The 72,089-nt window shown below is 41.6% G+C and overlaps 1 protein-coding gene across 3 annotated transcripts; it reads right to left on the bottom strand.

Moving 5' to 3' along the window:
- Positions 1–47,294: 47,294 nt before the first annotated feature.
- On the bottom strand, positions 47,295–53,035 carry SSTR1 (somatostatin receptor 1). Of its 3 annotated transcripts, none has more exons than XM_066342995.1 (3): positions 52,041–53,035; positions 51,607–51,781; positions 47,295–51,194 (listed from the first exon to the last, which is right to left on the bottom strand). In XM_066342995.1, the coding sequence occupies exon 3, from the start codon at positions 50,849–50,851 to the stop codon at positions 49,679–49,681; it is 1,173 nt and encodes a 390-aa protein (XP_066199092.1). In that variant the 5' UTR covers positions 50,852–51,194; positions 51,607–51,781; positions 52,041–53,035; the 3' UTR covers positions 47,295–49,678. The 3 variants fall into 3 exon arrangements, with proteins under 3 accessions (XP_066199092.1, XP_066199093.1, XP_066199094.1); XM_066342996.1 differs by having other exon boundaries at positions 47,295–50,804; XM_066342997.1 differs by lacking the exons at positions 51,607–51,781; positions 52,041–53,035 and adding an exon at positions 51,476–51,566 and having other exon boundaries at positions 47,295–50,804.
- Positions 53,036–72,089: the final 19,054 nt, after the last annotated feature.

The following is a 72,089-nucleotide window of genomic DNA, read 5'->3' as shown; positions in this document are numbered from 1 at the left end:
GGACACAGAATGAGTCTCCCAAGGCTACATCTTCATTACGGACAACACCTCCTCTCCGGGACTCAGCTACCTGCTCAGCGTACCACTATAGATTTCCTCTCATCCCAGCAAAGACAACATACCTCAAATGAAACTCATCAAGGGTTCCTTGTTTAACATTTATCTCGACATGGTATGGCTCTCATTCTAATATTTCAGGCTACAAACCCTCAAATGCCCCTTCTCAATTCATGTTTTTTCTCTTAACCTTATATTTTATGTCAACAATTTCTGTTGATCTCTCCTTTGCAATATCTATTAGATTTTCCTTTTTATATTGAGGTCTGCCTTTGCCATCCCAACTTAGATTTTCATCACCATAACCTTCACTTATTATTTTTTACTTTAGTATTTACATCCAGACCCACGTAGCAAACCAGTTTAATCTTTTTAAAACCCCCAGCTCTTTTCCTTTTTAGAAAAATAGCTTATGCTTCTCATTTTCCAGCACACAAAGACCAAAAAAATCCATGACTGACTTCTCAAAATCTGCTTTCAATCTATGTACCGGTTCAACCTATGTCCCAAGATCCCCCAGCACACCCCTGTCAGGCCACTTGCCTCACAGTTTTTCAGGAAAACAACAAAAACATATTAAGCACCTATTTTGTGCAAGACCTAGTGATTGACACTGGAGACAAAACAGAATCTAAGATAGATGTGATCCCTGTCCTTGAGCATTCAACAATCTACCTCAGGATTTTCTCTCTTCCCTTATAAGAGTGCTCTGCCACTTAATATGTGAACATATGTCATCATATTACTGACTTATTCAGATATTTAACCAAGGATTGTTTATTAACTATGTAACCTGGGGAAGGTATGTGCTAAGCAAGCTCTGGATGTTGGAAATTCTGTCACCATTTCATATCACATCAACTGCCTGGAGGTAGTAGGTGAGCAGTTGATAAATACTTTTTAAATGAACGATTCACCTAATAAGAAGTTGTAAACATTGAGCAATCAGATTGGAGGAGAGAGAAATTAGAGTGTTGAGGAGTTCACGGAAAACTGTGCTATGGAGGATGTGTGATATGTGCACAGACTGAGAAGCTGGAGGAGGGCGTTGCAAGCAGGTGCAATGATGGTGCTGGTACTGGAGGCAAGGAAGTGAGGCCAGCGCCCCTCCCCCTTCACTGTCTGTTTCCATAGTTACACAGTATCAATACCCCAGCTTGAATGAGGATTATCTTTGTGACAATATTCTCTCTGATAAAATGGGGGCGGAAATAATGAGTACAGTGTCCACACCATCTGTTGTTAATAGACTAAAACAGGTTATAGTTCTTGCTCACAAAAATCTGCTGCAAACCCAGTGTACTTCTTTGCACTCACTCAGGATTCCTGCAGGTTTCCTGGTAACAACGACCTGTGGTTTGTAGTCATCATGGCAAGGAAGCAAGGGCTGGAGAGTTGAGGAGAAACAAAAATATGAGAAATTAAACTCTACATCTAGCTGTACCAAAGACACAAGAATCTATGAAATATAGCACACAGCCTCCAAATGGAGAAGGACGTCTACCACCTCAACACAGAAAAATAGTTTAGAGGGTCAGACTTCTAATAAAAAGGAGGTGATACTTATGTGTAAACACCCATTGACCCTTTGCTCCTCCAAATACACAATGTAAAATGGCTTTACCCTTTTGAACACCACCGGAGAAAAAGGAGTATGACTACATTGTAGGCCATTTTGTTTGTTTGCTTTTTAAGTGTTATTAATATTCTTATTTCTATTGCTTTTTGCTCAAGTTGGAACAATAGAGAGTGGTTAAGGATTCTCAACAAAACAGTGTGTTTCTGCCTAACCAGGTGGTGGCACAGTGGATAGAGCATCTGCTTGGGATACTGAGGACCCAGGTTTGAAACCCTGAGGTCTCCGATTTTAGTACAGGCTCACCATGTTGAGCATGGAGTCGCTGACTTGAGCAAGGGGTCACTGGCTTGGCTGTAGCCCCCTCCCCCAGTCAAGGCACATATGAAAAAGCAATCAGTGAACAACTAAGGTGCCACAACTATGAGCCAATGCTTCTCATTTCTAACCTTTCCTGTCTGTCTGTCCCTGTCTATCTGTCTGTCTGTCTCTCTCTCTCGCAAACAAACAAAACAAAACAAAACAAAAAAACATGTTTCTTTTGCTTTTTCATTATAAGTAATTTCCTCTTCTCCTCTGTTTCCAGAATTACCAACAAGTAAGGTCCTAATCATTTCCAATAAACTCCATTGAACACAGGAAAGGTTCAGCTATTAGTTCATTAAAAATATTATATTACAAGTGTTACATTATAGTTAAAATAAAGCAGAATACAATGCTCTTCTTATTTGTGATTAGCTGAAATATTCTTCAACCACGTGAAATGACAGTTTTAAAGAGTCTGCATGAATCAGTGTAAAATAAAACAAAAATTAGATAATTGAGAAAATAATTTAAGGAATAGTAAATATAGACATGTTGATGATTTAAAAATGCAATTAACCTGATTAACTCATGATAAGTATTTAGATTTATCTTATTAATCTGGATCATTACCCAATTTTACTATTAAGTTGGCTCTATAAACATTTCATTAGCCTCAAAACATGTTTATGGTAAAATCATTATAAATATGTCTTTCACCAAAATCAGCAAGGAAAGAGCAGGAACTGGAAGAGAGTGTTGGCCCTGTGCCTCTGGATCAGGGGTGCTGGTTACAGCAGGGACAGCTCAGAGGTGGCTGAGAAGGAAGGAGTGGTGGAACTAGCACATTATTCATTAGATAGCAGAGCTGGTGCTTGGGAAGATTAATCCCTAACTTTGACAATGACCAACTGTGAAGTATTTGTATTGGTATATAAAACTAAGCTCACCTGGGCTAACTAAAACAGGAAGAGGAATAAGAAAATTCCTCTTGTTTCCTTTTAAACTAATAAAATGTAGATTTAAGAACAGAGCTTAAATGTGCAGGCATCATGGCCTTGCAAATACCAAATCCAAAACTAGACAAATCTATCCACTAGCCCTAATCAGAAGCACATGTAGAGAGTTGCAGGCCTCCCTGTGGGGCAGAGCCTAGCCTGAAAACTTGGGCCAAAGAGGAGCAGGGCAAAAGATGGATGTCTTGTGATGGATCCTTAAGTGAAAGGGACTAAGGGGCTGGACCCACATACCCACTGTATTTCCCATGTATAAGATGCACCCTTTTTCAAAAAATTGGGGTTCTAAAAAGTGGGTGTGACTTATACAGTGGTTGTGGCATTTCAAATGCCATAGATGGAACTGAGGATGAGGCAATATATGAAGACAGTGATTCGTCATCAGACACAGATGAAGACAAGCTAATGGATGGGAGTTTTGACAATGATGAGGAGTTGTATGAATTTTATGATGAGTAAAATTTGAGTTCAATAACTTTATATAATACATTTTATTTTCAAATTTCAGACCCCAAAATTAAGATGCATCTTATACATGGGGAAATACGGTAGTTCCTCTCTCAGACTCATAAGCATCTAACTCACTGTAACTCTGAGGAAGAAGTAAAACACACGGAGGGTTTAGAGAAAATGTCTTCATCAGAGAGCCTTGAGGAGTAGAGAAGTGGTACCTCCTCTGGTAATTCTCTGTAGCTTTATAAACCTCAGTATTTCCCTCTGGAAACTCACATCTCCTTTTAGCTCTAGTATTTATGATTTTTTTAAATGATTTTGAAAAGCCTCTCTAGGGAAGGTCTGTATTCAGGATTGGTAAAGAGAGGACCATTCTCCTGGAGGTCACTAACAGCTACTTAGATTGGGAAAGGAGTTCCTGAGCTAAGTGGTATAGGAACTCTGTGCCATCCAAGTAATTGTAGTCTCACATTTAAACCAATATTTATTGAGTATTTTTCTATGTGCCAATGAGCAGAGTGATAAACAGATCAGGTTCCCACCTGCTTTCCTAGAGCTTACACTTTAGTGAGGAGAGACATTAAATAAACAAGTACATGAATGTGTAATTACCAAGTACGAAAAGGGCTTTAAAGTAAGAAAAACTGGGCCCTGGTAGGTTGGCTCAGTGGTAGAGCATAGAGCATTGGCCCAGTGTGTGGAAGTCCCAGGTTTGATTCCTGGTCAGGGCACACAGGAGAAGCAACCATCTATTTCTCTACCCTCTCCCTCTCCCTCTCTCTCTCTCTCTCTCTCACCCTCCCGCAGCAATGGTTCATGAGAGCAGGTTGGCCCTGGGAGCTGAGGATGGCACCATGGCCTCACCTCAGGTGCTAAAATAGCTCGATTGCTAAGCAATGGCGCAAGGGCCTCAGATGAACAGAGCATCTCCCCATAAGGGGTTTGTTCAGTGGATCCCAGTTAGGGTGCCTGTGGGACTCTATCTCTCTGCCTCCCTGCCTCTCACTTAATAATAATAATAAAGTTAAGATAAAATAAAATGAAATAAAAAAGTAAGAAAAAGTGGAGGGGTATAGTTGCAGTGATGGGGAAAAAAAACCTTCCAAGCAGGGGGAGAATCATGAGCAAAGGCCCTGAGACTGAAATGGACACAGCATATTTAAGGTGTCAAAAATAAACTCTGGCTGGAGTTCAGTGTATAAGGCATGAGTCAGATGAGTTGACTACAGAGGGACCAGGCAGGCAGGGCATTACAGAATGTGGCAAGGAATTTGAAATTTATTTCAAGTGAATCAAAATCCAGTCAAGATTTTTTTTTTTTTTTTTTTGTATTTTTCTGAAGCTGGAAATGGGGAGAGACAGTCAGACAGACTCCCACATGCGCCCGACCGGGATCCACCCGGCACGCCCACCAGGGGGCGATGCTCTGCCCTTCCGGGGCTTCGCTCTGCCTCGACCAGAGCCACTCTAGCGCCTGGGGCAGAGGCCAAGGAGCCATCCCCAGCGCCCCGGCCATCTTTGCTCCAATGGAGCCTTGGCTGCGGGAGGGGAAGAGGGAGAGAGGAAGGGGGGGGTGGAGAAGCAAATGGGCGCTTCTCCTATGTACCCTGGCCGGGAATCAAACCCGGGTCCCCTGCACGCCAGGCTGACGCTCTACCTCTGAGCCAACTGGCCAGGGCCTCCAGTCAAGATCTTTAAGCTCAGGAAAAATATGATCTCATTTTCAAGATCTTTAAGCTCAGGAAAAATATGATCTCATTTATGATGTTAAAAAATTACTCAGGGCCCTGGCCGGTTGGCTCAGTGGTAGAGTGTCAGCCTGGCGTGCGGGGAACCCGGGTTCGATTCCCGGCCAGGGCACATAGGAGAAGCACCCATTTGCTTCTCCACCCCCCCCCTCCTTCCTCTCTGTCTCTCTCTTCCCCTCCCGCAGCCAAGGCTCCATTGGAGCAAGGATGACCCGGGCGCTGGGGATGGCTCCTTGGCCTCTGTCCCAGGCGCTAGAGTGGCTCTGGTCGCAGCAGAGCGACACCCCGGAGGGGCAGAGCATCGCCCCCTGGAGGGCAGAGCATTGCCCCTGGTGGGCGTGCCTGGTGGATCCCGGTCGGGCACATGGGGGAGTCTGTCTGACTCTCTCTCCCCGTTTCCAGCTTCAGAAAGATACAAAAAAAACAAACAAACAAAAAAAAAATTACTCAGTTGTGTGCATAATAGATTTGGGGGCATGGAACATCAATTCTCCTACTAGGTAATGTAAACCATTCAGGCAAAGCCAGAGAGGCACAGGGAAATAGTGTCTCAGGCCACTGGAGAGTAGCCCAGAGCTCCTGTGTCACCATCATTACTAGTGAGAGATTCCAATGCCTAAGTAAGTCATGAGAACCAAGTTGGTTAAAAACTGATGGTTGGATATGATGACATTAACCTATCATTTCATGTATTAATGTAACATGATTTTGTGCTTCGTCCAGAGAAACAGAAGTGAATCTTTGTCCAGCAATCCCCTAAATACAATTTATTCCAAATAGATGTTTATATTTGTTTCTGCAAAATGGCATTCTTATGCTGCTCTATCCACTTCCAGCTCTCAGAAAGATACATTTGAAATCTAGATGCTCAATTCAAATTCTGTCAGGCAGCTCCACGCTGGTCCATTTCTCCTTGAGTTTAGAATCAACAGACCCATTAGCTTGTGTTCCCTACAGTGCTGAGAGAGATGGGGTCGTCTTGGGATGTTTGTCTAATGATTGCAACACTCTTACCATAAAATGTTTTTTGGTCACACAGTGTTTATTGGGCAAGTAAGACCAAATTGACATTCTGAAGTGTGTGTGTGTGTGTGTGTGTGTTTGGATAAAGTCCCTTTGTCTTGGTAAAATAAGGGGTAGGGAATGAATGATTAGGGAGAAGGCAGTTTTGGCCTTGATGGTGTATTTCAAACCCCCAATTACTTTTATAAGCCGTAGCTGGGAGTAACACCTCCTTTTACCTCACCAGCTATCCCCAAGCTACGATCAAGTCATTGGTGGCAAAATGGGCCTATAAAATAGAAAAACAAAGAAACAAAACAAAAATGAGAGCCCATGTTGACTGCCCTAGGAGCTCTCTCTGAAGGAGGTGCCACTTGGGCAGTGCCTCCCTGGAAGGCAAGGTGACTCTAAGCTGCAGGTGGAGAGTTACCGCTGGTCACCCAAAGTCCCGAGACTGGCACCTCAGGACCTGCCCATGCACTCAGCTCACTCACTCACTCAGGGCTCCTTGAGCTCCTCCTGTGGCTTCAGCCCCATCAGGCAGCAAAAGATTGGTTTTTTTTCTGTAAAGAGCAGAAACACAATTCAAACTGACTTAGCAAAAAGGGAATTTATGAGTTCATGTAACTCAAAAGCTTGGTATAAAAAAAAAATCTAGCTTCAGGTGACAATGGAGAAAATAGTTCCAGTGGTTTCTTGGGGGATCAATGTCTCAGCTCTGTTTTCTTCATGAGTAGCTAGCACTCCTCGGAGGGGAGGGCTGCCCTGGGAGTTCCAGCTCACAGCACAAATTACGGAAGTGCAGAGTGATCTTCCCCTTCTTCAAAATTCAAACAAAATCCACAAAATTGTCTCTAATTAGACCACCATGTGCAGATATGAGACAATCACTGACTCATGAGGGCTGGCCAGTGACTTTTCCTGCTTTGATCAATGGAATCTGAGTTATGTCCCTGCCCAAAGCGAACAGTAGGGTATGGGTTCAGATCCATCCAAATGTTATAGGTGGGTTTGGGGAGCATATAAGGAGTAGTGTAAGGTGATTTCCTAATGATACCTATACTAGAAAAAAGGTAATAAGTATAGTAGTAGACAGCCAATAACTATTTAAATACCACTGGGCATTGCACAAGGTACAAACAGCCTTGACCTCACATTCTGGTTACAGGAAGTGGGAGGTTCCATGATACAATGCTGTAAGTAGTATTAGGGTGACGACATATCTTGGTTAGCCTGGATGGTCACAGTTTGTGCCTGGTGTCCCTATCTAATCATTAACAGTGCAGAAGTATCCTGGTTTGGACAATACACCATAAAGCCACCCTAACAATAACTGATGCATGTTCAATGCACAAAGTAAGAATGAAGAGGGCACAGCTACCTGTGAGAGAGGTTAGGGTGGACTGCAAAGACTTCATAAAGAAGGTTATGCTTTACCTGAATCTTGAAGGGTATGTTGAAATGGTCCAAGTGCATGAAGAAGCTAAGGGCATTCCAAGCATCAGAAAAGGTGTAGGATATGAACATTCATTTGGTGTACACGACTTGCCCCCACACTTCCATGACCCAACAGGATCAAAAGTGTGTGGAGGAAAGGGTTGGAGCAGAGGATAGGAAAGATGGGCTGGGTAACCAGCCTCTGCTTGAAAGAAGAAACAATGCATGCAAACGATTTAACCAAGCTTACAGAGTCCTAAAAGTAGGCTAAAGACTTCCATCCTTTAGAGACATTTTGGAAAATAGAAAGACAAAACTGCTCCTTTTATTTCTGGTCCCCTAAAACACTCTGAAGTGTGCTGACCTGAGAAGTGAATTGAGAAGATTGTTTCACTTCACTTGGTTTCACAACACCTGCTGCTGAAAATGTAACCCAGACTGGAAAGATGAAAAATATCCTGTCAGGCACAGATATATGTTACTGAATCATATGGCATTTGTACAATAACTCAAGTAATCATGAACAGAAAGTGAAACGACAAATAGTTGTGCTGTGTCATATGTTTTCTGCTTATCCCCCTTGTGAGATACATTATATATATAAAGACAAATAGAAATAGGTTGGGGTTTGATCCTGAGTCAGGGTACATACAAGAATCAAAATCAACAAATGAATGCATAAATAAGTGGAAGAACAAATCAATGTTTCTCTCTCTCTCTTTCTTCTTTCCTCTCTCTCTAAAAATGAATCAATAAAAAACTGAAAAAAGTACAGATTATAAATTGTTCCTATAAACTGAACCCCATATATGCTGATTAGTTTGCATTTTTAGCTTCACACAGCCAGAGGGAAGGTTTGTGCTTTACTGTTAAATTGTTACATTTGTTGTTGGAGAGGGAAAAGGAAAGTAAGCATGCAATCTACTTACCTTTGAGAATATAGCTTCCTTATAGTTAAGATGTTTTCTAGACATTTTATCACAAATCTCCATTCCCCTTCAGCACAATACCCTAAGATGTCAAAGTTTATTTCATACAATTCAAAGTTTAAAATAAATAGTGGAGTTGAATCTATTATAATGTTAAATACTTTGCATATAATAGCTAATTATTCTCTAGGGTACCTCTGTGAGTGGATGAGGTTAAATATCTTTATGTAGTAGAATAAAAATAAAACAGGAAGATTAACTCTAATGAATTCTACCTCTCTCCAGCTGTGACCATTGGTGAAACAGGTATTGTCTTGTCCACACGATACCACTGACTTAGACAAAAAGAAAACAACTTGTTTATTAGTACAGATAACCCTGGGGTTTGATAGGTTGGTGTTTCTGTTCCCTTTGTGCTTCTAACATCTCCTTCTCCTAGAAACCCTCAGATGTCTTTGCCGTTCATGTAAGACAGTACCACTTTTCTTGTAGCTGGCACTCACTAGCCTTCCAGTCCCCTCCTTTAATTCAAAGAAAATTTCAGTATGCGAATCTCTGTCAGTTTTTCTACTCCAACATCTATCCTTTTTATTGCTGACTTTAAATTGAAAAACTCATCCTTCACATGGTCTCACAGTTTCTTGGTCTTCCTCTCCTTCAGTATTCTTTTCCCCTATCTAACGATAGCTACCTATCCCCCAGCTATACCCTTGACCTTGTTATCACTGACAACACTGCTCCTCCAATTTTCTGTATCCAGTTCTTCAACCTTCTTGACCACCATTCTCTCTCATTCACACTTCAGCTGGGCATTGATTATACCAAGTTCTCTAAATTATCAGTCTTTACTCTTCATTCTTCATGATCTCTTTCATTTTTTCCCCTTATTTCTTATTTAACTGATACTTTTATACTATATCATTATATCTATATACTTGCCTCCCCCCCCCCCCATTTTATTTTCCTCCAGAAAAACTCTAAATCTGGTTATCCCACCAGCTCTTATTTCACATCGGCAGTTGAACAAGTCTGGAGAAAAGTGTGTATTTCTGCTGACTGACTCTAATTCAAGCTCTGACACATCCTTCCTGGGTATTCAGGACTGGCGATTAACATTATAGTGTAATACATGCTCATCTATCAATAATACATGCTTATCTCCAGCACTCCCATATAAGAATATGCTACAATTTGTATAACTCCTCCAAGGTGCAAAGCGCCCTCTCTGCATCCATCTTCTCGCACCTCCCATTGTAGGAGATGCCCCACACTTGCGTTCACCCAGACCCGGACTCGGGTGCATGCCCACAAAGCCAGACAACTCCTGCCCAAGGACTCTCTTTCTGAAATAATCCTGTTTTTAATTCATTAATTTATCTCTTTAAATTTAATTATTCCCACTAGCATAATCATGTTCTCTTGATTTTGTCCTTCAGTTCCTGCCCTATTTCTTGAACCTCTTTAGAAGAATAACTTTTCAAAAATATTGACTGAAGTTTCTATCTCCATTTGTTCTCCATTTCTTTCTTCCCGCAGTCCATTCCAGGCAGCCTTTATCTTCCTACTCCTCTGAAATTGTGCTGCCATAGGCCAACAACAGCCTGGGTCCAGTCAAACTGAACGACCACTTGATTGTCCTTATCTTACTAGACTTCTTATTAGCATTTACACAGTGAACCAGTTCCCTTTATAGAACCACTTTATTCTCTCAATTTTTCTCCTTCCTCACTGGCCAGTTCTTCTTCCCTGATCCTCCTTTCTGTTCTGTTTCCAGTTTGTTCCAGGAAAACATCATTCCCATATTAGGTTCTCATCGTCAAAGCCCTTTCCTTCCATCTTCCAAAGATAATCCCTATCCTTTATGCATCTTTCCTTAAAGAACACCCCTGCTAAAGAACATCTTCTGACAATGCAGGTCTTTCAGAAACAGCAGCTCACATCACCCTGTTTTATCTTCACAATAGCTCTTAGTATATTTATAGTTGTTTGTTGTCTGCCTCACCCCAAGAGAATATAAATTCTAGAAAAGTAGGGAATTTGTCTGTCCTGTTCTAGGTTGTAGCCAATTAAAAATATTTCTTGGTGAATGAGAAAATTAACATTACTTTACACTGTGACAACAATTAAGTAACTAACAACACTAATTCATTGGAGTTTTATGTTTATCAAAACATTTGATGCCATATAGATGGAAATTTCTCCACTCATCCACAAAATAATATTGGTTTTCTTTCAATTTAAATGCAAAGATGATCTAGATCAGAGGTCCCCAAACTTTTTACACAGGGGGCCAGTTCACTGTCCTTCAGACCATTGGAGGGCCGGACTATAAAAAAAAATATGAACAAATCCCTATGCACACAGCACATATCTTATTTTAAAGTAAAAAAAAAAAAAAAAAAAAAAAAAAGGGAACAAATACAATATTTAAAATAAAGAACAAGTAAATTTAAATCAACAAACTGACCAGTATTTCAATGGGAACTATGGGTCTGCTTTTGGCTAATGAGATGGTCAATGTCCGGTTCCATATTTGTCACTGCTAGCCATAACAAGTGATATGACGTGCTTCTGGAGCCATGATGCGTGCATCCTGCGTCACCAGAAGTAGTTCTGTACGTGAGCGACACCGTGCTTTGCGGCACCACCACATACAGTGCTCCAGGAGCACAGGATGCAGATGTATCCTCTCACTGACCACCAATGAAAGAGGTACCCCTTCCAGAAGTACGATGGGGGCCGGATAAATGGCCTCAGGGGGCCACATGTGGCCCACGGGCCGTAATTTGGGGACCCCGGTCTAGATTTTAATACAGTTTTAGAAACTACTGCATTTACTTCAATCTCTGTTTTCAAATACTAACCTAGTAACTGTAACACTCTAGTGCATTATATATAGGACTAGACCCACTCAAAAAAGAAAAGCTCTGTCAGAGACAGTAACAGTAATTTTAAAAGGGGGGGGGGACTTTTAATTAAATCATAGACGAGTATGCAGCAAGAATGATTTTATCTACCTAATGTTAAAATTTAAACTTAAAGTCTTGGCTGGTTTACTCAGTGGATAGAGCACTGGCCTGGCATGCAGACATCCTGGGTTTGACCCTCTGTCAGGGCACACATGAGAAGTGAGTGACTGTATGCTTCTCTCTCCCTCTTCTATCTCTCTTCCTCTTTTACAGCCAGTGGCTCTATTGATTTGAGTGTTGGCCCCAGGCAGTGAGAATAGTATGGTTGATCCCAGTATTAGCTTCAGGTGCTAAAAATAGCTCAGTTGTTTTGAGCATTGGTCCCAGATGGGGTTGCCAGGTGGATTCAAGTCAGGGTGCATGCAGATGTCTGTCTATCTACCCTCCACTCACTTTATAAAAATTTGAAAAAAAATTGAAACAAATATACTAAGATTTATTTAAATACTATTATAGATAATATCCAATTGCACTGTTTAGTTAAAAAAGAATTATATATTGATTTTTTAAAATAAACTATGATAAAACATTAATTATAATGACTATTAATCATTATCTTTAACTCTGGTCACTGAAGTGGAAAATAGATTCTGCAAACAGAAATCTAGAAACTTTGTTAAGGTTTTAATTTGATTATTTTCCAACCAAAGAGTAAATCAACCCAAAAAAATCATTAGTTACACAATTGCAATTTTTCATGATAACCTAAAAACTCAACTGCCTTTGTAAAAAGTCTGCCCTATATGGAGTCTACTTAATAAATACAACAAAATCAGGTGCTGCCAAATATCTCTTAATCTATAAAATCAGTGTGTATTTCCCAATCTCTTCTTATTTTCATTTAAAAAATTCCTGACTATGGGATTATTTATTTACACTATGAAGCAAGAAAAATGATATTCTTTCCTAAAGAACAAAGACTGGGGCCCTGGCTGGTTGGCTCAGTAGTAGAGCATCGGCCCAACATGTGGAAGTCCTGGATTCAATTCCCGGTCAGGGCACACAGGAGAAGCACCCATCTGCTTCTCCACCCTTCCCACTCTCCTTTCTTTCTATCTCTCTATTCCCCTCCTGCAGCCAAGACTTTATTGGAGCCAAGTTAGCACGGACGCTGAGGATGGCTCTAAGGCCTCCACCTCAGGTGCTAGAATGGCTCTGGCTGCAACGGAGCAATGTCCCAGATGGGCAGAGCATCGCACCCTGGTGAGCATGCTGGGTGGATCCCAGACGGGCACCTGCAGGAGTCTGTCTGACTGCTTTCCTGCTTCTAACAGTGGGGGAAAAAAAAGAACAAAGACTGAGCTTTTATAGCTAGTATGGATGATGACACATGCTGATTTCATAAAAAAAAAATAAAGGACAATCCAATTTGAAAGAAAACTCATTTTAAGGGAACTTTTTCATAATATTTGTTACAAGAAGTATTTCTAATCAATATTACTTGTCTAGGTAATTCACATATACTGCATTATTGCCATAATGAAATAAAATGAATGCAATCTTTTCAAGCACAATAACACTTAGAGATCCACAATTGTGAATTTGCTACTAAAGATTTGTCATATTTTGTAAAAGAATGAAACATTGGGGACAAGCAACTGAAGAAAAGATGCAGAACAAAACTGCTTACAAAGTCATGTTGTCACTGATCCTTTATTCATTTATTTATTTTTTAGAGAGAGACAGACAGGAAGGGAGAAAGATGAGAAGCATCAATTCTTTTTTTGACAACTTAGTTGTTCAGTGATTGCTTTCTTATATATGCCTTGACCAGGGGACTCCAGCCAAGCCAGTGACCCCTTGCTCAAGCCAGCCACCTTTGGGCTCAAGCTAGGAACCATGGGGTCTTGCCTGTGATCCCCTGCTCAAGCCAATGATCCCGCATTAAGGCTGGTAAGCCAGTGCTCAAGCTGACGACCTCGGGTTTTCCAGCCTGCAACCCAGGCCGATGCTCTATCCACTGCAACAACGCTTGGTCAGGCTCTACTCCTCTATTTTTAAGAATACTATTTGAATTTTTACCTTACTGGATGTAATATTAAAATATATGTTTTCTTACTCAGATAAAATCTTCAATTAGTGAAAAATATGTTAATAAATGTAAATAGATGTGACTTTTATTTTAAAAATTGTTTCCAGTACTGAAACATTTTTACTATGTATTACTAAATACTATGAGAAATAAATTAAGTGAAATTGGAATCTTAAACTTTGGTTTTTCCTCTGTAATATTTTTGACCTCCAAAAGAAAAAAATCTTTTCCTAAAGAGTTCTTTTGCAAAAGGTCCTGTATTTCACATTATTGGTCAATGTTTATTTTTTTAGTTTTATGCAGTTTATGGGAAACAAATGAGACACTATATTTATTTAAGTGTTTCTTGAATTTTGAGTTATGATATTTTTACACTTAGGCTAAATATTGTTTGATATATTAAGCACAGGCCCTACAGTCTTCCTTTATAATTGTATCTGTTATTTTATTTTTTTCCCCAAGTAATTAGGCCTTCATGTCATCCTTTTTATCATGACTTTAACTATCCAGTAAGACATTATTACTTCTCATCTTAACACTAATAAACTACTCCTTTGAAGCTGCTTCAGCTACAGCTGCACAGCCAGAAGGTCATAATAAAAATGACGGCGATAACAGTCACTGTCATCATCACCATACTAATCTCCTGGTCACAGTCACTTCTTCAGTCCTCAGCATATTCTCTATTTCTCATAATGGTTAATGAACTACACTATCCAAAAAAAAAAAAAAAAGTCTCATTATATTGTGGAATCTCAAAGCATTCTGTAAATTTGACCTTTTTATTGCATATGGTAATCACATGAGAAAACTAGAAAAAGATGCAGAAGAAGAGGTTAAGGTTAAGCAGGTTATACACTCTTTAATTAATTAATTTAGGTAATATAAACTTCTTTCCTCTTATTTTAATATTTTTATTGAATTCATTGGGGTTACACTGATTAATAAAATTATGTAAGTTTCAAGTGTACAAGTCTATATCATTTGTATATTATATTGTGTGCTCACCACTCAAAGCCCCAGTCTTCCTCCATCACCATTTATTCCCTCTTTATCCTTTTCTATGTCCCTGCATCCCCTTTACCCTCTGGTAATCACCGTACTGATGCCTGTGTCTATGAGGTTTTTTTCTTCTTAATCTCTTCACTTATTTCACCCAGCCCCTCAATCTCTCTCCCCTCTTGACAGTTGTCAATCTATTCACTGAATCTATGAGTCTGTTTTTTTTATTTGTTTATTTTGTTCGTTAAATTCCACATATAAGAGAAATCATGTGGCACTTGCCTTTTTATAACTGACTTATTTTATTTAGCATAATATCCTCTAGGTCCATCCATGATGTCACAAAAGATAAGATTTCCTTCTTTTTTACAGCTAGGTAGTATTCCATTCTGTGAATGTACCACTGCTTTTTTATCCACTCATCTACTGATACAACTGGTCTGTTTCCAAGCCTTGGCTATTGTAAATAGTGCTGCAGTGAACATAGGGTGCATATATTATTTAAATAACTAGTGGAGCATGAACCAAGACCCGTGGAAGGATTGAAGAATATGAAAAGAAAGGCTATAGAAACTTAAGCATTTACAAAGTCTAGTTCCCCTGAAGAGAAGTGTCTGCAGGAAGAATATCAAAAAGGGGAAATGGCAGAATAAATATTTCCATTGAAAATATCATTGGCAACAAGAGTCTTATACTTGGGAGATTTACACTTCTGAAGAGCCATTGTGATTCCAAGCAATTCTTAATGATGTGGTGCAATCTGAAGGGCCAAAATAGTTCCCAAGCTATAAAAAACAACAATAATGACAACAACAACAAAAATCCCTCCACCACTAATAGACTAACCACAGCGTCCATTCTTCCTTTTCTAGAAATGCAGTACTTTCCTGGTGAGATCTTTTAAAACTATAGTCAGGGTTCCCCAAACAACAGTTAGTAACACCACCTGGGTCAGAGTCCTCTGGAAACCCTGTTTGTACATGATGCCTGGGTCTTTTTTTCAATCGTTTCTTAAGCTGAGCATGAGGAATCTGTTTTTTTAAAGACTTATCAACGTGTTTGATATGCAACCAAGTTAGGTAACCATGGTTACCTACCATTAAAAAATCATTGGTGATGTCAGAGAAATGGCGCCATGAGGAGCGCTCTCGATACCTCTCCCCAAAATTTCAACAAGTTCTACAACCAGAGACAAAAAAAAATCAAAAGTTGGCTAAATATATAATCAACCCTGAAGGAAATAAGATGGAGTATGGAACACTCTGCCTTCCTCACTAACCTGAGGAAGGGCTGCTTTCACTCAGAACTGAGAGAGAGTGGGGGCTGGGGACGTGGAGGGAGCCGGGCTGGGGCACAGACGTTCAAGCTGAGGAAAGAGTGTGCCGGCAACGACTCAGCCCAAGCAGGCCAATGCCGGCACTGGGTCCTGGCAAAGGCGAGCAAGTGGTGGCCGCCATTACCTCACACCCCAATAGCCTGGTCAGCAAGCGTGGACAGTGTGCGAGAGGTTCCTGCTAGTGCCCCAGGAGTGGATGCCAGTGTTCCCGGACAGAGGGGCAGGGTCAGAGGCTTCTGCATGGCTGCGAGCAGAGTCTTAGTGTGGTCCCTGCTCCCCCAGCAACAGTGCACAGAGAGTGCGCAAAAGCAAACTTCCCTACGCCCAGACTTCTTCGGGTCAGCGGGGCGCCTCACCCAGCCATTCAGGCTAACATCCCTGGGAAGAAAAAATATGGAAGCGCTATGGGGTGGGGCACACAGGCAGCCTGCAGACTGTCTTTGGAGCAGATCTGGGGATCTAATCACTGAATTTAGTTTAACCCACAGGCTGCTCACCGCCCAACTGGCTTATGCAGCTCTAGTTGGCAAGGTCTCTCTCAGATCAGTGATCTAAGACAAGAGACATGATATTTTTTAGTGCCTCTTGCCCTGCGTGTAGGGGCACGGGCAACTTCCTGTCAGCCGATATAGGGTGAAATCACATTCCTATGGAACAAACCTCAGAGAACACTGCAGAAGTTAGACAGGATAGGTTGTAGGCTTTTTAACAAGGAAGAAGCCTGCAGAAAGCAATCCCATGGAACGCTAAGGCAAATTTAACTAGATATACCTGGGGAATTGAACAGAAGTCACAGGCCCCCCTAACTACTTAAGCTGGTGGCTCTGATTGGCAGAGCTTTCATACTCAGGGCTGTGTCCTAAAAAGAGGGACTTGGCAGCTTTTAAGACCTCCTGTTCTGCAGGCAGCAACTAGAGCATCTTCTTTCCAGTAAAAACAGGTTACAAAGTGCAAAAAGCCTGGGGAAAGTGGTCTCACAGAGTGCTGAGGCATACTGGACAAACCTGGAGGCTCATAGAAAGGCACCTTGAGAGCAATTGGCTAAAGCCCTGCCTGATTATGCTGGCGGCCCTGACTGACAGAGCCTTACTCAGAGCCCTGAGCTGAGTGGGGATAGAATGGGGATTTACCAGTTCTTTGAGCCTCTTATTCTCCAAGCAGTGGCAGGGGCAACCTCAGAGCTAGATCACCAGGATGCTATTTCAGGAAGGAGAGACTAGGAGAAAGGCTTCGGAAAAATGAACTCTCCCATTGTTGAAGCCTACAAAAGCTAACAAGCTCCAACTACCCACGAGACTGAGGCCTAGTATATGACATCGCCATAGTGACACATCAACTACAAATCTCTATGTAAGCATGACACAGGGGTAGAGCCTGGTGTATAGTGCCACCAACCAGAAAGAGGAAGAGGAAAGAAAAAGAAAGAAGATAACCTCTGAAAATCAAGAATAATCCACAGTCTTTATAACTTTTTTCACTTTTATTTCTTTCATCTTCTTATCTTTATTTTTTTTTCTTCAACCTTGGTCCTATTATTCTCTGCTCATCTTATTCTTTTCTCTTCATTCTGAACTATATTACACATAAGTGTTACATTTCCCATTTTTTCCCTTTTTTTTTTCTTTCTATGAGGGTTACACTCCAAAACCCTTAACTCTCTCCTTTTTTTTTCCTATTTTCTTTTTTCCATTTTATTTTCTCCCTCTCTCTTAGTTTCTTCTTTTCTCCTTTATTTTCCTGACATTTGATCCTCACTCATGAACAAATTATTTTATTTTGGACTCAAATTTTTTCTTTGTGGCATTTTGCATGCTTTTTACTTTGATTTTTAACTCATCAGCATGCCCCCAACCCCGGCTCTTTATTCTATGTAGTTTTTGTTCCACTTAATACAATAGTAATTTTTTTCTTTTTCTTGTTTCTTTCTTTTCCCTTTCACTATATCTCTCAGTCAACCATCATTTACAAATTATTTTATTCTTGCTCCAAATTTTTTCCTTTTTTTTGCATTTTGTAGGTTCCTACCTCCTTTTTGCCCCTTTATCACTTCTCTCCAACTCAGGCCCATTATAGGTAGTTTTTGTTAAATTTAGCACAATTTTCATTTTCTCATGGTATTTTCTCAAAGAAGGAAAGAAAAAAGGAAAAAAAGAAATAATAACTTTTTAATTATTTTTTATTGTTGTCTTTCTTTTTTACTTTTTATTCTTTATTAATTTTCATTAGTGGTATTAACAAAACCACCCTCTGATGCCATTAAGGAAAAAAAATTAGATATCATGGATACAAAAGACAGAGATGTAGCACAGATAGATGAGCCAAAATCTATAGAAAAAAAATTTAACAGATTAGAAACTTTGGAGTTAAATGACAGAGAATTTAAAATAGAAATCCTAAAAATACTCAGAGATGTATAAGAAAACACAGAAAGGCAATTTAGGGAGCTCAAAAATCAACTCAATGAACACAAATATATATTACCAAGGAAATTAAAACTATGAAAACAAATCAAACAGAGATAAAAACCTCAATTCATGAACTGAAAAATGAAGTAACAAGCTTAGCTAATAGAACAGGTCAGATAGAAGAGAGGATTAGTGACATAGAAGACAGGCAACTTGAGGCACAACAGAGACAAGAAGAGAGAGACTCAAGACTTAAAAAAAAAAATGAGAAAGCCCTACAAAAAACGTCTGACTCCATCAAAAAGAGTAACATAAGAATAATAAGTATATCAGAAGGAGAAGAGAGAGAAAATGGAATGGAGAACATATTCAAACAAATAAGAGATGAGAACTTCTCAAGCCTGTGGAAAGAACTAAAGACTCAAATTCAAGAAGCAAACAGAACACCGAGTTATCTTAACCCCATAAACCTACTCCAAGGCACATCATAATGAAATTGGCACAAAACAATGACAAAGAAAAAATTCTCAAGGCAGCCAGGGAAAAGAAGAATACAACATATAAAGGAAGGCCTATTAGATCATCATCAGATTTCTCAGCAGAAACTCTACAAGCTAGGAGAAAGTGGGCTCCAATATTTAGTTCTGAAAGAGAGGAACTTCCAGCCAAGAATACTACACCATCAAAGCCATCCTTCAAATACAAAAAAGAAATAAAAACATTTAAAGATACAGAAAAGATGAGGGAATTTATCATCAGAAAACATCCACTTCAGGAAATACTAAAGGGGGTTTTCCAACCAGATACAAACAACAAACAAAACAAAACCACAAGTAAAAGCTCCACCAAGAACACAAGAAAACCAAATTTAAACTGTGACAACAAAAACAAAAAAAGGGGAGAAGACGGAGATTAACAGTAGCAAAGGACGATGGAGTGAAGAAGCACTCATGAGATAGTGTACTACAATGAATGAACATGGTAGGTACCCTTTTCATTACGTAATGGTAACCACCCCTGATAAAACAACCACAGAAGCACATGACTTAAAAAGGTAGCAACAAGGCCCTGGCTGGTTGGCTCAGTGGTAGAGCGTCGGCCTGGCGTGCCGAAGTCCCAGGTTCGATTCCCGGCCAGGGCACACAGGAGGGGCGCCCATCTGCTTCTCCACCCCTCCCCCTCTCCTTCCTCTCTGTCTCTCTCTTCCCCTCATGCAGCCAAGGCTCCATTGGAGCAAAGATGGCCTGGGCACTGAGGATGGCTCCATGGCCTCTGCCTCAGGCGCTAGACTGGCTCTAGTTGCAACAGAGCGATGCCCCAGATGGGCAGAGCATCGCCCCATGGTGGGTGTGCCGGGTGGATCGCGGTCGGATGCATGCGGGAGACTGTCTGACTGCCTCCCCATTTCCAGCTTCAGAAAAATACAAAAAAAAAAAAAGGTGGTAACAGAGGAAAAAAGTATGGATTACAACCAAACAAAAACAAATGATAGAAAAACAAAAGAGAAGAAGCAAATAAGACACAAAACTAATAGCAATATATAAAATGACAATAGGGAACCCTCAAGTATCAATAATTACACTAAATGTAAATGAGTTAAACTCACCAATAAAAAGACACAGAGTAGCAGAATGGATTAAAAAAGAAGATCCAACGGTATGCTGCCTACAAGAAACACATCTAAGCAACAAGGATAAAAAAAAATTCAAAGTGAAAGACTGGAAAACAATACTTGAAGCAAATAACATCCAAAAAAAAGCAAGTGTAACAATACTCATATCTAACAATTCTGACTACAAGACAGCAAAGGTAATCAGAGACAAAAATAGTCATTTCATAATGATTAAGAGGACATTGAATCAAGAAGACATAATAATTCTTAATATATATACACCAAACCAAGGAGCACCAAAATATGTATATAAGATAGCTACTGACTGGCCTAAAAATAAAAACTGACAAAAATGCAATCATACTTGGAGACCTCAATATACTGCTAATGGCTCTAGAACGTTCATCCAAACAGAAAATCAATAAAAAAATATTGGCCTTAAACAAAACACTAAAGCAATTGGATATGATAGACATCTACAGGACATTTCATCCCAAAGTGACAGACTACACACTTTTCTTTAGTGTAAATGGAACATTCTTAAGAATTAACCATATGTTGGGCCACAAAAATAACATCAGCAAATTCAGAAAAATTGAAATTCTACCAAGCATATTTTCTGATCTTAAAGCCTTGATAAACTACTGGGAAATCAGGTTCCTGCCATTCATGCTTCAGGAAGAGAAGGTAAGAACAGGGTCTCACCCGAGAAAATCCTGGTTGACCTTCCAGCCTCCTCACCACTGCTCACCATCTTTGCAAGAACTTAGCTTTCCAGATGCTTCCCCTTCATCTCTGGTTTTTTTCTTTCTTTTTTTTCCCCCAGAAAAATGTAAATATATATTCAATTTAGAGTGGAGTCAATTTTATTTAATTTTTTTTTTTGTATTTTTCCGAAGCTGGAAATGGGGAGGCAGTCAGACAGACACCCGCATGTGCCCGACCAGGATCCACCTGTCACTCCCACCAGGGGGCGATGCTCTGCCCATCTGGGGCATCGCTTCTGTTGCAACCAGAGCCACTCTAGCGCCTGAGGCAGAGGCCATGGAGCCATCCCCAGCGCCTGGGCCATTCTTGCTCCAATTGAGCCTCGGCTGCGGGAGGGGAAGAGAGAGACAGAGAGGAAGGAGAGGGTGAGGGGTGGAGAAGCAGATGGGCGCTTCTCCTGTGTACCCTGGCCCGGATCGAACCCAGGACTTCTGCACGCCAGACCGACACTCTACCACTGAGCCAATTGGCCAGGGCCAGTTTTATTTAATTTTGAAATAGCATGCAACCAGTTGGTTGTGATGATTCTAGAGATTCTCACTTTGGAGAAGCTAGTGTCAGAGGAAAAGAATTCACTCTCAGAGGAATCAATGTAGTCATTATTTTGTTCTTAGAGATCCATCTGTGGTTTGCAAATGAGAAGAAAGACACAGCTGCAGGTAAGACAGCACTCATTTAAAAGAAATATTTGTCAGGCCCCAGCTTTAACGTGTCCACAGCTATATGAAATAGTGTTTGCATATTTACCTCTTTGTTTTGCATGCTACTCCTCCTTTACCTCATGAATTCAATGAGGTAATTTATGGTAAGATTTTATAAGTAATTGTTTTTAAGTTTTGTAATATCTGTTTGCAATATTTAGAAAGGGTAATTTTTTTCTGAGTTTCTCATATTTCCTTAACTAGACTTTATTAACTTGAATAATTCAGTGAATTCTATTTAATTGGGACCCTGATAAGGGCATGACATATTAACTGGGAACTTATATAAAAATATGTGGTTTAATGCTTTTTAATTACTTTACAGTATTGTTCTAGCAAAATAACTTACTAGTTTAAATAAAAAGAAAAAAATCCTACTAGTTAATTACTAATGTCCTAAAAGTTGTTTATCATAGAACTGAATTAAAGCTGCTCATTTAAATTTTGCCTTTTGGGTTCTATTCTATTCTAATGTCTGTTAAAGATGTAGTACCTGGTACTTTATTTTAAAGTTTCCTAATTATGTAATGCCTAATAATTGGAATATGTTTACTGTCTCTTCATAGGTGAAAAGGAAACTTTGGTTTTTAGTGTTCTTGAAGTACTGCTATGACTATGATAGTTATGTAAATAATAAAAAATATTAAAGTGTGTAAAAATGCTGAAAGGACTTATGTGTCACTTTGCTAACATTATGGGGCAGAAATTATTTTTATTCTCATTTTTCAGTCACAAGGTTTGCATGAGCCTGACCCATGGTGGCACAGTGTGTAATGCATAGACCTGGAACACTGAGGTCACTGGTTTGGAACCCTGGGCTTGCCTGGTCACATTCAGAGTTGCTTCCCACTCCTCTCTCCCCCTGCCCCTTCTCTCTCTTTCTCTCTCCCTCTCTCTCCTTCTCTCTCTCTCTCTCTCTCTCTCCCTCTCTCTCCTTCTCTCTCTCTCTCTCTCTCAAAATCAATAAATAAAATCCTAAAAGAAAAAAGAGGTCTGCATGAGTAGATCAATAACTTCCATGGTGACACAGCCAATGATTTTCAAAGCCAGGATTCGAAACCATGTATTCTAATTCCAGTCCTGCCCACTGTGCTATGGCATCTCTCCCTTTGCAAGAAGATGTGCGTGTGTGTGGTGTGGCCTTAGATGTATTAAATAGAGTTCTCGACATGGACACATTTGACTTAGAGCTGAAATTGGTGTTTCTTGTAAGCAATCTGATTGCCTCTATGGAAAATATTATAGTTTTTTTAGTATTTAGTATTTTCTCCTTTCTGTCCAGACCATAAGTAGAATGATACATTTTGACATTATGGTTGTGACCACTGATTTTTAAACTTTGAGGCAATAAACTTTTCCATTTCTATCTCATTTCTGGAATGGAATCTGTGTGTCTTTTTAAAAAGCATGAACTGAAACAATTAAAGAATCATGACTCTTGGAGTCAATAGGTCTGTTATTTAGTCCTGGTTCTGTCAACTATCAACTTTAACATGACAAATGAGTTTTCAGATTTCTCCTACTTCTCTTTCCTTGCTTGTAAGAGAAAGATTTCTAGTTCATAGGAATCTTGGAAAAGATTCCTTGAAATGAGATATGAATATAAAGCACCTCAAAAAATATGTCACTTACGAAGTAGGCATTGAATAAATGTAACTTTTGTTTCCATCCTGCCTGCCCTGCTGCTATATTTTAAACTTGGGTTACTGACAGTTTTATACAACTGCTATAAAATCTGAGGAGAACTGAAACTGTCAGTCTAATTCATGGGAGTTGGTTATCTTCAGAATGGTATTTCATACCCCAAATATGTGGCACAAATATATTTGTGAGCCACAGTAAAACAGAAGAAAACATTTCACTAATAATTCAGACTTATTTCTAGCTGCAGTGGGCTATCCTATTTCTATTATTTAAACTGTATTTTAAGCAAATATTTTCCCAATTGCTGATGATAAAAGGTAGCTTCAGAGCTGGCCCAACCAAACATCTGTGTATCATTTCATTCTTTGTGCATATATTTTCCTAATCTAAATGTCATCTTAAATATGCTTACCTGTATATTGTGTATAATATTAAAATGTCTTTTTTTACCTTATTTTAAAATATATTTAAATAATGGCATTAATCTGTGGGAATTTAATATTTACTAATCTGGACTTACATCTAATTATTCTCATTATAAAGATGTAGACTCTGATACAGGGTGAAAAATTTTCTTGAAGTCATAGGAAATCTTTCAGAATTATTTGAGATAATTTGCATTTCCTAAATAAATATCATTAGTATTTTTATCATATAATATATACTACATAAATAAAACATATTTTTCTCAATTTTCAAATGTACTTACATTTAAAGAAATGAATCAAAATTTTGTATAGTTAAAATTGATTTAACACCTTTTCCTCCACAATTGATATAGAACTTCTAAAACTCAGCACCAGAAAGACAAACAATTCAATTAAAAAATGGTCGAAGGATCTAAATAGACACTTTTCCAAAGAGGACATACAGATGGCCAATAGGCATATGAAAAAATGCTCAATGTCCTTAATCAGAGAAATGCAAATTAAAACCACAATGAGATACCCACCTCACACCTACCAGAATGGTTCTCATTAAAAAATCAACAAATAACAAGTGCTGGTGAGGGTGTGGAGAAAAGGGAACCCTCCTGTTGGGAATGCAGACTGGTGCAGCCACTGTGAAAAACAGTATGGTGTTTCCTAAAAAATTAAATATGTAACTGCCTTTTGACCCAGCTATCCACTTCTAGGAATATAACCTAAGAATCTCAAAACACGGATTCAAAAGAAGATACGCACCCCCATGTTCATTGCAGCATTGTTTACATAGCAAATATCTGGAAACAGCCCAAGTGTTTTCCGGTAGAGGAGTGGATTAAAAAGCTGTGGTACAGGCCCTGGCCGGTTCGCTCAGTGGTAGAGCGTCAGCCTGGTGTGCAGGAGTCCCAGGTTCTATTCCCGGCCAAGGCACACAGGAGAAGCGCCTATCTGCTTCTCCACCCCTCCCCCTCTCCTTCCTCTCTGTCTCTCTCTTCCCCTCCCACAGCCAAGGCTCCATTCCAGCAAAGTTGGCCCGGGCGCTGAGGATGGCTCTGTGGCCTCTGCCTCAGGTGCTAGAATGGCTCTGGTTGCAATAGAGGGATGCCTCAGATGAGCAGAGCGTCACCCTCTGGTGGGCGTGCCAGGTGGATCCCAGTCGGGGGCGCATGCAGGAGTCTGTCTGACTGCCTCCCCATTTCCAACTTCAGAAAAATACAAAAATACAAAAAAAAAAAAAAGCTGCGGTACATATACACAATAGAATACTACACGGCCGTGAGGAAGAAGGAAATCTTACCTTTTGCAACAGCATGGATGGACCTGGAGATTATTCTGCTAAGTGAAATAAGTCAGGCAGAGAAAGACAAATATCATATGATCTCACTTATATGTGGAATCTAATGAACACAATAAACTGAGGAACAAAATAGAAACAGAGCAGGGTCACAAGGAACCAATGAACAGCTGTGGGAGGGAAGGGGGATAAAGAGATGAGATCAAAGAAGGTAAAGGTGTTAGCCAAGTTATATATATAATACATAACACATAGATACAGATAATAGGGTAGCAAGTCCCAGAGGAAAAAGGGGATGGAAATGGGGGGCAAAGGGGGGTGAAATGGGAATGGAAAGAGGTTTTGCATGGGGAGCATTATGCAGTGTGTAAAGGGTGTTATATTGAGTGGACACATGAAACCATATTGACACAATAAATTGAAAACTAAAAAAAAAAAAAAAAAAAGCTTTGCCTCTGGAAGATAACATCTGAAACTTTGTCAGTGATGTAAACTACAAACCAATGGAAATCCTGTTCAGAGAAAAGCTCTATTGGAAGAAGTGTGAAAAGTAAGAAAACAAAGGGTCTGAGCTGAGGGCAGAATGGTTAGGAAATGGGAACTTAGAAGGGTAAGGGAAGAAAACAGATTCTTAAAGTTCTATTTCACCAATTATTACCTAAGAAGTTTCTTTTGTTTAATTAAGATGTGAGTCGCCTGACTTGTGGTGGCGCAGTGGATAGGGTGTCAACTTCAAATGCCGAGGTTGCCGGTTCGAAACCCTGCACTTGCCTAGTCAAGGCACATATGGGAGTTGATGCTTCCTGCTCCTACCCCCCCATCTCTTTCTCTGTCTCTCCTCTCTCTAAAAAAAATGAATAAATAAAAATAATAATTAAAAGAAAGAAATATATTTAAAAAGTTAAGATGTGGGCCCTGGCCGGTTGGCTCAGCAGTAGAGCGTCGGCCTGGCGTGTGGGGGACCCGGGTTCGATTCCTGACCAGGGCACATTGGAGAAGCACCCATTTGCTTCTCCACACCCCCCCCCTCCTTCCTCTCTGTCTCTCTCTTCCCCTCTTGCAGCCAAGGCTCCATTGGAGCAAAGATGGCCCGGGCGCTGGGGATGGTTCCTTGGCCTCTGCCCCAGGTGCTAGAGTGGCTCTGGTCACGGCAGAGCGACGCCCCGGAGGGGCAGAGCATCGCCCCCTGGTGGGCAGAGCATCGCCCCTGGTGGGCGTGCCGGGTGGATCCCGGTCGGGCGCATGCGGGAGTCTGTCTGACTGTCTCTCCCCGTTTCCAGCTTCAGAAAAATACAAAAAATAAAAATAAAAAATAATAAAAAAAATAATAAAAAGTTAAGATGTGAATGTGTGTTTATATATAAAAAAACTTGAAAATCCTTTGAAAAAGGTATACAGACATCTGCTTGATTTGCTAGTTACAGTGGCTCATTCGGCAGAAAGGAGAATGTTTAATTATTGACTTTGAATAGATATTTTACCACTGCTAATACTAGCAGCTGTATTAATTGTTCAAGAGTTATAGGGATAGAAAGAATACAGTGAGAGCTACTGTTCATCAATATCTGGACAGCCTTTCCTAGAACAGTCTTGTAAGTCACATGTGTTTACTGTCAAATATTTTCCTGCTTGCCTATCATGCCTTGGGTTTCTTTTCCCCCTTTAAATTTAAATGAAGTATTCATTGTTTTTTGATATAGGTATTATTGTTGTGAAAGTCAGAACGATTTCCGTATATAATATTCTACAGTGTCTCTAAAATGTGTCCTTTCCCAAGTGGACTCTGATACATAGTAAGTCATTCTTAAATTATTTTCTATGAAACTAACATTTTATTAAGCATATATTTTATCTAAAGCATGGTTCTAAGAGTGTCTCAAGTCATTTATTTAAACTGCAAACCCTATGAAGTCACAAAAGTAGTATCTGTTGGAGCCAGGATTTAAACCCAGGCAAGTAAAACTCCACAGCCCATGCCCTGAGTTGCTATAGTAATAGCAGGTATTAGTCATGGAAGTAGAATCAACTACTCTAGCAGAGTAAACAAAGAAGTAAGTCAACAACTGGTCCTTTAAAATACCATCATTTGAGTGGTAGATGGGAGGGAAAATAAACTTTCCAAAGAGACTAAGAAATATAGGAAAACTGGATGCAAATGTTGACTTTAATATCATAGGAGGAGATTAAAAGGGGGGAGCAATGGGAGTACTTGAGGTCTTCATTTGTAACTAGTCTGGGCATGTAGACATGAGGAAGGGCATGGAGTTGAACACTTAGCTGATAACATTCTCCACTTGTTTCCTTTTATACTTTTTTTCCACTCAAAACCGAAGACTGGAATCAATCTGGCTTAAAGATACAGTTATTTTTAGAGTTTTGAGCTCATTATTATCCCAAAGAATTTTGGGATCATGCTCGTAGTCCTACTCTTAAATAAATGTATTACTCCCAGCTTTTGACTAATAACACTTAATAGATGTTTTTGACAAAAATTAAGTTTATTATCAAAGTGAACATTTTATTTAAAGGACTTTTATTTAAAATTACATCTCTTTTTCAGATGATGCTCCTCTCTACCCAACAGTTTGATAAGCAAGTATTTTGATATTTTAGTCTGAACTGGTTATTTCCATTCACAGGCTTCCTCAGCTTTGTCATCACTGCAGACACACCTTCTTTTCCTTTATAGTTGATATCAGAAGCTAGACTATATCTGCTCATCCCTAACACAGTCTTTTCATTAGGTACTCATTATAATGCCTTGTGTTCAGATATTGAACAAAATAGTAAATAACCACAACATTATCTTTGTATCTGCATTTCTCTAGGGGAACCATGTAACAATATTGGACCTCTCTTATTATTTTTTAAATTATTTTTATTTTTTCTTCTTTTCCAAGTGAGAGAAGGGGAGATGGATAGACTTCTGCATGAACCCCAACTAGGATCCACCTGACAACCCCCCAAAAGGGCCAATGCTCTACCTATCTGGGGCCATACATGAAACTGAGCTATTTTTAGTGCCTAAGGAGCTATCCTTAGTGCTGTGGGCCAATGCACTCAAACCAATATAGCCATGGCTGCAGGAGCAGAAGAGTGAGATAGAAAGAGAAGAGGAGGGTAAGAGATGGAGAAGCAGGTTGCTTCTTCTGTGTGCCTTGACCAGGAATCGATCCTGGGACAACCACACTCTGGGCCGACGCTCTACAAACTGGCCAGGGCTTTGTCTTCTTTTAAAGAACAACAGATTTCAATAAACTGAAATATGTTAAATAAAAAACAAGACATCCCTCTGAATATGTAGAGAGGTTCTCATTGGCTCAAAGGTAGATGTTGCAACAAGGAAGCAGCATAGACATTGTTTTTTGGGTTTTTTTTTTTTTTTTGTATTTTTCTGAAGCTGGAAACAGGGAGAGACAGTCAGACAGACTCCCGCATGCACCCGACCGGGATCCACCCAGCACGCCCACCAGGGGCGACGCTCTGCCCACCAGGGGGCGATGCTCTGCCCCTCTGGGGCGTCGCTCTGCCGCGACCAGAGCCACTCCAGCGCCTGGGGCATAGGCCAAGGAGCCATCCCCAGCGCCTGGGCCATCTTTGCTCCAATGGAGCCTTGGCTGTGGGAGGGGAAGAGAGAGACAGAGAGGAAGGAGGGGGAGTGGAGAAGCAAATGGGCGCCTCTCCTATGTGCCCTGGCCAGGAATCGAACCCGGGTCCCCCGCACGCCAGGCCGACGTTCTACCGCTGAGCCAACCGGCCAGGGCCAGCATAGACATTGTTAAAGCATACGCCACTGTGACAATTACATATCAATCATTTCAGTTGGCTATCCAACATCTCTGATGTGGTACCCTGGAATACAAAAGATAATGAGCAAGATTTGCTAAATATAACTATATTACCAAAGTGGTTTCAGAAGATTTATTTATATATATATATATATAACATCTCTGTTATTTGTTTAAAATAAATTGGAGATATATTACAATTTAAAAATGTATCTTCCAGGCATTGGCCAGTTGGCTCAGTGGTAGAACATCAGCCTAGCATGTGGGAGTCCCAGGTTTGATTCCCAGCCAGGGCACACAGGAGAAACAGCCATCTGATTCTCTACCCTTTCCTTCTCCTTTCTCTCTATCTCTCTCTTCCCCTCCCGCAGCCAAAGCTCCATTGGACCAAAGTAGGCCCCGGTACTGAGGATGGCTCCACCACCTCAGGCACTAGAATGGCTCTGGTTGCAATGGAGCAATGCCCAAAATGGGCAGAGCATCACCCCCTAGTGAGCATGCCGGGTGGATCCCGGTTGGGAGCATGCTGGAATCTGTCCCTCTGCCTCCCTGCTTCTCACTTTGGGAAAATTAAAAAAAAAAAATGTATCTTCCATAATATTTTCCAAGAGAACTCCTTGACTTCTTTCTCAGGCCAAAGCCATACATACATTCAGCATTTCATATAATGGTCAGGGTTAAATTGGATAAGGCATCAAAAGTTTCAAACATAATCCTTTTAGGGATATTGTGTAAGAAGATGGCCTGAGAAATTCTACCCTGAGAACACAGAGGTCACCTGTAAGAGAGGTAATAGTTCAAAAGCGCTAAACCTACACACCTTAATGCATAAATCATGATTCACTGCAATCTCTCAGCCTGAGGTGAAGCTTATCATCTTGGATAGGAGAGGGCTTGTCTTTAAGTGCTAAGCAACACAAAAAGGCTTGGAAATCAGGTGAGGCAGTGGGGATAGGGTTAAACAGAAATTTGCTAAATCCCTTTTTCCTGCTCTGCTCATCAAAACCTAAGACTGTGTTTTTTCTCTAGTGCAAAGGAGATGTGAGGTGTATGCGATGTTTAATAAGCAAAGTTGACAAAGGTAAGAAAAGATGCAAAAGACCTATGCCAGAGCTATAGAAGAAGGTATTAGACAGTGGAGACCCTGAGGTCACCAATCTGGAGCTGCCCTAGATCCCTTCTAGTGACTTTTCCAAAAGGCTCACCACAGGGTTGCCTGTGGCAGGGTGAGGACATGCCTTGGCAGAGGATGGTGGGTACCAACAGCCTGTTTAGGGGTAGTGGAAGACTCTGAGTTGGCTGAAGCACACAGGAGGTGAGGTATAGCCCTCATCACAGCCTCTGGAAGCCGCAGATTTTAACTAACTGTAGTCATGATGTGGTAAGCTGCCAGAGAACTGTAAAACTTAGTATTGGCAACACCATTTTAAAGAGGAAAAGCCAGGCTTTCTGTCCTGTCCTTTCTTTGGAAAATGGAGAGAGAAGGATATGGAAATCTCCTGACTTACAAAGACAACTGGGTCATTTAGTTTTAAATTCTCTGAAAGGAAGAAGACAAGATGGCGATGGAGTAGGCGGATGTACCAACTTCCACCTGCCAGAACCAAAGAGGATTACAACTTAATTTTAAGAACCATCATCTGGAAAAACCAACTTTAGACTAAACTAAAAGGACTCTTCAACCAAGGAACCCTGAAGAAGCCACAGAGAGACTGGTAGGAAAAGCAGAAACACGGAGAGGGCTGTCCAGCTTCCCAGAGCGAACGGCAGCCGGGAGAGACTTGCATGGTGGGAAGTGAGTTTAGCAGAGAGGGGAGGGTCCTGAGCCCCAGGAACAAAGCTCCAGCCTGCAGCCCCAGAGCCTAGAAGAGGCGTATGGACAGTATTTAGTTGGAACAAGACAGGATACTGTTTATGAGAAAGAGATTTATTTCTCAGACCCAGGATTCTTCTTAAAGGGACCGCACAGAAAACCTCTCACACAACCACTCACCTCGGGCTCATGGGGACAGGGAGAAAGGAGAGAAATAGAATAGAAGGAAGAGAGTGTAATCTAGGAGGCACAGGGGGAAACATTTTGAGAGACAGCCACCCTAACCTTTGGGACGAGTCACTCCCCAAATCTGAAGTGAATATTTCCCCTGGAAACAGCAATACCAGCAAAGGGAAGCAACACACCAGCCAAACAAGCTCTCCCGCAGCACTCAGAGCAGAGTCGCTTAGAAGGAGGGAGCTTTCAGGACTACAGTAGTGAGTGTTAGGGTCTGAGCTGCAGCGCCCTCACCCACATGACTGAGGGCTCGCCTGAGGGTGGGACGCAGAAGTATGGTTCTGTTGGCAAGGGCTGAAGCTGGCTGGCCACCACTGAGGCCCAGGTGTGAGCTCAGTCTTGCCCAGCTGAGGAGGAGGGGATGTGCAAACGTGGTCAAGCCCAGCTGCGGGCCGCCTGAAATCCAGCCTGCAGGGAAAGGGTAGGAGCCCCGGAAGAGGCAGAGACCCACCCTTGAGTAAGGGCACAGGAGCACAGCCTTTCACTGCCTGAAGAACCGAAGCTTGTGGCCTGACTTGGGATCCAACTCCTACTGTAAGCATGAAGCCAAAAGCCCAGAACAGGCAGAGTCCCATTACTGAGCATGGGCATGCAGTCCTGCCCAGCCTGTGGAGCCAAGGCTTACAGCCATTCCACGAGTGGGCTCCGCCTGCCAGGGTGGGGCAAAAGCCCAGAATCAGGCGGAGACCCACAGCTGAGCAAAGGTGCTCACCCCTGCGCTCAGGGTCGAGCATAATGCCACCCGCGGGGGCAAGGCAAAGGCCAAGGCCACCGAGGCTTGTACACCTGAACATGTGATCAAAGCCACTCTGGTGAAGGATAGGTGGAAACCACAGCAACTGCCCCAGTGGGGAGGAACTGGCAACAACCATACCCAAACACCCTAAGTAGCAACAGCAGAGGGGGTGGCGGGCCTGCAGAGAGACCACACCTAGGAAACACAGAGGCCACACCCAGTGGACTCCAGTAGCAAAAACCTTCTTTACACAGACAAAATTAGAAGGCAGAGAAATGCAACACAAATGAATCAGGAGAAGTCCCCAGAAAAGGACCTGAATGAGTCAGATATAACCAAATTACCAGATGCAGAGTTTAAAGTAATGATTGTTAGGATGCTCAAAGATATTAGAACAAAAATAAATGGTCATTATGAACACCTAAATTAAGAGATAGCAAATATAAAAAAGAACATTGAAATAATAAAAAAGAATCAGTCAGAAATGACAAATACAGTATCAGAAATTAAGAACACAATGGAAAGAATTAAAAGCAGGATAGATGAAGCTGAGAATCGAATCAGTGATTTAGAGGACAAGATAAATAAAGGCATGGAAGCAGAGAAGAAAAAAGAAAAGAGACTCAAAAAGTCTGAGGAAACTCTAAGAGAGTTCTGTGACAACATGAAGAGAAATAATATCCACATCATAGGGGTTCCTGAAGAAGAAGAGAAAGAACAAGGGATAGAGACTTTGTTCAAACATATCATAGCTAAAAACTTCATTCAATTAAGACAGGAAAACATCTCACAAGTTCAAGAAGCACAGAGAACTCCATTAAAGAGAAACCTAAAGAAATCTACACCAAGACACATCATAATTAAAATACCAAAGCTAAGTGATAAAGAGAAAATATTAAAAGCTGCTAGAGAGAGAGAGACTATCACCTACAAAGGAGCCCCCATAAGGATGACTTCTGAGGTCTCAACAGAAACACTTGAGGCCAGAAGGGAATGGCAAGAAATATTCAAAGTAATGCAGAACAAGAGCCTACAACCAAGACTATTTTATCCAGCAAGGCTATTGTTTAAAATTGAAGGAGAAATAAAAAGCTTTCCAGACAAAAAAAAAAAAACTCAAGGAATTTATTACAACCAAACGAAGGCTGCAAGAAATACTAAGGGGCCTGTTGTAAACAGATTAAAGGAGAAAAAGAATATAGCAAAAGAGGAATACAGTTTTAAAGAATAAAATGGCAATAAACAATTACATATCAATAATAAAATTAAATGTAAATGGATTAAATGATCCGATTAAAAGACATAGGGTAGCTGCATGAAAAAGAAAACAGGACTCATACATATGCTGTCTACAAGAGACATACCTTAAAACAAAAGATGCACATAGACTGAAGATAAAAAGATGGAAAAAAATATTTCACACAAATGGAAATGAAAAAAAAAACTGGGGTATCAATACTTATATCAGACAAAATGGACTTTAAAATAAGCCTATAGTAAGAGATAAAGAAGGTCACTACATAATGATAAAGGGAGCAATCCAACAAGAAGATATAACCGTTATTAATATTTACGGCTCCTATTTATAGGAGCATCTAAATATATAAAGAAGACTTTGATGGATTTAAAGGGTGAGGTCAACAGCAATACTATAAAAGTAGGGGATTTTAATACCCCACTAACATCACTAGATAGATCCTCAAGAAAGAAAATTAACAAAGAAACAACAGACTTAAAGGATATACTAGATCTACTTGATTTAAGAGGTATCTTCAGAACCTTTCACCCTAAAGCAGCAGAATATACATTCTTTTCAAGTGCTCATGGTACATTCTCTAGGATAGACCACATAAGGGTACAAAAGCGATCTCAATAAATTTAAGAAGATTGAAATCATATTGAGCACTTTCTCTGAACACAATGACATGAAACTAGAAATCAACCAAAACAGAAAAACTGAAAAATACTCAAACACTTGGAAACTAAATAGCATGTTATTAAATAACGAATGGGTTAACAATGAGATCAAAGAAGAAATAGAAAAATTCCTAGAAACAAACAATAATGAGCATATATCATCTCAAAATTAATGGGACACAGCAAAAGCAGTCCTGATAGGGAAGTACATAGCATTAGAGGCATGCCTCAAGAAGCTAGAAAAAGCTCAAATAAACAACTTGACACTGCATCTAAAAGAACTAGAAAAAGAACAGCAGGTAAATCCCAGAGCTAGTAGAAGAAAGGAAATAATAAAGATCAGGCAGAAATAAATGACATAGAGGCTAATAGAATAATACAGAGGATAGATGAAACCAGGAGCTGGTTCTTTGAAAAGGTAAACAAGATCAATGACCCTTTAACCAGCCTCACCAAGAAAAATAGAGAGAGGACTCAAATAAATAAAATTAGAAATGAGAGTGGAGAAATAACAACTGACACAACAGAAATACAAAATATTGTAAGAAAATACTATGAAGAATTGTACACCAAAAAACTAGACAACCTAGATGAAATGGAAAAATTCCTTGAAACAAAATCTTCCAAAAATTAATCTGGAAGAATCAGAAAACCTAAACAGACTGAATACAACAAATGAGATTGAAACAGTTATCAAAAAACTCCCAGCAAAGTAAAGTCCTGGGCCTGATGGCTACACAAGTGAATTCTACCAAATATTCAAAGAACTAACTCCTATCCTTCTCAAGCTATTTCAAAAAATTCAAGAGGAAGGAAGACTTCCAAGCTTTTTTTATGAGGTTAGCATAAATCTGATTCTAAAACCCAGGAAAAGACAACACAAAGAAAGAAAATTATAGGCCAATACCCTGATGAATTTAGATGCTAAAATCCTCAACAAAATATTAGCAAATCGGATCCAGGAATATATGAAAAAAACCATACACCATGATCAAGTGGGATTTATCATTGGGAGGCAAGGCTGGTACAATATTTGCAAATCAATCAATGTGATTCATCACATAAACAAAAGGAAGGAGAAAAACCACATGATAATCTCAATAGATGCAGAAAAGGCATTTGATGAAATCCAGCACCCATTCATGATCAAAAGTCTCAGCAAAGTGGGAATACAGGGAACATACCTCAACATGATAAAGGCCATCTATGACAAACCCACAGCTAACATCATACTCAATGGGCAAAAATTAAAAACAATCCCCTTAAGATCAGAAATAAGGCAGGTGTGCCCCCTTTCACCACTCTTATTCAACATAGTTCTGGAAGTCCTAGCCACAGCAATCAGACGAAAAAAAGAAAAGAAGGCATCCAAATTGGAAAAGAAGAACTAAAACTATCATTATTTGCAGATGATATGATATTGTATTTAGAAAACCCTTAAGTCTCAGTCAAAAAACTACTAGACCTGATAAATGAGTTCGGCAAGGTGGCAGGATATAAAATTAATACTCAGAAATCAGAGGCATTTTTATACACTAACAATGAACTGTCAGGAGGAGATATTAAGGAAGCAATCCCCTTTACCATTGCAACCAAAAAAATAAAGTACCTAGAAATAAATTTAACCCAGGAGATTAAAGATTTGTACTCGGAAAATTATAAAACATTGATAAAAGAAATCAGAAAAGATACAAACAAATGGAAGCATATACCATGCTCATGGTTAGGAAGAATAAACATCATTAAAATGTCTATATTACCCAAAGCAATTTATAAATTCAATGCAATACTGATTAAAATACCAATGACTTACTTCAAAGATATAGTACACTGTTGGTCAAATAGGTTTGTAAATATGATATATATGTTTGCTCTCTTGTGACTTATATTGGGTGTGGGGGACAGGCTATAAGTAGGCCAGGTCATTGTAAGCCTAAGGTTTGGTTTTAGGACTAAGCTTTTCCCCACACCCTTGACTGATTGTATGATCTGGGTGGTGCACTCTCATGAGGAATCCAATTATGCCTTGGATAAGTGACTTTGTATCGGAGACTTCCTTGTTTGTATATTGGATTAAGGGATTTTGGTTTTCTACACTATAAAGTGGGACAGACCAGGAGCTGGCTCACTCAGTTCCTGCTATCACGATTGCAGGGGCTTCCCTGATCCCTTGCCCTTCATGGGAAAAGCTGGTTTTCTGCTTTTCCCTTGTCTTCTTTTGTGGTTTGCCTGTCTTGGTGAGACACCAATAAATAGGATGGCCCCCCATCCTCTGACTCCGCCATTTCTTTATCGTCTGCCCGAATCCAATGGGAACCTGCATGTGAATGGCCACGATGGCGGCTCCTGGCCTTACAACTGGCGTAGTTTCTGGCAGGATTCAGAGATTGGTATGGGGCCACCACCCTTGATGGGTGGGATAGAGTACTGGTTGCTGCTCTGGCTCCCCATGGCTGTCCTTTTAGGGGCCATGGGCTACATGTTTTTTACTCAAGAGGAAACCAAGAGTTCTGTGCGAGAAGCTGCCCGAGGTCAAAAGCTTCAGTATGAATTGCAAATAGAACGGCAGAAAAGGCTGGAATTGGAGCGAGCACTGGAGAAGGAATTATGGGTTCGCGAGTTGCAGTTTACCCTGGAAGCTGAACGTCTTCACCGGCAGTTGTTGGAGAAACAACTGCGGATTCAAGAGCTTGAGTCTCAGCTTCTGGCCAAAAGCCAGCAGCCACAGGAGCCTAAACAGTCACCAAAGGAGCAGCAGCATCCATGCCGGTGGATTGGCTTTGAGTCAGCGGGAGCAGGTGCTTGCAACTCCTCTTCTGAGGATGAGAAGGCTCAGGCTGAAGCTGCCATATGCACACTGAGAGCCCGACCAGTGGTCGCCAAGAAGGTAAAAACCCAGCAACAAAGAGTCCCTCAGGGGCAGCCACAGCCTCCTGCCCAGGTAATGGAACACTCTGTGGTCCGGCCCTATACCCAGGCAGAGCTGATGGAGTTGGGGGCACAATTTAGGCAGAAACCTATTGAATCCCTGGTAGCCTGGTTACTACGATTATGAGACATAGGAGTGAATGGCATCATGCTCTCCGGAACAGAGATGGAGAAATTGGCTTCCATTACCACACACTCCTCCTTGAGGCAGCGTCTTCAGAACTGCCATGGCAACCCAGGAGACCATACCCTATTAGAATGGGTGATGGCCGCCATTCGTATGGTTTGGTAGAATGCTGGAGAATTGCTAGGGGCAATGAGTTGGTGGCAGTGCTACAGTGAGTTAGTAAAGGTCCTTCGGGAACTAGGTATGAAGAATGCTGTTTTCAACCCTGAGTCCCGTGGGCCAGACGAGGAAGTGTTTACAGCAAAAATGAGGGAATTTGTCCTTGCTAGCACCCCATCAGCCCTTTTTGGGTCACTTGTGGCTATCTTGGGCCCCTCTGTGGGGCAGCCCATCAATGCAGTCACACAGATTGTAGCAGATTTGGGAGAGCTGGAGACCGCTCAGGATCATAAAGCAGTGAGGGCTGCTGCCTATGTTGCCCCCCCAACGAACAAGGGAAACGGGCTTATAAAGGTTACCCGAACACAGATGTGGGTAGATTTGATTGTAGCTGGAGCAGATAAGGGGAAATTGGATGGCCAGTCTAATAAAATTCTTTTGGAGCTTTGGCGGAAGCTTAAACCGGAACAGAAGTTCCAGCCACTGAGACGAAAGGCCCCAGCAGCTACCAATAAAACGTTTGGTGCGCATACAGCTCAGTTACAAGATTATATGATAGAGACGGCCCGCCGAGGGAGAGGAGAACTCCCAAGACCCATTGTACCAGTTTGAATAGGAAAAAGGCCGAGGGACCCGTCTAACGGGGATGGGCGGGGACCGGAGTCCACATGTGGAACTGGCTATCCACTGGTCCCCTTCGAATGTACAACAGGTGTTGGCCTTGGTGGATACAGGTGCAGAATGTTCCCTTCTCTATGGAAACCCAGAGCGGTTTGCTGGGACCCCAGTGGCCATTGACGGTTATGGGGGCCAAACTGTTCAAGTGAAGCCAATAACTATTCCATTGGGGATAGGGAGACTGCCTCCTAAGCCATATAAGGTGTATGTATCTCCTATTCCTGAATATATTTTGGGAGTAGATGTCTTGCAAGGACTGTGGTTGGAAACTACAGCTGGGGAGTTCCGGCTGCGGATCAGGGTTGTGAAGGCAGTATTGCGGGGACATGCATCACATTCCCCTTTGCAATTACCCGTCCCTCAGTGTGTGACTAACACCAAGCAGTACCACCTGCCAGGTGATTATGAAGAAGTCACAGGGTCAATCCTCGAACTAGAAAAGGTGGGGATCATCCGGCCAGCACACAGTCCCTACAACTCCCCATTATGGCCTGTGCACAAAGCAGATGGAACCTGGAGAATGACAGTAGATTACAGGGAACTTAATAAAGTTGTTCCTCCTTTGCACGCTGCTGTTCCCTCGATAGCTAACATGATGGATCAGCTAAGCCATGAGTTGGGGACATACCACTTTGTGGCAGACTTGGCCAATGCTTTTTTCTCTATTGATATAGCCGCAGAGAGTCAAGACCAATTTGCCTTCAGTTGGGAAGGGAAACAATGGACCTTTACAGTGTTACCCCAGGGCTATTTGCATAGCCCCACCTTGTGCCATGGGCTGGTAGCTGCTGACCTGGCTAAATGGAAACAGCCAGAGGTAGTCCGCATGTACCATTATATTGATGATATTATGCTAACTAGTGATTCTCTTTCAGAATTGGAGCAAGCAGTCCCTACCCTGCTATCCCATTTGAAAGCATGTGGCTGGGCAGTTAACGAGAACAAATTACAAGGACCTGGGTTATCTGTTAAATTCTTGGGAGTTGTCTGGTAGGGTAAGACAAAAGTTATCCCTGACGCAGTTATAGATAAGATTCAAGCATACCCCGTGCCCACTACGGTAAAACAGTTACAGGAATTCTTAGGTTTGTTGGGGTATTGGCGAGCATTTATACCGCATTTGGCTCAGTTACTATGCCCCTTGTACAACCTTATTCGAAAGGGGGTTTGCTGGGATTGGACTGAGCAGGCGCAAGGTTCATTTGAAGCTGCTAAGAGAGCTGTCAAGGTGGCACAGGCCTTGAATGTGTTTGATCCTGCCAGGCCCTGTCAGCTGGATGTTCATGTAACCTCAGAGGGGTTTGGATGGGGCTTGTGGCAGCGGACAGAGTGCCTACGGCAACCTATTGGGTTTTGGTCCCAATTGTGGAAAGGTGCTGAAGTTCGTTACTCATTAGTAGAGAAGCAGCTGGCAGCTGTGTATGCTGCCCTCCTGGCAACTGAGAGTATTACAACCACAACACCAGTTACAGTCAAGGCAACATACCCTATTGCTGGATGGATGAGAGATTGGGCAACTAAACCACGCAGTGGTATGGCCCAAATGTCCACCCTGGCCAAGTGGGGTGCCTACCTGCAGCAACGCTGTGCTCTTAGCACCAGCCCATTGAGGGCAGAACTGCAGGAAGTCTTGGGTCCAGTCACCTATGCGACCTTAGAGTCAGGTGCAACTGGGGCTCAGGAGGCAGAACCTGAAGTCAGTCCCTACCAGGAGGGGCGGGTGCCCATCCCCGAGGATGCCTGGTATACTGATGGTTCCAGCAGGGGCCAACCTGCCAAATGGACAGCTATAGCCTTCCATCTGGCCACTGAGACTATTTGGATGGACACGGGTATAGGCCAAAGCAGCCAATGGGCAGAATTAAGAGCTGTTTGGCTAGTTGCCCATAATGAACCTTCACCTCTGGTAATCTGTACTGACAGCTGGGCCGTCTATTGTGGACTTACCCTTTGGATTGCTACTTGGCACATTAACCAGTGGATGGTAATGCACCGTCCACTATGGGGTCAGGCTATGTGGCAGGACTTATGGGAAATAAGACACCAGAAGCAGGTGACAGTATATCATGTCACAGGGCATGCCCCTCTAGCCCATCCTGGGAATGATGAGGCAGATACGTTGGCAAGGGTGCGTTGGTTGGAGACTGCACCTGCAGGTGATGTGGCACAGTGGCTCCACCGGCACCTGCTCCATGCAGGACAGAAAACTATGTGGGCTATGGTTAAGGCTTGGAACTTGCCTGTGTCCTATGCAGAGGTACTTGCAGCCTGTGAGCAATGTGCAGTATGTTCCAAGGAACACCCTCGGAGACCACTGGTGTCACCTGGACAGATCCAGAATGGTCATGTCCCACTGACACGATGGCAGATAGACATCATTGGACCCTTACCAAAGTCAGAAGGGTACCAGTATGCAGTCACTTGTGTAGATACTGCCACCGGGCTGCTTGCTGCTTACCCTGCTCATAACCCTGACCAGAGGGCAGTCATACAGGCTCTGGACTGCCTGAGTGCTGCATATGGGTGACCGCTGGTCCTTGAAAGTGACAATGGTACCCACTTCACTGGTTCAATGGTGAGGCAATGGGCTCAAAAGCTGGGGGTGGACTGGAAGTACCATGTTCCCTACCACCCCCAGGCTGCTGGTATCATTGAGTGGTATAATGGACTCTTAAAGCAGGGACTGCGACAGGAGGGGGGCACCGGCTCTCTTACTGGATGGACACGCTGCTTATGGACAGTACTCCGGATTTTGAATGAGCGACCCCGACGGGGGAGGCCAGCTCCAGTAGAGGCCCTCCTGCATCGGACAGCTGCCCCCATTCAGTTGCAGATACACACCAAGGACATTTTACTCAAGCCAGGTTTCGGACAGCAGGGCAACGTGCTCTTACCTGCTCCAACAGCCCTTCTTAAAGGACAACGGCTTCAATGGACTTGGCCCTGGACTGTACAGGCCCCCCATCTGAGATGGGTGGCCTTGTTGGCACCATGAGGAAAGGGGCTAGAGGTGGACCTCCAGTTAACTCCTTGGGCAACCAGCACCTGGCCACCTAGGGTAGAAGTGTATTATCCCTTGAGCGCTCAAGGGGACAGCATTTTGAAGGGCACCTTTGTAATTTCTTTATGGCCAATAATGAGTTCTCCTATTTTACTACACATAGAACCAGCAGATGCTGGTGTATTGGCCAAGGAGGTTTGGTATGCCCGCTCAGGGCAGCCTCTGGTGCCAGCTATGGTGCTGTCTGCAGACAAAACTCTGGCCTGTATTCTGCCAGAGGGAAAGGATTTGCCTCTCTTGGTGCCACTGACAGCTATCTCATTTCGCCCATAGTTTTTGATCTGTTAATCCTATTGCTGTAGTTGGTACTATTTCTGTTTATGCAATGTATCCCACTCCTTGCACAGTGACCATCATGGAAGATGCCTGTGGTTTAGATTGTAAAGCGAGCAAAAGGGGTGGAATGTCGGTCAAATAGGTTTGTAAATATGATATATATGTTTGCTCTCTTGTGACTTATATTGGGTGTGGGGGACAGGCTATAAGCAGGCCAGGTCGTTGTAAGCCTAAGGTTTGGTTTTAGGACTAAGCTTTTCCCCACACCCTTGACTGATTGTATGATCTGGGTGGTGCACTCTCATGAGGAATCCAATTATGCCTTGGATAAGTGACTTTGTATCGGAGACTTCCTTGTTTGTATATTGGATTAAGGGATTTTGGTTTTCTACACTATAAAGTGGGACAGACCAGGAGCTGGCTCACTCAGTTCCTGCTATCACGATTGCAGGGGCTTCCCTGATCCCTTGCCCTTCATGGGAAAAGCTGGTTTTCTGCTTTTCCCTTGTCTTCTTTTGTGGTTTGCCTGTCTTGGTGAGACACCAATAAATAGGATGGCCCCCCATCCTCTGACTCCGCCATTTCTTTATCATCTGCCCGAATCCAATGGGAACCTGCATGTGAATGGCCATGATGGCGGCTCCTGGCCTTACATACACATATTCCAAAAATTTATATGGAACCAAAAGAGAACACGAATAGCCTCAGCAATCTTGAAAATTAAGAATAAAGTGGGAGGTATTACACTTCCTGATATCAAGTTATACTACAAGTCCATTGTACTTAAAACAGCCTGGTACTGGCATAAGAACAGGCATATAGATCAATGGAACAGAACTGAGAACCCAGAAATAAATCCACACTTTTATGGACAACTGATATTTGACAAAGGAGGTAAGAGCATACATTGGAGTAAAGACATCCTCTTCAACAAATGGTGTTGGGAAAAATGGACAGCTACCTATAAATAAATGAAACTAGACCACCAACTTACACCATTCACAAAAATAAACTCAAAATGGATAAAAGACTTAAATGTAAGCTGTAAAACCACAAGCATCTTAGAAGAAAACATAGGCAGTAAGCTCACTGACATGTCTCACAGCAAGATATTTGCTGATTTATCTCCATGGGGAAGTGAAATAAAAGACAGGATAAACAAATGGGACTATATCAAACTAAAAAGCTTCTGCACATCTAAAGACAATAGGAACAGAATAAAAACACAAACTACACAATGGGAGAATGTATTTGACAATACATCTGATAAGGAATTAATAACCAAAATTTATAAAGAACTTGTAGAACTCAATACCAGGATGACAAACAATCCAGTTAAAAAATGGGCAAAAGAAATGAATAGACACTTCTCCAAAGAGGACATACAGATGGTCAATAGGCATATGAAAAAATGCTCAACATTACTAATTATTAGAGAAATGAAAATTAAAACCACAATGAGATATCACCTCCCACCAGTCAGAATGGCACTCATCAACAAAACAACACAGAATAAGTGCTGGCGAGGAAGTGGAGAAAAGGGAACTCTCCTGCACTGCTGGTGGGAATGCAGTCTGGTGCAGCCACTGTGGAAAACAGTATGGAGATTCCTCAAGAAATTAAAAATCAAACTGTCTTTTGACCCAGCTGTTGGGCGGATAAAATGTATTATGCTCACTTTGTTAAAGATGCCGTTGCCCAGGTGATATTAATGTGTGTTGGGGGCAGGCAGGATCATTGTAGCCTGAGGCTTGGTTTTGGGATTAAGCCTTTCCCACCCTTTTTTGATGTGGGGTGGTACAATCCAATCATGCCTCAGAGAAGTGACTCTACTAGAGACTTCCCTATTTTGTATATTGGATTAGAGGTTGTGAAGCTACACTATAAAATGGGGGCAGAACAGTGTTTGTGCTTTTGGTTCCTGAGATTATCATTAGAAGAGAGAGCAGAGGAGAGCAGAGAAAGGCCACGTGGAGGAGGCCAGGAGAAGCAGCCAAGATGGTGGAGTGCTGAGTGAGATGCCAGTTTGTGTAGAGTTTGTATCTGGGATAAGGAAGAAGATGGGGAACTGAGGAGAATAAGGCTGGTGAGCTAGAAACCTTTGATTCTAGGAAACTCGGATAAGTCAGTGGCTTTGTGAGCACTGAATGTGACGGTTTTGGAGCCCAGTGTATGTTTTTACTTGCCCGCCGGGTGCAAGCTAGAATTAAAGACTATGGCCCATCAGTTCTTGGCTCCGCTGTTTCTTTACCGACTGTTGGGCGGATAAAATGTATTATGCTCACTTTGTTAAAGATAACACGAGGAGGCAGTCGCCCAGGTGATATTAATATGTGTTGGGGTGGGCTAGGGGCAAGCAGAATCCTTGTAGCCTTGGTTTTGGGATTAAGCCTGTCCCACCCTTTTTGGTGTGAGGTGGTACAATCCTATCATGCCTCAGAGAAGTGACTTTGTATTAGAGACTTCCCTGTTATGTATATTGGATTAAGGGTTTGGATTTCTACACTATAAAATGGGGACGGAACGAGAGTTTGCCCTCTTGGTTCCTGAGGTTAGCATGAGAGAGCAGAGAGAATAGAGCCAGCAGCGGGAGGAGGCCACATGGAGAAGGCCAGGAAAAGCAGCCAAGATGGTGGAGTGCTGAGTGAGATGCCAGTTTGTGTAGAGTTTGTATCTGGGATAAGGAAGAAGATGGGGAACTGAGGAGAATAAGGCTGGTGAGCTAGAAACCTTTGATTCTAGGAAACTTGGATAAGTCAGTCGCTTTGTGAGCACTGAATGTGACTGGGTTTTGGAGCCCAGTGTGTATTTTTTACTTGCCCGCCGGGTGCAAGCTAGAATTAAAGACTATGGCCCACCAGTTTTTGGCTCCGCTGTTTCTTTACCGACTGTCCGAATCCAATGCGAACCTGCATGGGCCTGGCTGCTGTGATGGTAGCCCTGGTCTTGGCTCCTGGCTTTACACCGACTGTCCGAATCCAATGCGAACCTGCATAGGCCAGGCTGCTGTGATGGTGGCCCTGGCTCTGGCTCCTGGCTTTACACCAGCTATACCACTTTTAGGAATATACCCCAATAACACCATAGCACTGTTTCAAAAGGAGAAATGCACCCTCATGTTTATGGCAGCATTGTTCAAAATAGCAAAGATCTGGAAACAGCCCAAGTGTCCATCAGTGGACGAGTGGATTAAAAAACTTTGGTACATATATACTATGGAATACTACTCAGCCATAAGAAGTGATGACATTGGATCATTTACAACAACATGGATGGACCTTGATAACATTATACTGAGAGAAATAAGTAAATCAGAAAAACTAAGAACTATATGATTCCATACATAGGTGGGACATAAAAATGAGACTCAGAGACATGGACAAGAGTGTGGGGGTTACAGCATGGGGAGGAAGAGAGGGAGAGTTTTGGGAGAGGGGAAGGGAGGGGCACAAAGGAAACCAGTTAGAAGGTGACTGAAGACAATTGGACTTTGGGTGATGGGAATGCAGCATAATCAAATGTCAAAATAACCTAGAGATGTTTTCTCTGAACATATGTACCCTGATTTATCAATATCACCCCATTAAAATTAATTTAAATAAATAAATTCTCTGAAAGGATTAAGGTTTTCTGAAGAACTCCTTTTGCTTTCAATAAGAAACAAAATCTACATACCACCCTACACTGATCTTAGCTCTCCCTCCCTTCCTGGAATCCTGAGATTAACCTGTACCTTTAGGCAAAGGAGGAGAGATAGATACTGAAAGAATTTGTGAATATCTTTGATTGTATTACCTTGAAAGTTTTAAGGTTTTCTGTAAATCCCCTAGACAAATGTTAACCTTGTTAATGTTATGTAAATCTTGTCAAATGTCAATCTTGTTAAATGTTAATCTTGTAAATGATTATGTCATGCTGTCATGCCCCCCCCCCCACAAGCTGTATGTAATCAAAGAATATATAAGGAGCCTCTGAAATATACTTGGGGTTGCATGATTTGGGTCTGAAGAATCACCCATGTATGTCACCAGCTTAATCAATAAAACTCCTCAAAATTCATTTTTCGACTTGGTGTGTCTACAAGAACCCACTTAAGTGACTGTTGTACAGATAAATTATGCTCACTTTGTTAAAGATGGCACTGCCCACATGGAAGCCCATGGCCCAGGTGATATTAATTTGTGTTGGGGGCGGGCTCTAGGCAGGCAGGATCCTTGTAGCTTGGGGCTTGGTTTTAGGACTAAGCCTTTCCCACACTTTTTGATGTGGGATGGTGCAATCCCATCATGCCTCAGATCAGTGATTTTGGATTAGAGACTTTCCTATTTTGTATATTGGATTAAAAGTTTTGATTTCTAAACTATAAAATGGGGGCAGAACTGGAGCTTGCTCTCTCGGTTCCTCAGATTAGCATTAGAGAGGAGATCAGAGAAAGGCCACATGGAGGAGGCCAGGAGAAACAGCCAAGATGGTGGAGTGCTGAGAAGATAGTTCGTGCAGGGAGAAGGAAGAAGATGGGGAACAGAGGTTGTTGGGTAGATAAAATGTATTATGCTCACTTTGTTAAAGATGACGCTGCCCACGTGGAGGCTGTTGCCCAGGTGATAAATTAATGTGTGTTGAGAATCCTTGTAGCCTGGGGCTTGGTTTTGGGATTAAGCCTTTCCCACTCTTTTTGATGTGGGGTGGTACAATCCAATCATGCCTCAGAGAAGTGACTTTGTATTAGAGACTTCCCTGTTTTGTATATTGGATTAAAGGTTTGGATTTCTACACTATAAAATGGGGGCAGAATGAGAGCTTGCGCTCTTGGTTCCTGAGATTAGCATGAGAGAGCAGAGAGAGTAGAGCCAGCAGCGGAAGGAGGTCACATGGAGGAGGCCAGGAAAAGCAGCCAAGATGGCGGAGTGCTGAGTAAGATGCCAGTTTGTGCAGAGTTTGTATCTGGGATAAGGAAGGAGATGGGGAACTGAGGAGAATAAGGCTGGTGAGCTAGAAACCTTTGATTCTAGGAAACTCGGATAAGTCAGTAGCTTTGTGAGCACTGAATGTGAGTGGGTTTTGGAGCCCAGTGTGTGTTTTTACTTGCCCGCCGGGTACAAGCTAGGATTAAAGACTATAGCCCACCAGTTTTGGGCTCTGTTGTTTCTTTAGTGACTGTCCGAATCCAATGCAAACCTGCATGGCCCTGGCCCTGGCTTCTGGCTTTACAGAGGTGAATAAGTCTGGTGAGCTAGAAACCTTTGATTCTAGGAAACTCGGATAAGTCAGTAGCTTTGTGAGCACTGAATGAGTGGGTTTTGGAGCCCAGTGTGTGTTTTTACTCACCCACCGGGTGCAAGCTAGGATTAAAGATGATGGCCCACCAGTTCTTGGCTCTGTTGTTTCTTTACCAACTGTCCGAATCCAATGTGAACCTGCATGGGGCAGGCAGCAGTGATGGTGGCCACGGCAACTGGCTTCACAGTGAGGTACATACAGTACTTTTTAGAATCTGGGGTGCAGTACTTTACAACAATGAGTTATCCAGGTTTACAAATGACCTACTCCCAGAAGGCAAAGGGCAGAAACCCTAAGACTCCAACTCATTCTCTCCTGCACTAAGATACATACAGCCTCTTCCTCTTTACTCTAAAGCCTTTTTAGGGATAAAAGAGGAAGAAGAGGCCACCCAAGATACTGTCTAAACTTATTTAAATGAAAACTTTTAAAAATTTCCAAAAATGGTTACTCAAATTATCAGCTCAATTAAATGTTTGAATATTTGTTTGTTTTTTTCTTCTAGCTCTCTAGTTGGAAGGGGCTTGAAATAATATTCAGACTAGTTAAAACCAAAATAACTGAATGCTTTCTCTACACATCTAAGTCATGTGTTCAATTTGCCACCTTGCTATACAAAAATTCAGCTATGTTTATTCATACTGAGAGAATTATAGAAATATAAAGTCTAGAATTACAGTATACTTGAAGGTATTTGAAGTACATCCACACTACCCTTCTGGTTCTATAATCACTGATACTGCTTGCCCAGCAAATACTCTTCTCCACTTACTTTGCTATGAAAATAAAAGTGCTCTAAGAAGTCTTTACGGTCTGTTTTAATAAATCCTCTTCTACTACCTTCTTTAAAATTTTTCCAGGGATGGAAATGGCCATCCTTGCACAAAGCATAAAATATGTCTTTCTTCTATTATGTGAAATTTTGGTTTTTCTATTTCTTTTAGCCATTGTCCTCTGTGACACCCTTAGACAATCTCTCTTTTTTCCCCTTCCATTATGTTTCTCTGGGCTGTAAATCTGCAATTACTTAGCTCCCAACACAAAGTCTGAGTTCATAAATGAGTGCAGACAGGGATTTAATCTATGAGAGACTGAGATACATCTAGTTAGTTTAGTGACAACAGGAAACCATAGAGAGTGTGCAACCTAGTATACTGCTTCCTATTCATAATGTCTCAAAGTTTGTTTTTCCCTCCTTTTAAACTAACAGACTTTTAACATTTTGTTGAATTTATTGGTGTGACATTGTTTAATAGACATATAGAGGTTTCAGGTGCACAATTCTACATTCCAGCATCCTTATATTGCATTGTGTGTTCATCACCCCAAGTTAAATCTCCCTCCATTACATCTATCTCCCCTCCACTCTCCTCCACCTCCCCTCATCCCACTTTTCCCTCCTGCAATCCTCACACCGTTATCTGTGTCTGTAACAGAATTTTTTTTAATAAGTCACAATGTAACCTCAATCTTGGTAAAAATTTCCAGAGGTAATCTGAACAATGTGCATGTGTGTGTTTTTAGGTAGTCTGTAGAAACAGTAAAATTCAAATGGCAAAGTCAGACAACTTGACACACCATAATACATGTGTTTATTTAGTTAATATTACAATGGAAACAGGTTAAGAGTACTAGATTTGTATCCTCTAAAGAAGTTAATGATTAAGATTTTGATTTGTAAATTTCACTGTTCTTAACCATTAAAAGTCTATTTTCCAAAGAAGTAATAACATATATTATTATTAATGGACAGAACTAAACTTTCTGATTTAAGACCAAAAGCATATTTTTTCATTAAACTAAATAAATTTAGGGACATTTTAACTCTTGGTTACTGCTTTCAGGAAAGCACAAGTTCTTGAAGCAAATATACAGAAACATATTTTTCCATAGTGGTTTCAACCATTGTGTATCATGTCAATGATATAACCTGAAAGCACTAGATTTAATTCTCTCCCAACTGATCATTGTAATACACCCTGGTTTACATAAGCAATCAACCAACAAACTTGTATTTAGTGCCTACTATATACAAGCCAGCATATTAGAGCAATACAGAAAATACAAAGAAGTAAAATTATTGGTTCTAGCCCTGTTCAGGCTTCCAATATAGTTGATAAGATTAAACAGAGTCACAAATTACTCTACTTTCAATGTCTTTAAAAGAATAATGATGTGAACCAGACTGTACGTTAGAATCACCTATGCTGAAAAGTAGAGGAAGCAGGAAGATATCAAGGGACATCCTCAACATGGATTAAAGTCTGTCTGGATCAGATTTCTCAGTTTCAGGTTTAAGCGCTTCTTGAATCCCTTATCTGAAAGTGTTTCTGCCAGCCTCACACCTGTCACTGTCAATGTCTATATTCGAGAATTGTTTCATGGACCTCACGACAATGGAGCAATATAAAACATATACATACACAATATGTGAAAATATATTCTATCTATTCAAATCATATATAGGGTGATGCTGAACACAAGAAGTACAAGACTTGCCACTCTGCATGAGAGCAAGCTAACCCACACAATCATTTATTTACTATAAAACAAACAAGAAACTGCATGAAGGAAGTATGAAAAAAAATCTCCAGACTTCACTGAATACAAGCAAAAACAGAAAGACTAGAGGAAAGGATAAGAAAAGAGGACCCAGCAAAGAGGAAAGATTTTGAGGGGGCCTTTGGGAATGAGCCCCCTCCTCCAGCCTCACCCTCTGTGTCCTGAAGAATAACACCTGGGCTTAGCAAATAGAGAAAAGGAAAGCAGAGACGTTTTCCAACATCACAAATATAATTAAATATGTTAAGCAATAAAATAACTTATTAGGCACCGCTTGAAAGGGGCAACCCTCAGGGGCCTGACGGGCCCACTCTCTAGCCTGCAGGTAGCAGCTACACAACTGGGATTGACCAAGGCTCTGTGGGGACCGCCCGAGGTCCCGGCCCCAGTCTTGGAGAGAAACCGAAGCAGGAAACCCGAGTCTGTTGTAACTCTTTGGCCTGCACCTCTAGACGCTCCGGTGAGGGAGAAAACCTAGTGTAGTTGCAGCCACGCTTCCAGGCGGCCCCGGGGAAAGTGTGCCCTGCCCTCCGCGGCCTAAGGCAGACCAGCGTCCCGGGGTGCAGACCTTTAAAACCGAATGCGCCGGTTGTGAGCGGGCTGGAGGGATGGCTTCCATTACTACCCCTTTCCCGCCCCTGACCTCGAAACCTAAAAGCCCCTCGGTCCTTGTTCTCAGTGCCTTTCGGCTCTAAATGGGTGTCGGAAGGGGGGCTGTTCAATGCCTTGGGGTCGAAGCGCGGGACCGATTTTACTAAGCACCTGGCTCCGCTCTGGATGGAGTGGGAGTTGTGGAGGGGCTCGGAGAAGGATGCTTCCTTACCGGAGACTAGAAGGAAAGAGGAGTTGCCTACACTCTCCAAGTCCTTCCCATGAATTGGGGCTGGCTAAGGAAGAGCGGCGGCTCGATACTCCGCTAGGGGCACTAGACAGAATCCGGCCAGCGACGGGCGCGGCGGGGCGGGGCTGCGGGCCAGCTGCACACTCACCCCGGGGCGGCAACCGGGTAACCGTGGCCCGGCCTAAACAAACAGAAGGATCGGCTGGCCGGCTGAGGGTCAGCCCGAGTCGGCGACATTACCGAGTTCACGATCCGCACCTGCAGGACGGGGCGGAAGGAAAGATCGAAGTCACAGAGTGGGGAGCACAGAGGATGTAGAAGTACAAGGGCAGCGGAGGAAGGCGGGAGAGTAAAAGGGGAGAAGGGGGCCTGCAAATCTTCCCCCTTTTCAAGCAAAACGTCCGGTTCTACCTTTGTTGCGCGTATTTCCCGGGTCTCTTAACCCGAAGACCTGAAGCACGCAGTGTCCTGGCCCGGACTTTGGCCCATAGCACACTAACCCCTGGCATATTTTCCCTCTTACACCCAGCCTCCCTTTCTCCTCATTCTCCCCTCTGAGCTCGGGCTCAGAGAGGAGTGATCCGGGACGTGCAAGTGCCATTACGGAATACGGCGCCGGACTCCAGGTTCTCGGGTTGAAAGTCCTCCACGCTGTAGGCGCGGCTCTTGAGGGCGGTGGCGTAGTAGTCGACTGGCTCCTCCGCAGCGTTGTCCATCCAACTGAGGCACAGGATGCGCTGGAAAGAGCGCTTGAAGTTGTCCGAAAGAAAGCCATAGAGAATGGGGTTGGCGCAGCTGTTGGCATAGCCGAGGATGACTGACAGCTGGCTCACCGTGGCGTCGTCCTGCTCTCCGAACACATTTACCAGCTGCACTACGTAGAAAGGCATCCAGCAGATGACAAACACCATCACCACCATCATCACCATCAGCGTGATCTTACGCTCTGAGCGCTTGCGCTGCTGCCAGCCGGCCTTGAGGGCTACCATGCGCATTTTTGCAATGATGAGCACGTAGCACAGGCAGATGGCCCCAACAGGCAGCAGGAAGCCCATAAGAAACGTGTACAACACGAAGCCCACCAGCCAGCGCTGGGCGGGTTCCGGCATAAGCATGTTGCAGGCCACCGTGCCATCACGGTTGGCTGCTGCGTGCGAGAAAACCACGATGGGTAGAATAACCAGCAGTGACAGCAACCACACCCCCAAATTCACCACCTTGGCCACGGTGGGCCGGCGGTAGCGTGCTGCCTTGATGGGGTGCACCACGGCCACGTAGCGGTCCACGCTGAGCACAGTCAGACAGTAGATGCTGGTGAACATGTTGACTGCGTCCACACTGAGCACGAGGCGGCAGAGCAGGGCACCGAAGGGCCAGTGGCGAAGCAACATAGAGGTGACTAAGAAGGGCACACTGAGCATGAGCAGCTCATCGGCAATGGCCAGGTTAAGGATGTAGATGTTGGTGGCCGTCTTCATCTTGGCGTAGCGCAGGATTACATAGATGACCATGGAGTTCCCACACAGCCCCACCAGGCACACCACGGAATAGATGAAAGAGATGAGGATGGCGCTGCCCTGGCCCTCGCTTAAGGTCCCGTTCTGGGACGCATTTCGCCCCGGCTCTTCCATGCCGTCCGCAGCGCCGGCCACGGGGCCCCTGCTACCGCCGTCTTCGCCACAGCTGCCCGGGCTGAGGGTAGGAGAAGAGGGAGAGGAGGCGGTGCCATTGGGGAACATCTCAGCTGACGGGGGCGACCGGGCTGCTGGCGTTGGGGAGCTCACCTCACGCCCCTGCCACCTGCGCCCTTGCTAGGCACCCGGGCCTCCTGCCGGAGCTCACTGCCGCCAGGCGCCTGCGGGGAGCGCACAGAGGCTGCGGAGAGCGCGGCGCCGACCTGCACCCGCGGGGCGCATCGCCCAGCTGCTGCCTGCGCGCAGCCGCCTGCTGCTCCCGGGCGCCAGGCTACACGCGAGCGTGGAGAGGGGCAGTCGGGAGACCCGCGCCCCGAGCCGCACAGCCATTAACTGGCGCGGCTATGGGCTGGTGAATGATTAATAGGCACCACCAGCGCGTCAGGAGCTACGAAAGGGAAGGAGGGAGAAAAACGGAGGCAGGCAATATAGGAGGCATATCGCCCCTCGACCATGTTTTCCCCTTTTCAGTCCTGCTTTCCGAGCAGGTGCTTCTGGGGCTCCCCTGCAGCACCCTATCCCTATACCTAGGGGGAACCTGCGAAGTTTCTCCGCCTTCCTGGAAGGTGGGTGGGGATCAAAGGTGTAGATTCTGTCCCATCCCGCCGGCCCCTCTCCAAGGCAAAAACTGAAGCGGACCCCAGACAGCTTGGAGTTCATCCCACTTACCCTCAGCGGCTGTTCCGCCCTGAGGGACCCTTAACCCCACTCCGGTCCAATCGTCCGGGGCCCTAACCTCCACCTTCCGCCCCGTTTGCCCTGCCCCTCAGACCCGCCGCAGATGCTTCCAGTTTGCTTACCTAGGGCGCGCTGTCGCCAGCCCCGCGCCGAGGTGGCCACTGCAAAGTGCCTGTGCAGTCTCGCTAGCGCGGTGACGTTCTCATTGCGGTCTAACTCCTTTCTTCGGGCGAACTCCAATACAAGAGTCCACGCAGATACTCTTCGAGTCACCGATACCGACCCGAAGCCGGGAGCCTTCGGGGGAGGGACAACAGTGCGTTAGGGGGTTCAGTGTTACATCCCCGCGGCAGCTCTCCGCCGGCAGGGTGTTCGGGGGCCCGGGTAAACCACTGCGAATCTGTTATTAATGCGTGTGTAGTGCCCAGAGCCCCGTGCGTCTCCCGGAGGATGTCGACTGCAGAAAGCAGGGAGCGCGGCTGGGAGTGCGCAAGGATCCCGCGGCTCCCTCCCCAACGTGCCGCGCTCCGTATTGGAAATCCATCTGGTTGCTCACCGGGGAGAGATACCGCTGCGCGGCTTGGAAAGACTCCTCCGCGTCCCTGCTGTACTTTGTCCCCGGGAGAGTTGGCGGGCTTCGCAAGGAAGAGTGTAAGGCCTGGGCAAGCAGAAACGTCAGCTCCTCCAAACCCACACGGGGCGGGCCGCGCAGGTGACCAGATCTGCCACCAAATTCAGAAATGGCAGGATGGCCTTCGAATCTCCAATGCCTTCTAGGATTTCAGCCTTTACCGAGGCTCCTGGGCTTGAGATTCGGCTTCCCTTTACGTGTCTAAACTTTTAAGACACAAAAATCGATGTAGGCAAGCCTAAAGCTTGCCCATTTCATTTAAGTTCTGTGTAAAACAAAACAAATTATAACCACAAAGTCCAATTACTGTGATTTTTAACGCCTTCTGAGACTTTCCACCATCCCTGGTCCAGGCTCCCCTTTGGCTTTCTAATCAGTTCAGTCCAAAGAAGAACGATTCCATCCAACTGCCATATTTCTTTTCAGATTCCTTCAAGTGTTTATATGAGAAGTGCAGGTGCCCAGGCAGGCTGGCCTGCAGCAGACTAGGGCTGGGCCTCTCTCCAGCTGTAGCTCTGTCTCCAGTTTCTCTTCCTCCTTCCTCTCAATGGAGGGCACCCACTGTGCTGAGAGTCTCAGCTTTCCCTCCCATCAATGCAGTTTCACTAAGAGGCAAATTTAAACAGAAATTAAGTTCCTCACGGAGGCTATTTGTACCACAGTCCAGAATGCAGAATGCAGAAGTGGATGAAGAAAAAAAAAAAAAAAAGGACAATTCCTATTGCCTCCTTCCTTTATGAGGTAATCATTTGCATATGTGTTTTAGTTCTCAAAGCTAAGTGCTCTGGCAAAGGATAGAATAGCTTTTGTGGTGTGTTGGTTATAGCAATCAGAGATAAAATAAATGGCAGGCTCTCATAGGAATATGTGCTATGGAAATTGAATTATTACGACGTGCTAGGAAGGTATTCAAAATTTTATAAGGCTCAACCTGTTTTACTCGTTGCTTTATCTAAACAAATTACTTTCAAATTAAGTGTGGGATTGGTGATTAGTTTTTAGATTGGTGATTAAATTTTTTAAAAATATAGCATGTATGGAGAAAAACCGAATGTTTATCAGGTTTGTTTGTTTTTGTTTTTTTTTTCATTTTTCTGAAGCTGGAAACAGGGAGAGACAGTCAGACAGACTCCCACATGTGCCCGACCGGGATCCACCCGGCACGCCCACCAGGGGCGATGCTCTGCCCACCAGGGGGCGATGCTCTGCCCCTCCGGGGCGTCGCCATGTTGCGACCAGAGTCACTCTAGCGCCTGAGGCAGAGGCCACAGAGCCATCCCCAGCGCCCGGGCCATCTTTGCTCCAATGGAGCCTTGGCTGCGGGAGGGGAAGAGAGAGACAGAGAGGAAAGTGCGGCGGAGGGGTGGAGAAGCAAATGGGCGCTTCTCCTGTGTGCCCTGGCCGGGAATCGAACCCGGGTCCTCCGCACGCTAGGCTGACGCTCTACCGCTGAGCCAACCGGCCAGGGCCCTATCGGGTTTTTTTAAATGTGGGGTTTTTTGTTTTTGTTTTCCCCAGAAAATCCTTTTTGCTAGCCAAGACTCATAATGTTTTAGATGCTTTGTTGGCAATCAGTGACTAAAGACACCTGGCTATTCCTCAGGGGGCTGATAAAACACAGCTCTGTTCAGAATTGGTGTTGACTTTGCAGCTCATCTTAGGGAAGGTTCTCAATTTAGTGGTAGCCTCATATATGGTGTAAAAAACAACAACAACAACAAAAATACTTAAGACCTGAAAAAAGCATGCCTTTCCATTTCTGAAGTGGTTTCTATGATGAATTATTTATTCATAAAAAGAGATTGACAATGAGATACCACTTTACATCCACTAGGGTGGCTGTAATATTTTTTTAAGAAAATAACAAAATATGGAGAAATTGGAACCCTTATGTGTTGCTGGTGGGAATAAAAAAGGATACAGCTGCTTTAAACTGATGATTCCTCAAAAAGTTCAGCGTAGAATTGTCATAGAACCCAGCAATTCCACTTGTGGGTATGTACGCTCCCTCCCCCAAATAAAATTGAAAACAGATATTTGAACAAACACTTGTACTTGAATATTCTTAACAGCACTATTTAAAATAGCCAAAGAGTCATGCAGGCCAAATATCCATCAACTGGCAAATGGATAAATAAAATGTAATATATTCTCACAGTACATTAATCATCCATAAAAAGGAATGAAGGACCAATACCTGCTACAACATAGATGAACCTTGAATATGTTGGCAAAGTGAAAGATTCCAGGACACATGTATTGCATGATTCCGTTTATATTAAATGTCTAGATCAGGCGAATCCCTAGAGACAAAGCAGATTAGAGGCTGGCAGGGGTTGAGGGGGAGAGGGAATGGGGAATGACTGCTTAACGGAGATGGGGTTTCTTTTGGGGTGATGAAAATGTTCCAAATTGGGCAATGGTGGTTCTTACACAATATGGAGCATGTACTAAAAACCACTGATTTGTACATATTAAAAATGGTTAAAATGATGAATTTTGTATCATGGGAAGTTTGCTTCAATAAAAGGAGAGATTGAGATGGATATGAGCCAAGCAGTATTCATTAATCTTTTCAGTCATATATTTCTTAACATTGTACATGAACACATGAACAAATAAAAAGAAGCAAAGCCCAACATTTCTGGGTTAAACAACTTGTAATTGGAGTTCAGCTGTTTTTTAAATTATATTAAGAGCATGAGCCCAGTAAGAAATCTGCCTTCCTCTTAGACCTCAATCTGATATAAACATTTCCTAATGGAACAGGAGCCCGAATACAGGTGTGGGATTGTTGTGATGTGGAAGAGACATGGCAACTGAGAAGTCAGGAGTCTACATCTTCATGCCTTGTTTAAAAACTTTAAAAAAAAAGTTACATATCTGAAGTATCTAAAGCTTTGAAAAGCTTAGACTGAGCTAGTTTTCTCCATGACAGTTACTAGTCCTCCCGTCCTCCCTTCTTTCATTACTATCTTTTGTATGTCTCTGTGATAGGAACATTTCTAGGTATGAGAGAGGAAAGAAAATAGCTTCCCAGAAGGGGATGATGAAAAGTCCTGAATTAGGAAGTTGCAGATTCTTAGCAGACTGATTTTCTTTCCCTATCTCACTTCTCTCCTACAAACCACACTCCCTGTGCTACTGTGTGCCAGGTGTATACTGTGATTACTGTATTTATCACACTGTGTTATGACTTTTTTGTGTGCTTATCTAAATCTGTAAGTTGGTTGAGAACAGGGGCTATATTGTTTTCATCATTATATCTCCAGCACCCAGGACAGCACCTGGAAAATCGCCCAAGGCCTCTTTACATTTCCCAGGCATTTCATGAATAGCACCTTCTTCTTTTTCTAAGCCATAACAGGTACATGCAAGATAATCAACTTTGGACCTCATGCAAAAAAAAAAAAAAAAAGCATTAATATATGTGTAAGATTATTATCTGTAATAATCTCTTATGCATTTAAATTATTCTGAACAATTTCAATTTACATGTCCTATATCAACAATTTTCATGCTGATGACTCATACAATGCTTATTCTCAGTCTTAAATTTCTTGGCTGAGAAACGGCTCTGGGACATGGGTAGTACATAGCTTAGTAGCTAATGATGGCTATTTAATAGTATCATGCAGTGTGAGAACCATTGTACATGGAAGGTTGTTTCTTTTTAATTGCAGTCCCGAGTCTCAGTTGGTTTGGTGGAATAGTAATTATCAGCAGCTCAAATTCTGCATCTGTCAAAATCATTATTAATGTGCTTTTTCCATTTAGAGTCTATGATGATCTTCAGTGAGTTTCTCTAATTCATGCCATTGGTGGAGGGCTGGCTGGAATATAGGGAGCACTATAAAGGGAGCACTTCCTGACATGTCTGCATGACATCATCAGAGTTGTGTTTATAAACACTTGTCTAGGCAGATGGGCTATAAAGGGTGAGCAACACTGAGCAATATGGCTCAAAGCACAGATGAATATTCCTTAAGGATTGTTTGTCACTAAACAGTTAACATGATGACAGTCTAATAAGAAAGTCACTGGAATGCAAAAGTGGCTGAGGGTCTAAGGACCAATCCTGGATTTTATTTCTCAGGGATGCCCCATCACCTCACAGCAGTCTGGTAGCCTGTGGTTAAATTTATCACCAATCTCATCAAACTTGCCTCCGCCTGCTGATTTCCTCTTGCCTCTTCTGTGAAATAGCATGACAGAGCCATTTTGTGCCTTCAAAAAAAAAGGACACACAGTGTGACCATTCATTTATTCCCTATGGATTCTCTACACCTAAATAATATTTCTAAGAACAATAATTCAACCATACAGGAAAGTATTCATTATTATTAATGGATAAATAAAAGTAGGATGAAAGCAGCCACATGTGACCTGTATTATTTTGAACAGTTTTTACTGGTAACACATTTTTCTATAATGTAGTCTTTGTTAGTCAAGGATTCCAAGATCTATTGCATTGGTTTCAAACAATTTTTCCAAAAAGTTTTGAGGACATTTCTTTTTTGCAGAAACAAAAAATGCTTTCAAAGTCACAAAACCATAGTTTTTTCTCTTTTGATAGATGTTTGATTTTTAGCAAAATATTTGAACACATAAAACAAATCACCCATTATTTGAGAAAAGGCTGTTCCTTCAGAGTGGGTTGTATCTGTCGGTCAGCTTCACCAGCTAAGGAACAGCTCCAACTGAGCAAAGGGCTGGATGTGGGAAGTAAAGCTGGTTTTGTAGATGAAAGCTATGTAGTCATTCATCTTTTTTTTTAAGATACAAAAAGTTATATATTTTTCTATAAAAAAGCATGTCATTAGAAAGTAATTTAAATCTATGTGGCCATCATAATATGTGATGGTGATATTGTTGCTCTTATTCCATTTTAAGTATGGTGAGGCAGAATCCTAAGTACATTCTCCATCAGCTGTAAGAGTGCTTTGTCTGGATAACATGCAGCGACTTAAATGACCTCTTCTTCTTTTCCACAATTAAGATGGACTCGGTCAGTAGTGAGTCTGTGTTGAAGGCATCTGTCTCCTGCTGGAGGTGGGATGGATGAGGAGTGGTGTCTGGGACCTGTGGGCTCAGAACCACAGGGAGTGGTCCAGGACAGGAATGCATGGATCACCCACTCCTTCCTCTCGAGGGGAGGGTGGGCTGCCTCCCACAGACCAACACTGGGCCCTACCTCAGCTCTTATTTTTTCACAAGGCATGGGATGGCACTGTACCTTGTACTGAGGAAACAGCCTCTGTGACAGCCTCACCTGTCCTTTCCTGTTGGAAGAAGGAGCCAGGAAGCTAGCACAGTCCAGGGAGGGCTATCTGCCCTAGATTAGGAAGTCACTATTCTTTGTTGACCATTTAAGTGAACTAAAATTTTATCACTTTTATACTGGTTCCTGATACTATATCCTGTGATTTAAAACAAAATCATAGAAGTAAAATTTAGACTAGAGTAGAACAGACTAAATTCGTGTATGGTCAATTTTTTGCTCCAATGCTTAGTGAAAAAGAAATGGGAACTAATATCAGACATCAGACTCCTACTCTTTATAAACACTGCTGTGTTTTTAATCAAAACCAAGTCATTTATTCATTAATTTATCATACATTTATTGAGTGCCCACTGGGTGGCAGGCACTGTTTTAAGGTTACTGGAAATACAATGGCAAAGATTAGTTTACTGTGGAATTCTAATGAGGAAGAAAGAGAATAAACATTGACACTCAAGTAACATAATTGTATTTCATAATAAGGTCTAAGGAAAAAAATAGGGATAAGGGGCCGGAGAGTGCTGAAGAGGTTGGGTGCATTTAACCTGGGTTAGATAGAAAGGAAAGGGAAGGAGATGATGCTTGAGAAATCCTGAGTGTAAAGGAGTCCACATTTGGGGCAGTTGGGGTTTGAACATTTTTATCTCCCTTTTATATATATTCAATACAATAGATATTTCTAAACTTTTAAGCCCTGAATGTGTATTGCTTTTTAAATAAGGTAAAAGTAATAAAAGCATTTTTGTTAATTGAAAGAAATACTCTAGGTCAGTGTCCCCAACCTTTTTTGGGCCTCTGACCGGTTTAATGACAGAAAATATTTTCACGGACCGGCCTTTAGGGTGGGACGGATAAATGTATCACGTGACTGAGACAAGCGTCAAGAGTGAGTCTTAGACGGATGTAACAGAGGGAATCTGGTCATTTTTAAAAAATAAAACATCGTTCAGACTTAAATATAAATAAAACAGAAATAATGTAAGTTATTTATTCTTTCTCTGCGGACCGGTACCAAATGGCCCACGGACCAATACCGGTCCACGGCCCAGGGGTTGGGGACCACTGCTCTAGGCCATAATGTGTCTGCTCTATTTAATGAAGCATTCACTGATTTATTGTATCCTTAATTATTTTTACTTTCATAAAAACACTAATAAATTTATTCTATTAATTACCATGTTATAATGCAAAATAACAGCAAACAAAGTATACGCAGCAGAGGATGGTAGAAGGAACTGAAACAGGAGCTGGAGTTGTCCAGTGTCTTCTGGATGACCTCTATAGCCCCAATGGCCAGATGGTCTCAGGTGTGCTTGAGTTGGCTACACCTACCTCTTAGAATTACCATGGCAATATACATTACAAAATGATGTTTGTGAAAGCATGGTATAGTTTTCTAATGCCAAACTTCAGGCTTATACCACATAGTTTCCATGTATTTAACCTTGTGCAGGTTTTTGAGCTATCTGTGCCTCAGTTTCCTCTTTCATAAAGTGAAGATAATAATGCATCTACCTGATAGGGTTGTTAAAGGGGTTAATTATGTTCAAAGGATTTAGAACAATGTCTGGCATGTATTAAGCACTGTAAAAGTATTTGGCTTTTATAAAATAATATCTGAAGTATGAATTACAATGAAACATTATTTTTTAGTCAGTTAAAATAAGTTAAGAATTTCATTTTTGCTTCTTGCTCATGAACTTAATTCAGTTCATCTAGCATTCACTTATTCACTTATGCGACACAGTCTCATAATTGGGCACTGTGAACTATGGCTCATTCAGGGGTTTTTAGTACATGTCACACATTCAGCTAAAACACCTCTAAAATGTTGAATGCAGTTTATCCATATCATAAGGATTTGAACTAACCACTGTATGCATTGACTCAAATTACTCAACTATTTGAATATTATACAGGCATAGCCTGAAGTTGCTGTAACTTTTCTTTTTGTCTCAGTTTCCAGTGAGACTCCCAAGCTCCCAAAGTGATAACTATAGTTGGAAAATGTATTTGCATTCTAAAGAGAGGTACTAATCCACACCCATCAATCCATCACCCAGCTCCACTCTATATGTAAAAGTAGAAAGGAAGGTTGATGGCGATTGCTTCCTTAGAATTTTCAGATTGCTGTGCAGTCCCACTCATGGAAGATGGAAAGTGGGTTCTTACCAAGTCAACAAAGCAGAGGACTTCTATATAAACACTTAGAGTTTGTGAAGTGTCCCCTGAGGTTGGTAAGACACCGAGGCTGGTGCCTGATTTCTAATTGAGCAAGAGACCTGCTGGCATGTCTGCAGATGACAGAACAAAGTGAAATGGCTACAGATGGAAAGAGCAGAAAGTAGGAGAGAGGTGGTGTTTCCCATGAGCAGGAATAAACAGCACTGTAGGCAGACAGGTGGAGCAAACAACTTGTTGGCGCCACTCTGCCTGACAGTGATGCAACCTCAGCAGGAAGTCTGTGTAACAAAGGGGGAGCTGAGTGGGGAATATATCTGGTCTACTGATGAGGATGCAGGCAGGACAGCAAAGGGCTCAGTGGGAGGTCTCTAAAAGGGGAGGGTGTGTGTGTGATGTGAAGAACCCACTCAAGAACTTCTCAAGAGAAAGAGCCACTACCAGAGTATACCAATGCACAATTATAATTGCACCAATAGGGAAAAGGTTTTCTGTCTGTGAGGGTTTTCCCTCTCCCCTGCAGGAACCAAAGACAGAGAAAGGAGTAAGTGAAGTGAAGTGGAAAAATAATGTAAAGAAATAATAAAGAACCCAACCTCTCCCCGCTTTTCTTACTACAGAACCCAAGCATGAGTCAGGCTGAATGAAATTGGTACAGGGATGAGGAGCTTTAAACTGAATGAGAAATTAATGTGTTGATTTAGAAAGAATTGCTTTTTGCAGTGTATGTAAATGAGACCGTTAATATCTGAAAGTGAATAAATAGTTATGGGGTCTGTGTTATAAATCTTACCATCTATGATTCTGGAGTATTTAACCCTTCTAACCACACTTTAAGGAAGTTTCTAGTTGCCATCTTTACTTTGCAGATGCAGAAACCAAAGCACAGAGAGGTTAAATATCTGGCTCAGGTAACACAGCTAAAAAATGTCAGAACTCAGACATGACTAACAATATAGCCTAAAGTTTATGCTCTTAACCACCATGCCACATTGCTGTGGTCTGATCTCTCAGAACTCACTCAATTAAAGGGTGTTTTTGATGTCAAGAAATGACGTAAACAGCAAATCTGTCCTTTCAGCGAACCCAGCAATTACTTCAGTTTTCTCTATGTTGCTTAATCATTTGAAAGTAACAAATTTGCCCTCAATTAGAAATTTAGAATAATATGTTTTGAAAAAACTTAACCTTAGTAAAGTATTATCACAAGGAATTTAAGACTGATGAACCATTATTATATCTGTGACAAAGAAAATGCATTTTCCATGAACTGCTGACAGTCAGCACTGCAGGCAGCTCAGCAATTTCTTTGCCTGAGTATTTCTGTGTAATTTTTTCTTACTTTATTCCTGTGTTGTTGTCAGGCTTCACTTTTGCTCTTGTTCAGGCATATACACAACAAGCAGTGAATCAGCATGGTCACTAGATAAGGAAGGACTAAGAGCTGCTTTGAAATTTGTACTGACTCTATGAAATTACAGTTAAAATGTATTCACAGAAAAGGAACAGGGAGTGCTGTTGAAGCAAAATCAATTAAAAATAAGTAAATTTCCCAACACTAGAAAAAGTGCATGCACATTGCAAGTGGTCTAGTGGCTTTGCACTTGAACCTTCGGTGATTTGACTGACAGCTATAATAAAGATGAAAATATACAGATGCCAGATTAATTCAGATGGGGGCACATTCTTTCCTAATTTGAAATGTTATGCAGCCTGACCTGTGGTGGTGCAGTGGATAAAAGTATTGACTTGGAATACTGAGGTCACCAGTTTGAAACCCTGAGCTTGCCTAGTCAAGGCACATATGGGAGTTGATATTTCCTGCTCCTTCCCCCTCCTCTCTCTAAAATGAATAAATAAAATCTAAAAAAAAAATCTTTAAAAGATGTATGCCTTCACTAAACAATTAAGTGGAAAATTAGTATTGTTAGTGCATAAAAATGCCTTAACTCACTAGCGGATAGTCACCTAAGACAAAATAATGTAAAATTAATCACACTTGTGCATGAGACTAGACTAAACCAAAATGATTCTACTTTATTAGTTATTTAAGGTAACCAACTTTTTTACAATGAAGAGGATGCCTGACCAGGTGGTTGCGCAGTGGATAGAGCATCAGACTGGGATGCGGAGGGCCAAGTTTCGAGACCCCCAGGTCACCAGCTTGAGTGCGGGCTCATCTGGTTTGAGCGAAGCTCACCAGCTTGGACCCAAGGTTGCTGGCTCAAGCAAAAATCACTCAGTCTGCTCTAGCCCCCTGGTCAAGGCACATATGAGAAATCAATCAATAAACAACTAAGGAACCGCAATGAAGAATTGTTGTTTCTTATCTCTCTCCCTTCCTGTCTGTCTGTCCCTATCTGTCCCTCTCTCTGACTCTCTCTGTCTCTGCCACAAAAAAAAGGAAAAGAGGACAAAAATAAATTGAAGAAAGCAATATCATAAATAAAAGAAACATTTTATTCATTGCAACAATAATACACTATAAAATGATAAATACATAATAAAAACATTTATAATATTTTATGTTGCAATTATGCTTACATGCCTATTAATTTTTAATAATAATTGTAAGAAAAAGTACTCATTTAGTAAAACTAAATACTGTATCAAACAAAACCACTAATTTGTTGTGATATTTGGGTGTATTTATCATTTCCTAATTAAAAAACATCTGTTTTATGCAACTATTTAATCAAAATGCATTATATAGATATGGTTTGTGGTTAGATTTCCACTTTAAAACTCAAATTTCAAGAAAATACTGGTAAATAAAATTATATGTATTTGGAAATTATTAAATAGATAATGAATTACTAAAACGTGAATTGTGCTTACCTGTCTATGATTGAATACTTACTGAGAAAGAAATAATCATGAGTCTACAATGTCGTATGAGCCATGTTGTGTTTCAGTAAGAAGTACACAAAGCCATTTGTGTGCTCAGTATATCGTGCGCTCTCTCAAAGTCTCCCATGCGGAGCACATGCATCTCATAATTGCATCTGGCCGCACTGTACTGACTGATCCTTGCCGAATTGTCATGTCAAATACAAATATGTCACATCACACACAATGGATCGACTCTGCATCGATCAAATACGAACATTTACAGATTAGTCTTCCAATATCAAAAAGGAAGACATGTAGGAGGACACTTTTCAAGGGAGGATGGAACTTAAAAAAGGACTGTCTTCCCTAAAGGAGGACGATTGGTCACCTTAATTTATTAGACTTTTTTTTATGGAAAGAGTTTAAATAATTGCAATATTTTTCTCTCTAAATGTGAGGAGTGAGAGATCTGATTTTACACCTGCAAATTTTTGCACTTATTTATTTTCTTGGAAAAGTCTACCCAATTCTATTTTGTGAAAACACATGCTCTTAAAATCCACCAGGGGGAGATTTTAACATTGAAAACTTCAACAAAAAGTTTTAGATCTGATGTAGTTGCATTTCACCTGAGAGCTGGAACAATTTATATCTTAAACTAAGCCTTGATGATAAAGTTTACATCTTTATAAATCTACCCAAGATATTCCAGCTATATTAAACCAGCACTGAGGCTAGAGAGAACAGATGAACTGTTATCTCGGCAGAGAATACAAGAAATGATTAGTATGTCTGGGGGAGGAGAGTTGGGTGTGGATGGGATGAGACCTTAGGTTTCTAGAGATAGAATTAGATGACACAGGATCTCTGGTCATTGCCACAATGTGCACTGTCAGTAATTCTTGGTTTTTCCACTGATGTATAATACGTTGATTTAGTTCCTTGGGGCAAGCTTCAAGACTTAAAGTAACATGCAAATCTTTGTAAAAATGATGAGAGAAGAAAATTTTAAAATGTATGTAAAGAATATTTTTGAGGCAAGTTTTTTTTTTGAGGGAAGACATTACTGCAGAAATCTCTGGATAACCAACACCACTGGAATATATCAAATCACCTGTTTGTATCGAGCTGTAAGAACATATGCCATCAAAATTTCACTATATATTTTTTTCATTGATTTTAGACAGAGAGAAAAACATTGATTTTTTTGTTCCACTTATTTATGCATTCATTGGTTGATTTTTATTTGTGTCCTGACCTGGGATTGAACCCACAACCTTGGTATATTGGGATGATGCTCTAACCAACTGAGCTACCTGGCCAGGGCCCAGTAAACTTTTAAAAAGAGATAAACTCTACAAAGAGTTCTGTAATAACAGGTGAGATGCAATGTGTTCTCTAAAGTTTGATTAACCCCTGTAACATATGGAGGTGTTCCTCATACCCAGTTTAACACCTGCAGTTTTGTGGATTGTTTCCAGAACTGAGAAACAAGATAAAAAGACCACTGCTGCTGGTTTGGCCACTTCCCTTTCTGCCATTTTCAGAGGTAATTTTTTTTTTTTTTTTGAGGGAGAGAGACAGGAAGGATGAGAGATGAGAAGCATCAACTTGTAGTTACTTTCATTTTACTTGTTCATTGATTGCTTCAGGCACATGCCTTGACTGTGGCTCAAACCTCGGGTTCAAGTCAAGCCAGCAACCCCTTGCTCAAGCTGACAAGCCCCCGCTGTAGTTGACAAGTCCACACTCAACTTGGCAACCTTAAGGGATTCAAACTGGTGACCTCAGTTTGAATGCTTTATCAATGTGTCAACATGGGTCCAACTCAGAGTTAATGTTCTGCATGCAAGTGACTCAGTCATTGTTGACAATAAGTGAACTTTTTCATACTTTTCAGTAAATATATATATCTAACCTTTTCCCCTTACACAATAATAAGTAAATTAAGCATATTCTTTAAGATGTGTGTTGTTGTATCTTTAGATTTGAACTGTTTTATCTCTTTATTTCCGCAGCGCAGTAGGAAACAAACTATTTGGTTTGTGCCTAAGTGTGGTATATGGCTAACTTCCTGGATTCTGTCCTGTGAGAACTAAGCTCACTGAGAGAATATGGCTTGAGAAAACGTGTTCCTTCAGAATAAAAAGGGCTCCCTGAAGACACAGTGGGTAGAGGGTGAGAGAGAGGAGTCCAGGGACTCTGGTGTGGGGCTCAGTTTCAGTTATGACAAGAATAGTGGGTTTAAACAGTGACCACAAAATTAATGTCCCTTCAGGACCTCAGAATGTGACTTTCTTTAGAAATAGGATCTTTGCAGATGTAAACAGTTAAGAATCTTAACATGAGCCTGACCAGGCAGTGACGCAGTGGATAGAGCATCAGTCTGGGACACTAAGGACCCATGTTCCAAGCCCCAAGGTCACAGCTGGAGTGCAGTTTCACCAGCTTGAGTGTGAGGTCACCGGCTTGAGCGCTGGGTCACCGACTTCAGCTTGGGAACATAGACATGACCCCATGGTCCGTGGTTTGAGCCCAAAGGTTGCTGGCTTGAGCCCAAGGTTACTGGCTTGAGCAAGGGGTCACTGGCTTGGCTGGAGTCCCCCTGATCAAGGAACATATGAGAAAGCAATCAATGAACAACAAAGGTGTTGCAACTATGAGTTGATATTTCTCATCCTTCTCTCTTCCTATCTGTCCCTCTCTTTCTCTCTAAAAAACAAACAAAACAGCGGATCTCAAGATGAAATCATCCTAATAAGTGGTTTCTAGATCTAATGGCTGGTGTGCTTATAAGACAAAGTGAGGACATAGAGACGCAGGCAAAAAGGCTGTGTGGTGGCTGAGACGGAGACTGAAATGATGCCGCTATGAGTCAGGGAGTCCCCAGAACCACGAGAAGGTGGAATAACCACAGGATTCTCTGCTCTGGGCTGTGAAGGGAGCATGGCCCTGGAACAACTGAACTTTGGTCTCTGGGCTCCAGCGCTGTAAAGAATAAATTTCTGTGGTTTTAAGCTACCAAGTTGTAGTAACTTTTTACAACAGCCTTAAGAAATTAATAATAACATAAGAATATCCTGGGAAGGCTTTTTTAAAATATTTTTTTCAAAAATTTTAAATGCTTTTTAAAAAATATTTTTCTTTTGTATTTTACATTTTATTTCACTATATTAAAATATCTCTACATTTTTAAATTCACTGCTTGTACTATTTTTAACAAACCCATTTTCTGTTTAGACCAGCCAAAGAGAATTATGTTGTCAGCACTCGGAGCTGTGGCGACAAAGAAGAGGAGCCAAGTGAAGAAAAGATGGAGAGAAGAGATTGTCTGCAAGATATTGTTTAATTCTTTAAATCCCTGCTACCCTAATTAAATAATATTTGTGAACTTAAAAACTTACCTACTGTACCTTACTTATACTGACATTTTTTTCTGCTGTACTAAAATAACTCCACGTTGTAAATCTGCTGATTGCACATGCTCTGTGTAGATTAGGGAGGAAATGCCACCAAGGGAAGACAAGCAGGAAAGACCACGCAAATCGTGTGTGTCACCTCTGGAAGAGCAGCACTCCCCACCCTCACTGATTTCCTGGGCTGTGTCAGATGATAGAGAGCGCAGAGAGACACAAAACACAGAATCTCAGAAAGAGAAGATGCTTTAAAAAACCACCTTGTCTAATCACCAGATGATTATTTGGTCCTCTTTACACATCCCTAGAAAGACACATCCGAGCTCTCCGAGTGTCTCCAATGGCAGAGGGCTCATTACCTCCTGAAGCAGCCATTGCATTTTAGGACACTAACTGAAACACAATTTCTCCAGATGATTTGGAATCTAGTACTTCTGATAATTTCCAAATTTTGCAGTCTGGACCTAAGAACCACATTTGTTCTGAATGACAGCTTTTCTCACACTTGAACTCTGCTGTCATTTCCACTCCAAGACTCCTCCCCTCAGGTGTAAAGTTTCATTTTCTTGGGCTGACATGATTTAATTGCCGTCTTTTCAGTTTCTTCTCCTCTGACTATGCTCCAATTGGTAGAACTAAGTGTTCTCTTAAAGCTGAAAGCCACACTTTTATCTAGTGGTGGGATTCAAATAATTTAACAACTGGTTCTCTGCCGTAATGACTATTTTAAGTGTAAAAAAAGATATACCAAAAGGTAGCTTATTATTTTATGCATTTAATACTTAAATAAGAACAATAAAAGTGGTATACAAAACTAAATTATGTTTAAAAAAGTTTTAAAATATTAATAAAAAATATTAAATAATACCTGACAGAAAACAGTAAAACTGTTATTTAAGATATTTCCATATTGCTTCTTGATTGGTGTCCTCACTTACAATTTTTTTTCACCTATGAACAGAATGAACATTACTACAAGAACTTAAAATATGCTGTTGCACAGCTGAATATTAAAAAAGAGTAAGAAATGTAAATTTGTGATTTCCACATTGGGCAGCTGCCCAGGCACCCACATTAGAGAGAACCCTGATTACAAATGTCATTTTAACAACTGGTTCACTGAACTCAACAAAAAATTAGGTATCGGTTCTGTCAAACGAGTGCAAACCAGCTGAATCCCGTCACTGCTTTTATCTGGTTGCTCAGCTTGGTGCAGGATTTTGACTTCCACACAACCAATAGATTCCATCAGAACTCCTTCCTTTGTGCTCCAATAGCTTTAGTCTGATATGTAGCACATTGTGCCACAATGAGTATTTAAGCTTCTGCCCCAGTGATCTTATTGAGGACAAAGATGAGGTATTTTATCTTTGACCCCCAAATGAAAAACTTATTCCTGGGCATATAGCAGGGTTTAATCACTATTTACAGTATAAAGAACAAAATAGATGGATCATTAATATTTTCTCAGAAATGGTCTTTGACCACTGATATGCCTCTTGAAATGATTAAAGGGTCAAAAAGAATGCAGAGTTATATAAAATCAAAACTTTGGCATGTGATATAGTCAAATAAATTCAAAAGAACTCAATAAAACTTACATTAGAGGCCCTTGCTGGGTAGCTCAGGTGGTTAAAGCATGGTTCCAATACACCAAGATTGTAGGTTCCATCCTGGGTCAGGGCACATACAAGAATCAACCAACAAATACATAAATAAATGGAACAAATCAATGTTTTTCTCTCTCAAATCAACAAATAAAAATTTTAAAAATCAGATGAGAGAAAATAGGCCTTAGATCTATGGAAAGATCAACTTGGCATGAGAATATCCCGGTTTGGACAAGATCAAGATTGCTACAGATCAGAGTCTGGATTTTGTTCAGGGTGGTACTTTGCTAACAAAAACCACACATTCCTGAGACAGCTAAAGTATTGATAATTAGTTACTTTAGTCCAGATGGTAACTATGAAGGGAGGGTGATCTGGAGCAGGAGGAAGTAGATGTTTTCAACATTATAGGGTAGTGGGTGGTAGTAAGTGATAGCATGAGATGCAAAAATCATTTTCTTGAAGCAGCTAAGAAAAAGTTTCAATATATCAATGAGGACAATGGAGACAACCGATAATGGAGTGAAATGTTTGGCCTTTCTGACTTCATCTTGTTCAAGCCTGCTTTGTTTCCAAGGCCTTCAGGTTAATAGCTTCTGCTTAGACTTGTATCTAGAGATCAAGGAAGTATGTGTTGTTTATCAAATATTTGTAGCAACCTCATGACCAAACTTACATCAACTAGAGTCAACAGAATGAGAACAAAACAATCTTTATCTGATTCCCTGCTAGCACCAACATGGCAGTCATCAATCAGCCTTAAGCCCCTTTTACCCTCTTTCTCTTGATGTAAAAAAAGGCTGAATTCTGTACTTTCTTTTTTAATTTATTTTAATGGGGTGACATTGATAAATCAGGGAACATATGTTCAGAGAAAACATCTCTAGGTCGTTTTGACATTTAATTATGCTGCATTCCCTTCACCCAAAGTCCAATTATCTTCCGTCACCTTCTAACTGGTTTTCTTTGTGCCCCTCCCCTCCCCAACCCCCTCCTTCTCCTCCTCCCCACCCCATAACCCCCACACTCTTGTCCATGTCTCTGAGTCTCATGTTTATGTCCCACCTATGTATGGAATCATATAGTTCTTAGTTTTTCTGATTTACTTATTTCTCTCAGTATAATGTTATCAAGGTCCATCCATGTTGTTGTAAATGATCCAATGTCATCATTTCTTATGGCTGAGTAGTATTCCATAGTATATATGTACCAAAGTTTTTTAATCCACTCGTCCACTGATGGACACTTGGGCTGTTTCCAGATCTTCTCTATTGTGAACAATGCGGCCATAAACATGGGGGTGCATTTCTTCTTTTCAAACAGTGCTATGGTGTTATTGGGGTATATTACTAAAAGTGGTATAGCTGGGTCAAAAGGCAGTTCGATTTTTAATTTTTTGAGGAATCTCCATACTGTTTTCCACAGTGGCTGCACCAGTCTGCATTCCCACCAGCAGTGCAGGAGGGTTCCCTTTTCTCCACATTCTCACCAGCACTTATTCTGTGTTGTTTTGTTGATGAGCACCATTCTGTCTGGTGTGAGGTGATATCTCATTGTGGTTTTAATTTGCATTTCTCTAATGAATAGTGATGTTGAGCATTTTTTTTTCATATGCCTATTGGCCATCTGTATGTCATCTTTGGAGAAGTGTCTATTCATTTCTTTTTCCCATATTTTGATTGGATTGTTTGTCTTCCTGGTAGTAAGTTTTACAAGTTCTTTATAAATTTTGGTTATTAACTCCTTATCAGACGTAGTGTCAAATATATTCTCCCATTGTGTAGTTTGTCTTTTTATTCTGTTCTTATTGTCTTTGGCTGTGCAAAAGCTTTTTCATTTGATATAGTCCCATTTGTTTATCCTTTTATTTCACTTGCCCATGGAAATAAATCAGCAAATATAAATATATTGCTGCAAGAGATGTCAGAGAGCTTACTGCCTATGTTTTCTTCTAAGATGCTTATGGTTTAATGGCTTACATTTATGTCTTTTATCCATTTTGAGTTTATTTTGTGAATGGTGTAAGTTGCTGATTTAGTTTCATTTATTTGCAGGTAGCTGTCCAATTTTCCCAACACCATTTGTTGAAGAGGCTGTCTTTACTCCAATGTATGCTCTTGCCTCCTTTGTCAAATATCAGTTGTCCATAAAAGTGTGGGTTTATTTCTGGGTTCTCAGTTCTGTTCCATTGATCTATATGCCTGTTCTTATGCCAGTACCAGGCTGTTTTGAGTACAATGGCCTTGTAGTATAACTTGATATCTGGAAGTGTGATACCTCCCACTTTATTCTTCCTTTTCAAGATTGCTGAGGCTATTCGTGTTCTCTTTTGGTTCCATATAAATTTTTGAAAATTTTGAAATATCAATTGGTATTTTAATTGATATTACATTGAATTTATAAATTGCTTTAGGTAACGTAGACATTTTAATGATGTTTATTCTTCCTAACCATGAGCACAGTATATGCTTCCACTTGTTTGTATCTTCCCTGATTTCTTTTATCAATGTTTTATAATGTTCCGAGTACAAGTCTTTAATCTTCCTGGTTAAATTTATTCCTAGGTACTTTATTTTTTTGGTTGCAATGGTGTAGGAGATTGCTTCCTTAATTTCCCTTTCTGACAGTTCATTGTTAGTGTATAAAAATATCTCTGATTTCTGAGTATTAATGTTATATCCTGCCACCTTGGTGAATTCATTTATCAGGTCCAGTAGTTTTTTGACTGAGACTTTGGGGTTTTCTATATACAATATCATATCATCTGCAAATAATGATAGTTTTACTTCTTCTTTTCCAATTTGGATGCCTTTTATTTCTTTTTCTTGTCTGATTGTTCTGGCTAGGACTTCCAGAACTATGTTGAATAAGAGTGGTAAAAGGGGGCACCCCTGCCTTATTCCTGATCTTAAGGGGATTCTTTTTAATTTTTGCCCATTGAGTATGATGTTAGCTGTGGGTTTGTCATAGATGGCCTTTATCCTGTTGAGGTATGTTCCCTGTATTCCCACTTTGCTGAGAGTTTTGATCATGAATGGGTGCTGGACTTTATCAAATGCTTTTTCTGAATCTATTAAAATTATCATGTGGTTTTTCTCCTTCCTTTTGTTTATGTGATGAATCACATTGATTGATTTGCAAATATTGTACCAGCCTTGCCTCCCAAGAATAAATCCCATCTGATCATGGTGTATGATTTTTTTCATATATTGTTGGATCCGGATTGCTAATATTTTGTTGAGGATTTTAGCATCTAAATTCATCAGGGATATTGGCCTATAATTTTCTTTCTTTATGTTGTCCTTGCCTGGTTTTGGAATTAGAATTATACTTGCCTCATGAATACTGTACTTTCTTAAATGGCTATTTAGGATGCTAGTCCTCATTTATTGATTTGTTGGCTTTCCAAATAAAGTTGATTTCCTTGCCTCAATACCTTGTCACTCAATTCATTAGCTGTCATGTGGTGAGCGGTATGAGTTTCAAGTTGAGGTTCAGAGGTTTAAAAAAGTGTGAGAGAGCCTGACCAGGTGGTGGCACAGTGGGATAGAGTGTCAACCTGGGATCCTGAGGACCCAGGTTTGAAAGCCTGAGGTTGCCAGCTTGAGCGCAGGGTTCACCAGCTTAAGCATGAAATCATAGAAATGGCCCCATTGTCACTGGCTTGAGCCCAAAGGTCACTGGCTTGAAGCCCAAGGTCACTGGCTTAAGCCCAAGGTTGCTGTCTTGAGCAAGGAGGCACTGGCTTGGCTGGAGCTCCCAGTCAAGGCATGTATGAAAAAGCAGTCAATGAACAGCTAAGGTGCCACAACTATGAGTTGATGCTTCTCATTTCTTTCTTTTCCTATCGCTCTATCCCTGTCTGTCTGTTTGCCTCTCTCTCTCTCTCTCTCTCTCTCTCTCTCTCTCAGAAATAGCCATTATTGAAGAGGATTCCCAGTGATGAAGTATTCTCAGCAGAAAGCCAGATTAAGGTCAGAACCAGGTGAAAGTCTTAGAAGACATTGAAGAGAGAGGAAAACTGGTCCATAGGACCACCTTCACTTTGGAAACCAATTGCAAATTCAGAGAGTTTGCAAAGCCATTCTCAGTTTTGATAATTCACTAGGAGGATTTACAACTTACTACAAGCTGTTATAATCACCATCATGGCATAGAGTAGGGAAAGAATACAGATTAAAACAAACCCAGGGAAGAATTACCCAGGACAAAATCCAGGAAAGTATCAAACTCGGGACTTCAAGTTGTCCTCTCCCCCTGAGTCATGGACAGCTTTACTGTCCCTGCATGGATGTCCGCTGATACACATGGAATAGTGCCAGCCAGGGAAGCTCACCTCAGTCTTAGTGTCCACAGTTTTAACTGGGGCTTCATCACATATGCATAATTTGACTCCAGCCCTTCAGGAAATCAGCTGAATACTGTGTGACTTAAAATCCCCACCCCAAATCACATTGTTATTTATCCAATTTCCCAAGGCTATTGGGCAAGCAAAGACACTCCTATCAGGTATAACATTCCTAGGGTTTAGAGATTACCTCCAGAAGCCAAGAGCCAGTGCTAGATCTTTCTTTGGGCACACAGAGAATTATACTGATGATTGACTTTTCACATTGTAGTATAAGAATTAGTTTATATGTGTCTCATGCAATAG

The sequence above is a fragment of the Saccopteryx leptura genome, chromosome 6, assembly GCF_036850995.1.
Source record: "Saccopteryx leptura isolate mSacLep1 chromosome 6, mSacLep1_pri_phased_curated, whole genome shotgun sequence".
Lineage (NCBI taxonomy): Eukaryota > Metazoa > Chordata > Mammalia > Chiroptera > Emballonuridae > Saccopteryx > Saccopteryx leptura.
Note: the sequence above shows the minus strand (reverse complement) of the source record. Positions and strands in the feature narration are given on the sequence as shown.

What these genes read in the sequence shown, in the direction of transcription:
- SSTR1 (XM_066342995.1), bottom strand. Translation starts at nt 50,851, where the DNA reads ATGTTCCCCAATGGCACCGCCTCCTCTCCCTCTTCTCCTACCCTCAGC.